The 61,597-nt window shown below is 41.3% G+C and overlaps 1 protein-coding gene across 1 annotated transcript; it reads left to right on the top strand.

Annotated features, from left to right (window-relative positions):
• Window positions 1-1,225: 1,225 nt before the first annotated feature.
• Window positions 1,226-53,082, top strand: NIPAL2 (NIPA like domain containing 2). Its single transcript, XM_053991538.1, is given in 12 exon segments — window positions 1,226-1,243; window positions 1,245-1,319; window positions 19,540-19,608; window positions 23,867-24,038; window positions 33,137-33,196; window positions 35,181-35,302; window positions 42,659-42,755; window positions 46,737-46,872; window positions 49,217-49,305; window positions 51,108-51,171; window positions 52,484-52,578; window positions 52,890-53,082. Coding segments are annotated over 12 exon segments (1,092 nt in total). The 3' UTR covers window positions 52,985-53,082.
• Window positions 53,083-61,597: the final 8,515 nt, after the last annotated feature.

The following is a 61,597-nucleotide window of genomic DNA, read 5'->3' as shown; positions in this document are numbered from 1 at the left end:
AAGCATTACCTTGCCACTTCTGGCTTTTCTCTACCACCTTCTGTCTGGATTCAAATAACATCCTTGTGGCTAAGACATTATGTGTTCAAGTTGGAAAGTACTGGAAAGTATTCTTTCCTGTAATTGTGTGTTTCTTCTATTTTTGACCAAATTAATCATACTGGCAGTCAGCTTTGCTGCTGCTCATTTCTATTCGGGACCATATCTCCTTGCCTGCTGGAAGCTCGGCCCCCAGCCTGCTATCTGCATGCTGACTTGTTCTCTCAGGCCCTACTGGGACTAAGCAATCAATGCCAGTTCTTCTTAAGAGTAGGAGAAAGCCATTGTAGCAGGGAGCAGTATAACTGCCCACTGACCCTTGTCTGCTGCAATAATTGTCAGGACTTTGGGTGTCTTCAAACCCATCTAAGCAAAGGAATGAACTAACACAAGTCAGTTCCTCCAAAGTACAGTATGAGCTCTCTGGATTGCACACAGTCGTATTGTCCAGAGCCTGAAGATGTGGTGTCCTAACATTCCTTTCTATACTTCTCTGGAGGCCTGCTTCTGTCTCCTATGTAATTCTGCCAAGCTCCTACCTTGCTAGCTCTACACTCCCTTTAATAAGCTTGTTTAGTTGTTGTTTTCCCCAGAAGAAAGAAATTAGCAAATCAAAACTAAAAGAATGAATGAATAAAGCCACAGACTGGGAACAAACACTGCCTGAAGTCTCTGCAAAGAAACTATTCAGGAATTAGTTAGAAGAGAAAAATACAGGACATAAGTAAGAATTTATGTAAGGGACTATCTGCCTCTGGGAACAACAACTTCTAAGTTTTGCAATCTAGCAGTGAGGAATTAATACTTAACCATTAGGTTTAGGCACTGATTTGAAGGAGTTAAATTCCCAGGCTGCCTCTTCAGAGCAGGGTGGGGCATTGGGGAAGTCGGAGACAGAAAAAAAGGCACCTGAATGCCCTGGGAAGGAGCAGCAAAACCTTCTGTCAAGCTCCTCTTCCTCTCCTATGCTCCCTCTACTCTCCAGCTAAGGGTGTCCTGGTGCACACCAGCAATTGCAGCTCCTGGCTGCACACACCTGCGTGCAGAGTGATCCATGAGAGGAGCCTTCCTCACACCAGAAGAGAGTGCCACGTCCGCGTCCTGTTCACCTCTCTTTGCAGCCACCCCTCCCTACTGGTGTGACATTGCATGGCATGGCCAGTGGCTGGGGCCTGAGGGCAGGGACATGGACATCATCCCAGGCATCTTGGAATGCGTCCTTTGGGGGACCGGGAGCCGGGAGCGGGCCCCTGTCTGGCCCCTGGTACAGCACACACAAGGTAAGCGCCCAGCGTGCAGCACCAGCAACAAGAGGGCTTGGGGAGAGGGGGGCACGAACTTCAGCCTCTCTCCTGTGTCCTCTGAAGAGCCCCATTCCAGCACCTGTTTGCTGCTGGCTCTGCTCCCTCTTCACCCCATTGTTCAGCCTGCACCACCCTGGCTCCCTCTCTGAGCAGTCCTTTCTGAGCAGGAACTGGGCAGAGCTGTTCTGTTCTGTGCTTGAGCAGCACTGGTTTTTGTCATCTGTGTTTCTGTCGCTGTCAGTGCTGACAATGGATTTAGGCAACTGCAAAAGAGAGACTGAAATGGCCCCTAAGAGCTAGCAATTTGAAGCATCTGCTAACAATAAAAATGAATTGGAGGTTGATTAAACCCTTTACCTTTTCTCTGCTTTTTGTTTCACAAACTAGAAGGCATGGAAGGATACCCAACATTCTTGATTTTCTCCGTATAAGAGGCAAACCACTTTGTCATGATGTAAAGTATTGGTACAAATTATGCATAAAATGTCTTGCAACTAGCTGCTCTCCTTTTTCTAGGAGCAGCCCAGAAGAAGGTGATAGCCTGAAGAAGGTCCCAAAAACTTTCCGCTCTGGATTCTGCATTTGCTACTGGGTGGATATCCATTTGGCAGAGTGCATTTTTCAGCCCCATGTTCTCAGAGCAAAGGAAAACGGAGAATTCCTGTGCACAGCTCCCTGGAGCAGCAGGACTCCTGGCTGATGGCTGGTGGCAGTGCTTCCCAGAACCAGAGCTGGGGTCACTTACTGGGAGATAAGAATGTGGAGCCAGTGGTTCTACTGTAGGTTTGTGCATTGGGGTCCCAAGGCTGTGAGCTTGCCCAGCTGTCAAGAAGATGGCAGCAATAGGGAATTCCCATGGCATGGGGATACCCACCTGCATGTCAAAGTGGGGGGGGGTTTGTTTCCTTGGAAAACCTCCCAGTCCTGCTCCTGTACTCCTTGGGGTTGTTGCATGAGTATTGCTGTTTTTTAAATGTGATAGCTTTCTGAGTAGACCTTAATAATATTTTAGAGCAGCTTGGGTGTCTGTGGGTGAGACTGATATGCTGTTCTTTTATGTACTTTAGTTGTAGCTTTGGAGCAGTAATGGGTAACTATGGGTCATGTGTTGACACCCACCTTAATTTTTCCAACAGTTAAATTCTTCGATCCACCTCCATTTTCACATTTTACATTTTTGGATGCCTCAGAAACAATTCCCTCCTCCCATTCATGGCTATCCTGGCTGTGATTCAGTGGATCATCCCATTTTCAGGTCTTCACACAAGGGCTCTTCTCCCTTCCCCTTTTCTCATTTCATCCTCTTGGTTTGAAAAGGAGCTCTTTGTTTTCTCCCTCTACAAGAGACCATAACTGCACTGGCTCTGGTCTGACTGGGAGCAACCCAAGACAGCTGAGGTGAATTACTTTTGGGGGAGTATTTTTCAGCCCCTTCAACCCCATCAAGAGGTGAAAGAGAGAGATCCCCTTTTCAAGAGCTCCTAGACATGAGGGGCTTGGCACAGCTGCCAGTTGCAGTTGCCTAGTGCCACATGGGCATCGGACACATCCACACAGGAGCAGCAGATCTGATACATTCTTTAGGGAAATCCTTGGCACTAGAGTAGGCTTTCAGTGATGTCTGTAAACACTCAGCTCCTGGTAAAACTTAAAGTGGCTGTGTTCATGTGGCTGTGTAGTATAATGCCTCTTTGTGTTGGAATTACATTTCTCTTTTGATTTAATTGGAATTATTCTCCTGAGAGGTCCCTCCATTTAATTAGGCTGATTGTATGCTAGCTGTTGGCATAAGGGTGGAATGGGGCACACATGGCCATGGGGAAAAATAGTGGAGGTGGGATTTCTCCTTGACATCAGCATGGATATAGCTTGGTTGATGCTGCTTGAGGAGCTGCATCTCTGAAATCAGCAATACCCAGGCCATGCTCCCACAGCCCTCCCTGTCTAGGCAAGGTGTGTTACGGGACATGGGTGTGTTTAATGGTGCAGTAAAATCTGATGAGATATGTACTTAGTTACCTGAAGTATTTCCTGCAAACTAATATTGTAATATTTTTGTGTCTGCTGGAGTAATGAGTGTAGGAAGCCACAACATGTGGGCTTTGTCTGCTTAATAGAAAGTGTATGTAATTGCCTCAGTGTATTACATTTTTATTTCCCTCAGGACTTCTCATAGGTTTTTACTTATTTTCAATATTGTTGTTTATGGACAAAAGCAATTTGCAGGATTAGTTGAGATTATTATCTACAGTACTGATCTTGGTTTGACTTTGTATTATCAGAGTAGGAGAAAACATCTGTGTGAGAACAGTCACTGAGAGCTCAGATGAAATAGAACCATAGAATAATTTGGGTTGGAAGGGACCTTGCAGGCCAGCTAGTTCCAACCCCCCTGCCATTGGCAGGAACAGCTTTCAATAGACCATGTTATCTCAGAGCCCCATAACAACTCTTCTGTAACTCAGCATTTCACATGTCTGTTTGTGTGTAGACACTGTGTGTAGTTATTCAAGTGCAGAAGCTGAGCCAGAGATAGAAATTTATTTCACTTCTGCTTCTTTTTCCCTCTATGCCTGTCACTTCACAGACTCTGAGTTATTACTGGCTGCCCAGACAGACACCTCAAAAGATTCTCTTATTTTGTGGGTTGTAGGAATAAATAATTTCTGCTCTGTATTTAGGGGTTGACAATGCTGACGGCTCCTTCAGATGGATCTGTGGCCTCTTGTCCCCTTGCAGCCTATCAGAGCCTGTCAGGTGGTGAGTATGTGCCTGATGCCTGGCGTGGTCTCATCAGTGAGCGGTGGTGGCTGCTATCAGGTGTGATGAGAAATCCCACAGATTAAGCAGATTCTTGTTGAGGTTTTTCTACTCTGCCTTCTATCATAAAGATGAAATCTAGATTTTGTGTGGAATGCCACAATTGAGGTTTTTAGCTCATTCTGTTCAAGAGGAACATCTCCAGTGCTTCAACTCCTCTCTTTACTCGGGGTGGATGTCTAGTTCCACTTAGCCTCAGCAAGGTGTGAGCCTTGTTTGGTGCCATTTTTTCCAGTGCCTGCTGGTACTTCTGATGCCATGAGGGCTGCTTCATCTGTGCTGTGAGGGACCCCAGGCAGGAAGGCAGGGAGCTGCTGTCTCCATGGAAAGATTTTCGCTCCATTTGCCTTGGCTGAGGAAGCACCCCAGAAACAGCGGGGGTCTCTTCAGCTGGCACCATCACCAGAGAAAAATTTTGTCATGTTACATCCCTACAAACATTCACCAGGACATTTTAAACACTTAAGCAATGGCATTTCCAACCATGGCTTTCAATTAGGAAAAGCTCTAGAGCAAGTCAAGGTGTCCCTAGGAAATGTGGGTGGGAGTCAGAGGGCAGCATGGCCACAGCACAGGTGGATTTCAGTCAGGACATCTTTCCTCTGCAGGAAGAAAGAGAAAGGCTGTTGAAATTGAAGGCAAACCCTACTGGGGTTTTTAATGGTATTTTCTCAGTCTCCGTAGGATACCTCCATTTCCAGTCTGGAAATGCACTCCTGGATGCACTGCAGATATTAGCTTTTTCAGGTTAATCAGTAAACTAGTCCCTGAGCATGGGTAAAGTAGAGACAAATGTCCTCACCCAGCTTTCTGCTGGTGTACTCATCTGTGAAGACTGCAGTGAAGTTTTTCCTGTTCAACACCATCCCTTCAGCTCTTTATTCTAAAACTCTTCACTGAAAGCAAACAAGGGTATCAAAACACTGACTCTATTTCATCCTGTTGTCCTTTACCTATCAGATTTCAGAGTTCATGCAGTTTCAGTTTCCTTTATCTTATTGGGAAATGTGTTTGGGAGAAAATGCATCCCATTTCTTAGGTATTAGAGAAATATATCTTATTTTCAGTCCTAATAAATCAAAACTTAGGAAGAGGGCTTTGTTCAGCCTTTCAAATACAACCTTTTGGAATCTCTTATAGGGGAATTAAAAAGTTAAATGTTATAATGAAGCACATGATCACAGAATGGGTAAGGTTGGAGATCATCTGGTTCAACCTCCCTGCTCAAGCAGGCCCCCCTAGAGCACATTACTCAGAATTGTGTCCAAAAGGTTTTTGAATCATTCCAGAGAAGGAGTCTCTACAACCTCTCTGGGCAGCCTGTTTCAGTGCTCTGTGAGCATCACAGTAAAAAAGTTATTCCTATGTTCCAATGGAATCTCCTATATTTCAGTTTCTGCCCACTGCAGCTAGAAGCAAGAAGCATTGCATGATTTTCCAGTGTTGTTCTGCTGTCAAGAATCCAGCAACTTTCCATGGTTTAGTGCCCATTTAACTAGTTTCTGCTAGAAAACAATTTGTGGCTTTGGCTCATAAATGCAGGACTCACAACTGGGCTCACTTGCACACAAGCTCTCAGGCTCTGCCAGAGCTGTAGGTCTGATCTGCTGAGGGTTGTGTTCTGATTAGCTTTAGTGTCACCAAGAAGCTGACACGAGAAGGCAAAATTGAACACTGGTTAGAAAATATTGCCCATATCATTTTTTAACCTCATACATCCATTCTGCTGTCCTGAACATCAACTGTCCCTGCAGATGTAAAGATCACATCTCTGATGTGAAATGAGCACACAGCTTATAGACTGCAGCCTCCATCTTAAAGAGAGATCAGCTGCTTAAGAGAGATCAGCTGCTGCTTGGGAACTTACTCATGACTCAAAGGTAAAGGAAATAAGTATAGGAAAGCATTACCCCTTGCCTGTCCTTTTGCACAATACTATAAGCATGTCTGTATCATCCCGGCTCTCAAATTCCTTAGGGAAATATGATGCTGTTGAGTAGGACAGGAACAGAGAACTCTAGATTAGAAGGCAAAGAGAATGAACTAATTTATTTCAAATGTACCGCTCTATATATAGAGAACATCTTGTGGACTAATTTCATTGGTCTTAGAGTAAAAACATCTCATACCATTGGTGTGCAGTGAATGACGCACGGTGGCAGAACATATCTATAAACAATGTGAACAACAAGATAGATTAGAGAATTATTTACATTCTTTCCCAACTGCTTCCCAGGCTCTCGCCTGGTTAGAAAACCTTTCTCTTTCTCTCTGACTGAGCTGAAAATATCCACAGAAATATAGGGTTTTTTTCCATCAACCACTGCAAGCAGAGTGCGAGCAAACCATGAAGCTGTTTATACCTATGAATATAGAGGAGGCTGGACATGGGGCAGCAGGTTTGGAACAATGGGAGAGTAGCCCAAAGACTGGAGGCAGTATGCAGTTTTATAAGCTTGCTTGAGGAGAGACCTGCTCATCTGGTTTCCACCAGGCACTTCTCAGGGTCCCAGAGCAGAATTTCCTAGTGTGTGTTATTGGCAGGCCTCTAGTATCCTGCTTGGGTTCCCCCTACAAAGCCTGGAAGGAGTCATGTGCCTGTAGCAGTTTCCTGCTAAGCCCAGTGTGGTGCTGGCAGCAGAGAACAGCAAACCAACCCAGCTCTACATCCTGTACTTGGGGCACACAGCCTCAAAACAAATGCTGATGATGAGAGAACTGAAAGTCCATCTATTCTGGACATTTTCTTCTCTTCAGCATTGCTAGCAGAGCTGCTTGCAGGAGTGTTTCCTTGCCTGACAGAGAACAGAAGCTGGTGAGCAAAACAATTTTATTTAGGCTGATAGTTCACAATTCATTTTGAAGAAGTCTTGGTAGCTCTTCCTGGACACCTCATGCAAGACACTGGGAATGAATGCTCTTGCAGAGCTGGGGCCATGCTATGCACCAGCTATAGCTTGTCCAAGTGTCTGTTGTTTGATTATATCTGGGCTATTTTTCACAAATCTCAGACTGTTTTCCATGCTTCCCTTCCCAGCAGATGCTATGATAAAATGAGTTGTATTTTTTTTCTGAGGACATTAAAAAACATTTGCGTTTGATTTTTTCTTTTTTTTTTACTGATGTTTGAGGTGATTGCAAGTTAAACAGGAGCTTTGTAATTACACTGATCTGTTTTAAGAGGCGTAATAATGTTAATTAGGAAATTTCTAGGCAGTAAGGAACATTACAATACTTGTCATTTGTCAGAAAGTGGGGTGCAGAAGAGAGATGCAAAGAAACTTGAGTCACTAATTACACATATCGTACCTAGTGCAGAATTTAGTTTTGCTTCAGACTGCTTCAAAATGGTATGTTGAAGAAAAATGGGGTGCATCATGCAGGCTGTGTCTGATATCCAGCTTACCACTGACAAGAGGGCTTAAACTATGGACCCAGCAGAGCAGGGCAAGTTCTCCTCTTCCCTTAGTCAGCACTGAATGGGAAAGACCAGGCACAGGATGAATCTGAATCCTTACACTGCTTTGGATGTGCCTGGCTCAGTGTAGTGCTTTGCCCTTCCTGTTCCCAGCTTCTAGACTAGTCTACAAGTAATGACTTTAAGTTGGCTGTGGCCACTGTCTTGATTTTCAAGTCTCACAGCGTGTCTGTGAATTGCAAAGTGATGTAGGGTGAAAGTCTGGCTGCTCATACCAACACCTGTCTGTTCCTGAGATTTCATGAGGTCGCTGTTTGGATCTAGGACATTGCTGTCACACAAAGGAGCAGTGTTGCTCTCACCTTGAATCTGTGCTTCTGCTGCTTCATTTGCCCTAGCACTCATTTGACTCCTTGATGAGGCAATTTGTCTGGGTAAATTGACAGGAAGATACTCACTGATGCAATTTTTAAAATAAAAGTTGTCTTCCATGTAAAATCTCACCTGTAACACCAGCCCCTTAAGATTTTGTGATCCAAAGACTGCATTGCTCTTCGGATCTTAAGAATGATCCTTCTTTTACTATGGTCTTATAGTCTGCCATATCTGATTAAGTCCTCTTTGAAGGAATCAAAAACCCCCAAATTACTCAAGCAGAAATCTGACCAAACTCAAAACCCAAGACTTTAGAAAGATGAACAAACAATTGACTGTCGACTTCACTCATAAGGGAGGTGGGGCCTTTGTCTAACCTGGTAACTGAAGACTGGGATTATTTCATTTGGAGTTTGGGTGACATGTAACTGTTATGCTCATGTTTATAATGAGCAGTTGGGAGATATGTTTTCCATGCTTTGACTGATATGGACTTTGAAACATGTGGCCAGCAGCTTCAAAGAACAGCCAGGTGGTGTGTGAATCAACACCAGGCCTGGAGCAGAGCTCTTAAGAAAGGAATATTTGCAGTGTGCTCAAAAGTAAATAGTCAATTTCAAACTGAACAGATGTGTGCTGCTTAGACTGAGGTTATAGTGGTATAACTCCACTCTCCTCAGTGACGTTCATGGCTGATTTACATCATCTGGGCTAAGAGCTTTGGCTTCATTTGGTGATATGGACTGTTTTGACCATAATGGGGAAATGAAGAGAGATTATGGAACTATGATAGCGAGAAATCACAGAATTGTTAAACTCTTGGATGAGGCACACAGCCACTCTCTGGCTATATGCCCCTTTGTATCCTGTTGTGTTTTGCAGAAACAGCCCTGTAATGTAGAGGTCTGTGGTGAAGTGCAAGGTTTGGAGGAAGTCCTTCCACACACAAAAACAATGACTCAGAGCAAAGCAACCACTGGCTCCTTGGACAGGACTTCTTCATGGTGGTGGGGTGATGTAGTAACATAGAAGTGCATATCCCTTTGTGGCCAAGTCTACCTCTTGCTGACATTTAACTCCCTAGAACTAAATCAGCTTTGTGGGAGATGAAACCTGCACCAATGTCCTAGCTAACATGTTGGATGATTTGACTGTCATCCTGCTGGAAACAAAGTAATTTTGCCAGCTGATACAGACTGTACTTGAAGCCCTTTTCTTCAACAGCCAAGGATATCTCCTCTGTAAATATGTTCCTGTGAAAAACAACCAAAATATGGGGTTTGTGTGCATAACAGATTTGTACCCACACAGTTAACTCTAAATTAAAACCCAGTTTAATTTTTTGGGCTTGAGCTTGGGAGTAAATAGATTGTGACTCCGTTTACTTTGCTTTATGACTCTAACCTACTATTTCTTAATGTTTCTTTTCCATTTTTTGGGTGGCGTATTGTTGTGGGTTTGGGATTTTTTTCTGCTTTGTAATTGTCACAAGGTTCTTTTATTTATTGACTTCTTATCACATTATTGTCTTCCCTTTGTTTTTCTCTCTTTAAGTAACAGGCTTTTGCCCTCAGCAGTGACTAAAGCACCATGAACATTTTCATTCAGTATCTGTGTTGTCATGCAGCAATGACTCAGTCTTCATGTCAAGATGACCAAAAGCAAAGCTTGTAGTGTCTGCAGAAGCTTCTGTCAAACAAGTAATAGCAGCTTTCACCAGATGAAGTCTCTAGCTTCATCTCTTGACTATTGTACTTGTTTTTGCCAGAGTTAATATTCTTCATAGTAATTTATGTGGTCTGTGTTTTGGATTTATGATGAAAAAGTATTGCTAGCAATCAGGATGTTTAGTTACTGCTGAGCAGTGCTTGCACAGCACTGAGGTGTGTTTTGTTCCTCATACTGCCCCGTCGATGTGTAGGCTGGGGATGCACAAGAAGCAGGATGGGGACACAGCTGGGACAGCTGACCCCAGCTGACTAAAGGAATATTCCATACCTTTTGGTGTTGTGCTCAGCATATAAAGCAGGGGGAAGAAGGGGAAAAGGGGACATTTGGCACTGGTGCTCCTAGGTAACCATTACCCATGATGGAGCCCTGCTTCTGTGGAAATGGCTGAACACTTATACACCAATGGGAAGCAGTGAATGAATTCCTGAAATTGCTTTGCTTCTCATGCAGCATTTGCTTTATCTATTAAACTGTCTGTATCTCAACCCACAAGTTTTTGCACTTTTATCCTTCCAATTTTCTCCTCCATCTTGCTGGAAGAGTGGCTCCAGCTGCATGAGGCTGAGCTGCTGGCTGCTGTGATAACCACACATCAGAGGCTGCCAGGACAAACTGAAGAGCAGTGCATGGTTTAAAAAGCATGCATGTGAGAGATAATAGCATCTGGCTCATGAAAAGGATACTCAGTTCTCCTTCATCTCTTCAATTCCTGAAAAGGAATTTATCTTCCTCACCCCATTTCCATAGTAATCCCTGTCAAGGATAATGTCTATAACCATTTTATCCTATACTTATGCTAAAATAGCAGAAAAAAAAGACAGCAAGTTCTATATTGGAGAATCCACATAAGATACAATCGCTGAAAGACCAACAATACTCAAAACTAGGGGAAAAAGCATCACCACCTTGTTATCTCTGTAAGTACAACAGAGCATATAAAAAGGTGTTAAAGGTACGTAGAAGGGATCATTCAGCTACACTGATCTTAGTTTTCTCTTGCAGAAGGCAGCTATGAAGTAGATGCTTTGGATTTTTGTGAACTAAACACCTAATCTTTATGTCAGCATTCACCATGGATTACAAAATGCTAATAATACTTTATATTTTAAACCAGTAAACTACAGTTTGTAGTAAAATGTCGAAATGTACAACTGCAATATGTCACAGAGCCTGCTACCTATATCTCAGGCCCTTGCAAGAAATTTGCATGTGAGGCCATTTCTTTAGAGTTCATTTTTTTTTATTCCAAGATTTGTATCTTAACAGTTTTTAACATAAGTATCTGCAAACTAAAAGCATCTAGCCATGTGTTTATGTGTAGGCACCCATCTACATATGTGTGAATATTTCAGGGAGTGCAGGGCCTCTTGTTTTAGGTCACCACTGATAATCTAGCAGTTGTTTATATTTAAATGAATAATGCTGCTAAGCAGAAGGTTCTGCCTTCTGGAGTCCACCCATTTTTTTTTTGCATTAGGAACTATCTGTAAATGATTAACACTCTAGAAATCAAACTAGGAGAGCCAAGTGTGAGAGGTGCAGGAAGGAAAGCAAGAGAACTATTGCAGAGCACCCCTCCTCTGCAGGAACAAGAGACTGGAAGGGCCTTTGGGCAGCTCCTTCCCCTGTCATAAAATCAAGTAAGTCTTTAAACAGATGGATCCAACTTCATTCTAATTGCACTCAGGTATTTTCTTTTTTCCCTGCCCTGTTGTTACTCCTGTTAGAATATTTCTGAAGTGCCACTGGCTTGGAAGCATTGTGGTTTCCTGCCTGTGTTTACCCCTGTCTGACATGGGTGACTTTGTGTTTCAACAACTGAGCATGTTCACTCAGGTTGTGACGTGGAGAAGTATTTTCTTTAAAGATCAAAGGAAGGGTTAGTTACAGCTAACAGAAGATTATTTGAGTTAGAATGGGAGACAAGCCTGCCTTTGTTTGAAAGTGATGCCGGAGAGGTGCATGCTGGAAGAGGTATGCCATTCCTCTCAACTGGTAAAGGGAGATTCTTATATAAAAATTCTTTTGAGGATTTGCTAAATAATGTATTGAGCTGGTTACATTTCTCTCAGGGTTTTCTGTTTCTGATTGAGGTGGAGTCAGAAATAGTTCATTTGTACTTTAGCAAGACTTGTACTACAATAACAAGAGGGAACGAGCTCTCTGTGCTTGGCTTGGAGGCACATGTGTGTGTACATGCAGAGGTTGTGTGTGCATGCAGAGTGAGACATCTCTCTGAGAGTACTCCTTGTGCCTTGCCCTGCCTGTTGTAACACTGAACAGTTCTATTCACTCAGTTGTTCAGATAGCTCCCTTTTGAGCTTGTCTCCAGCTTCCCATAAGCCTTGTGTCACCTCCTTGGCTCTCAGTTTAGGGGTCCAGGGAGCCACATTAAGTATGTGATAGGAATAGCACAGCCTCTCAACGTGAGCCAGACTGTAGCTTTTGGGGATTAATATTCCTAGGCTCGGAGTGGTGTGGCTTGGACCTTACCTTGTACACCAGGAATTAGCCTAGGTCAAACAGGAATATCCAGAAAGCCTGCTCCTGGGCAGCAATAAGCATAACCCCAAGCCAACTGGCCATTTTGTGGGAGAAGCTGGTCAGGCAGTGGTAGCTTGCCTCCCTGTTTCTCCTATGGGACCTGGAAACTGGCAAAAGTTTATAATCCTATTCTTGCTCTTCCTGTTATTTAATTTCTGTAGTTGCCATGGAAATGATATGTGATGGTACTTGAGAAAATCTTTTATTAATATGTTTTCAACTATGATTGATGTTTTTATACCGTCATGGGAGAGGTTTTTATTGGCAATCCAGCAGGCATTATTAAAAATATGAAATGGTCTTTGATTATGCAGCAAAATATCCCAGGAACTAAAGTGTCCCAAAGTATCACAGGCTGCTTGTGGAAACAGTGTAAAAATCCATTCTGCCTCTTCTCCTTTCTCCCATTTGTTTCTAGTTTTAAGATTTCATTCCTGACAATAAGAAATTGAAATGTAGAAGCTGAGAGGTTTGGTTTTAACTCTTCAAAAAGAACAAAAAAAAAAAAAAAAAATTGCTACTCATAGTGGTCTCTTAAAACTACCTGAAAGTAGGTTGTATGAGGTGGGTGATTCTTGTCTCCCTGGTAACAAGTGATAGAACAAAAAGAAATGGCCTCAGGTTTTGTCAGGGAAGGTTTAAATAGTACCATAGGAAAAATATCTTCCAAGAAAAGGTTTTCAAACATTGGAACAGTCTGCCCAGGAAGGAGGCTGAGTCACCATCCCTGAAGGTGGTTAAAAGACATGTAGATGTAGTGCTTAGAGTTTCAGTGGTGGACTTGGCAGTACTGGATTAATGGTTGGACTGAATTGTCTTAGAGGTCTTTTTCAGCTTAAATAACTCTATAATTCTAGGCTTGTTAACAATACAGTGGGTGGATATGTTTGTATATAACATTAGTAAGCATATAAAAAATTAATTTAGTTACATTATTTCACAGTTCACATTCTCCAGCTTGGTTTGTTACCTGCTATGTATATGAATTAAAATAATCAGAGTGGTGAATATAATTAGCATCTCAGGAAAGTGATTAAAACCCAGAGATAAATAAAAGAATTCCACTTCTGTAGTTGCTGTATCCTCTGAAGTTCCCCCACCTTTTCATAACTTACAAAACTCTCATTCCAGCCTTTGAAATTTGTTATTTTTCTGGAAAACGATAAATTTTAAATTTATGAGGTAATGTAGTTACCAAGTCTTCTCTCTCTATTTCTAACAATGATGATGCCAAATGTTTTAACTCTCTCCTTCTCATATATTGAACAATGCCCCTTTTCTTTTATGTCACAATGAAAAAATCAAATGTATTTTCATTTCATGTTCCCACACTGGTAATTGCCCTTTTACTCTTATTTCAGCTGTCCTTCAGTACTTCATATGGACCTTAACTGATATCTGAGTATATGAATTGCACTATGAAAACCATTGGAACAAGGACCTTGTTTTATTTATACATCTGTGAAGTACTAAGTACAGCCAGAGCTCTGTGAATAATAATAGCTAAATGATAAGCCTCTCCCAATTCCACATGGTAGCTCTTTGAAAAATATGGTTTTTGTTAAGGACTCTGAATTCCTCTTGCTTCAGAGTTAACTCATAATTGGAAGTTTAGAACATATTCCACCTCTTTCTCTTTTTTTTAGTAAGACCCATTGAGGTCTGACAAAATCCCAATTATTTGAAATGTTGCATAGCTTTTGAAACAGTACACGCCATTAAATTTGTTGGGAACACCTTTAGATCTCAAATTCATAGAGAAATCAAGAAAAAATAGGAGCAACAGTTTAACTAGCCTTTATTTATGTTTAAATAAACAGATATTTAAAGTGTCTGGGTTTTTTTCTGCTCATCAGTTCAATTTATAGGCATAGCAAGTTTCCATAAATAATGGTGTATACCTTTTAGTCAATGCAAATTATGTTCCTTTTCCTAAGTTTTCATTTCACAGACCTGGCAACTGCAGTTTAATGTGCTTTAGGAAAACACACATGTAATATGGATAAATTGCATTTCACCATATAACTGAATCTCCAATGCAGATTTTAGTCTGCAAGTGATAAACTTAGTAGAATTATTGCCAAAGATAGAGATTTCAGCCTGGCTTTCATTTGCCATAAAACCCTTATTTTACTTTGACAATACATAGAGACTTTGCATGTAAAATGTTGCTAATGTCGCTTTAAAACACTGTCAGAATGATATGAAAAGGTTCTCTGGTAAACAAGCATCAGGTCCTGCCTGAGTGCTGGGAGCAGGACATACCCAGCCAGTGCCACACTGCTGCTCACTTATTTTGAATAGCAGTGTGCTGCCACTCCAGCTGACAAATGCATTTCTCCTGATTGGTGGTTCAAACCTCCCTCCCCCATGCCTCAGCTTGCGCAGGACCCTCATGTGGCTGGGATGGGGATGCCAGGCAAGTGCTGAGGGTGCCTTGCTTGAGGCAAAATTGTCATTTTTTGAACTCATTTACCCCAGCACCCCCTGTACAGGTCAGTGTCACCCTTGACAAACTGCACAGGGTCACCACTTTAAAACCCTTGCTGTGGATTTTGAATTTTGACCCTCCTTTAGTGTTAAACATTGGCAGGTGGCTGATAAAGAACATAATGGTAATGGGGTATGTTTTGGATGGATCATTTCAGGCACTTAAGCAAGGCAGTGAGAGAGTGGCAGGCCAGAGGAAAGCATTCCTCAAGCCTGTTTTGCCACCAAGTAAAATGCAGGCAGACCCACAATCTCAGTCCATGGTCTGTGTGCTCAGGGGTTGTCTAGGAAGGACTTCAAAGTGGGTTGGTGACTTTCATGGCTTGTTCCAAAACATATTAAAGTGAATTAAATTTCTGTATTGTTGTTTATTTTTTGGAAAACTTAAGGGCAAGATGTTTCTGTGACAAGCCTCATGCATTTGGAAGCAGTGGAAGAATGTGTCAACAGTTTGAAATCTGGGGTCTGACAAAGTGGCCTGTATGCTAGATAGATGTTTTGGTGATGAAGAAACTTGCATTTTATGCCAACAGTTTTGAATATTTAAAGCTCTTTCCTGTAGAAGTCCTTAGTTGACTGAAGTAGTACCATGGCTCTGAAGTTGTGTCTGCAACTGAATTCCCAAACTGAGGTTTGTCTTGAGACTTATGTGTGGGAAGCTCTGCAGTGCTGTGGATGATATCACAACTGGATATCACAACTGGAAACTCAGAGAATATCATGTTTATTACTTACTGAACTGGCTGTTCCAGCAGTCCTTTAGCTTCTGAAAGATATTAAATGGCAGACACAGCACAAATAATGAAGCCTTTCACATGATAATATGGGAACAGAAGGGCTGTGGTGGCTTTCAGAGCAGTACAGCAATTTTGTGATCTATCTTCAGTTGCACGTTGTCTTTCATTCATGTACGCTTTTCCTAGCCTGAGATATGCTTTTTCTCCTCTGAGCATTGCTGTATGTGGTAACCCTGGTTCATTAGAAATTGCCTGCTGAATTAAGATTCACTCTGATTTGAGATGTTTGCAATGTAATTTTCCTTTTTACTGCATTTCCCCTCATTTTTTTAATTTAATATAAGCATGTGTGAGTATGAACCCTCATGAGACAGTTTTACCATGCTGTAGCTGCATGGTGTTGCTGTACTTTCATCTCATCTCCCTGAATGGATCCATGTGATATTTGACCTCCTTAGGATATCGTACTCTGCTCTTAATCTTTAGGGGTCTGTCCAGCCCTGGCTTTGGAAGCATGGTGCTATCACCATGCTAAGCAGAGCTCATGAACACCTGTCAGCCTGGAGCAGGCAGGGCAGTATATATGCCAACAGCAGCGCTCAGGTGAAACATGTGGCCATTGCCATCAGATGACCTGAGCCACGAGGGTAAGGTTTGAGCCCAGCCTGCTGCCTTGATCGTACACGTGCACTGCTTTTTATTGTGCGCAGACCAGGAGGTTGCTTAACTTAGGCACAGAGGAATGTCACAGCATAAGGATTTTAAGCTAAAAGATGGTAGATTTAGACTAGATACTAGAAGCTTTTCACAATGAGGGTGGTGAGGCACCAGAACAGTTTGCACAGAGAAATTGTGGATGCCCCATTCCTGGAAATGTTCAAGGTTGAATGGGGCTTTGACCAACATGGTAGAAGGTGTCCTTGCCCATGGCAGACAGGTTGGAATTAAATTATATTTAAGCTCTGTTACAACCCAAACCATTCTGTAATTCTGTCTTGGTTTGGAAAGACAAGTCTCTGCTAAGGAAGGCAGGAACCTCCCCTGAAACAGAAAAAAAAAAAACCAAAACAATAGACCCCTTCCCTCCAAATTGTTATAAATTTGAAATTAAGGGGGGCTCTCAGGCAAAAATATGGGAGTAAGAATAACAGTTTTTTATTAGGGAAGAAAATAAAAAGATAACATAAACAATGCAGTGAACCAAAACAACACTGACAAAGTCAGAATACAACCTGATACCCTGTTAGTCAGGGTGTTGGTAGCAGTTCAATTGGGAATTATGGCTGCAGTTCTCCTGGAGTATCAGGTGTGGTTCTGTTGGAGCAGTGATCCTGTAGAAAAGGGGTGTAGTCTTCCTGCAGTAGAAGAGGCAGCTGTTCCTCTGGGAAATCCAGTGTAGGAAAAGCCATGCTGGTGTTACAGAAATTCAAGGTTATATTCAGGTGGAAATGCTTGGCTCCTCCCTCTGGGCAGAGCATCTCACAATGGGATGCTGCAACTTTTATCAGTCATGCAGTGACATTCAATAGGCCATTAACAGCAGATCTCTCCTGTGGGGGGGGGGGGGGTGTGGAAATAGAAATCTTATGTGTCCCACAGTGATATCTGACCAAGCTATCTGACCAAGCTCATAGGTACCTGGTGAAGCAACCACTGTGGTGCAAAAGCACTTCTGTTCTGGGGAGGACACCCATGATGCAGGGCATTGGAAAACCCACTGCTGGAGATTTGATTCACAGCCTCTAGAGGCACTCAGGTCATCATCAGTACCCACACATGGATCTGATTTAGCACATTATTTTAGATGACCAATGGAACACATGACCTCATCCTCTGCTCGCCAGCTGCATTCAAGAGCTGGATGGAGACCTGCTTGTGGTCTGGCTAAAGATCAGTGGTGTTTTCTCTGTGGTGTGCTGGTTGCCTACTGAGTCCTGTGCAAGGTTTCTGACCCCCAGCTGAAAACTGGGAGGAAGGAGCTGCAAGGAGTTGCATCCAGAGATGCAGCCATAATGATAGGATCAGCCTCTGGAACAAGAAGAGCCACAGAGAGACTGAATTCTCAGCTGGGAGTAGTGGGGATTTGTTACAATTACTAGTGTAAGTGCAATAAAACGATGGGGTAAATGAGGGGGCAGTTTCTGTTTTCTATTCCCTTCTGTCTCCTTTTTCTTAAACACTTCGTGACAAGGCTGACAAGGCCACTTCTCCACCTCCTCACAAGGGAGCATGTTGTCATTTAAAAAGTACAAGTCTTAGGGAGCAAGAAAACAGTTTTGATTTAGTTGCTGTTTTTTGAAGCTGCTGTGTGGGCAGGATGAAGTGGTCAAACTTTGGGCAAGATCAGTGCTCAGTATTTGATGCTACAGCATTAAGGTGTAAGGAAGGAAAACCCATCCCCTCTGCTTCTGCAAGGCCTGGGTGGTGTCCATGTGACAGCATTTCCCCAGAGTGGAAGGAGGCTGCTGTGTCCCTGTAACAGTGAGTGCTGATCTCAGCAGGGACATCCGTGCTGAGGTGTCACATCACACACTTCCCACTGGCTCCAGCGAGGTGTGTTCCCAGAGCATGAAAAACACAGTGTGTGTGGGAGAGCCCAGAACATGCTGCTGGATCCCAGCGGAGGATCCTGGGGAGAGGATGCAAGAGGGGAAGGACCTCCAGTGGCCATGCACCAGAGGCTGTGGGCTAAAATCTTGATTAATGCTTCTCACTGAATGCTTCTTGTACACAAGCTGTGGCACTGATGCTGTAATAGTTAGCAGAGGGAGCCCTCTCACTTCCTGCTTTCTTGTCTCTAATTCCCCTTGGACCCATCAGTCATGTCTTGGTGACACCTGGCAGGCAGCCAAGCAGTTCTCTCAGAGCAGTTCTGTTGTCTGCTTCTCCTGCCGACTCCAAGCCCCTGCAGAAACATAGGGGCTGGAAACAGTTGGATTCTGCTGCTTGGCTTAAATATTATATTTGATTTATAATAAGGCTGTTGTTTCTTCACACTTTTGGGGATGCCTTTGCTTAGTCTGGAACTATCTAGCCACAACAACAATCCCCCCTCCATGTGCTTTTGGGACAACATGTTGCTCTTTATAAATGTTGAGGGGTAAGAGTCTCTGTGGCTGGTAGGCACTGCCTGTTCAGAGTTGCCCAGGGACCTTCTTGGGTAAGTCTCATGAAACATGAGGCTGTAAGCACAGAGTTGGATGATGCTTTACAGCCTGGAAACAGTTGTTATGCTGGGTTATATTACCATGACCTTGTTTATAAAAACTGATGGTATGTTTGTCTTCTCTACAAGCTAATGGGACTCCTCACAGCACTACAGAAGTGACCTTGAATGGGTTTTTAATACACTTAGGATGGCTTGCAATGTGTTAGAACATTTTGAGAGTGGACAGGGAGCTCTATCAAGTCTGTGTTGTTTGACCTTGCTGAAATGGCATCTTTAAATGACTTCTTTCCAAAATAATGAATCTTGCTTGAGTGTTTTTAATTTCTTGGCTTCATAGAAAGCTTGCAAATCTTACTGAAATTTAGACAGTCTGATTAGGAGATTATTTAATGAAATAACACAATACGTTAAAGAAATTTTCAGGAGACCTATGTTCCTGGCTGCCCTGTCAAATAGTGGATATGTTAGCACTTAAGATAATTGCGTTCCAATAGGAATGGTTTGATTACTGATGGTTTTCCCTTTGGATAATGTAAAAACTAGGTCCTTTTTCAGGGGAAAAAGCCCTGTCTGGGGTTTTCAACTGAAACCCTGTCTGTGGTTTTCAACTGCCTAGTTTTGTCTTTCATGACATTTAAGAAAGTGTTCTACTGAAGGACAGCAAAACCAGCAAGCCTTTAAATTCCCACTTATTTACTACTTAAGCCCTATGCAGAGGTACGCACAACCCCCCTTAAGCAGCTGTGCAGAGGTACTTCTTATCACTTTACTTACTGCAGCATGAACTCAGTGACTGAGAAGTACAATAATTTGGTTTTGATTGGGTCATAATGTGCTATCAGAAAACCACCATTATATTGTTCTTCTTAAACTAATAAATATTTTTGTATTTCTTTGCTTTGTGGTTTGCAGACTCAGCTGTTTGGAGTTTTACTTGCTGCTGCTTCAAATTTCGTCATCAGTGTCTCTTTGAATATACAGGTATGATATGGTTTGTCTTTATTCAGTGTTGTTTATATTTAGCAAGTGCTTACATTGCAGTTTAGTTTTGATGAAGTTCAAAATGCAACTTTTGTTGCATTTAATAAACCTTCTCTCTTTCATTAACTGTAATCTAGCAGTGCCCTGCTATCGTTGCTAGGAGTTGGGGGTTGTTGGGAGCTCTCAGCCTGTTCTGTGCTGTGATTGTCATACAGGAATAGAAGAAACATTCATAACTCCTTCTCCTTTTAAAGTGCCAGAAAGAAATACCAGCTGTGAGTCACTTGTGGTCCCAGTGAACCTGGGAGTAAGGAAGGGTACTATAACAGGCAGTATCAAAAGCTTTGCTGAAGTCCAAAAAAATTACATTAACTGGCTTTCAGCTAGGTGGGTTACCCTGTTACAGAAGGCAGTCAGGTTTGACAAGCAGAACTTTCTCCTCATGAAGCTGTGCTGACTGTGACCGATGACTGTGTTGACCTTGAGGTGTTTTTCAATACCTCCCAGAATAATCTTTTCCATGATTTTACTGGCACTGAATTGAGACTGACAGGTCTCAATTCTGATTCCTGTCTGACTGGCAGGAATTTTTCAGGGTTCTCCTTCTTGCCCTTCTTGAAATCAGGACAATGCTCACCAGCTTCCAGTCAGGTGGGACCTCTCCAGATTCCCAGTTCAAAAATCAAGAGAGATTTTGCAATTACATCAGCTCATTCTTTGAGGATTCTTGGATGAATCCCATCAGGCCCTATAGATTTGTAGGGATCCAGCTGGAGGAGTAGATCCTGCACAAGTTCAGGGTCAGCTGGGATTTGATCATTCTCACAGCCATTGGTCCTCCAGCTTAGAGCACTGAGACCTCCTTGGTCCATCATCTCTGTTGAAGACAGAGGTAAAGAATGCATTAAACACCTCTGCCTTGTCCGTTCCCTGTTTGTGAGGTGCCCATCCTCATCCTGTAACAGGCTGATGCTATTTCTATGCTGCCTTTTTGCTATTACAAATCTGAAAAATCTATTTTTATTGTCCTCCACATTTCTGTCAGTCTTCAATTTGAGCTTTGGCCACATGAATTTTCTCCCTACAGTGGCAAGCTGCATCTCTGTATTCTTTCAGGTCACCTGAACTTGCTTCCACTGGGCACACACCTTCCTTTTTTGCCTTATACCCAAAAGAAGATCCCTGTTCAGCCAAGCCAGCCTTCTGCTTGACTTCTGACACTGGGGAATTGCTGCTCCTGTGCTCTTAGGTGGTGATGTTTAAAAAGTTACCAGCAATGACAGACCCCAGCACTACTGAAACATTTCCTAGAGGACTTTTCTAACTAGTTCCTGAGCAGCCTGAAGTCTGCTCTCCTCATGTCCAGAGCTGAGGTTTTCCTGCACTTTTCCTCCTGTCAACAAAAATTTTAAACTCAAACATTTCATGGTCTCTGTGGCCAAGACGGCGCCAGTCACCATGTCACTCACGAGAATTGACAAGCAGCAGATCAAGGAGGGCATCTTTCTCAGTCAGCTCTCTGAGGACCTGTTCCATAAATGCATACAGACCTAAAGGTTTTTACAATATTGGACCCCAAAACAACTTTGTCCAGTTTAGTTTTTCTTCTGCAATTAAGATAAAATAATCCGAGTAAACACTATTTAAAATTACAAAAATAAAGGGAGGTGTTGCCCTTACAACTCTGGTAAAGCATTGTAGGATGCCAATTATAAAATCCTTTCTGTTTTAATAATTAAAATATATACTCAGTAGAAAGCTACATTTTTCGTTATAATCTGTATCTTGTAGGCTTCATTGTATTTTGAGGTCTTTTAACAAAAGTTTTTAAAGCACAGAAGACATTTTTGTGTAAATTGTCCAGAAGTGTTTTTGCTAGCTAGTATTTTAGGAGTTGTACAGGTATCATATAAAGCTACTTACTGCTTTTTCTGTAAAGGATGAAATAGAAAGGTGTGGAATATGAAAGCTTCTGTTCATAGTAACCCAATTTATTAAAGCTAGAAGGTTCTTCAGTGATTCTCTTCTGTTTAAACATCATTAGCTGGAAAATCCCATAGAAAGAAACCTGTTTAGCCAGAGGAGGTAGGCAAGTTGAGATGACTGCTGCCTTTCCAACATGAGTTCCAGCCTGCGGGTGGTTACAGTGCTAGGACAGGCTCTGGGAAAACCTCTGAAGTGGAAGGGTGAAGGTGAAGTGAAGAAAAGTGAAGGTGAAGTGGAAATTGAGCCTAGCCATAATAATGAGGTTGCTCAGATTTCATATCTTTTGTCTGCTGAGGGTACTGCGTGCCAAAGTAGATGCTTTGCAAGGGGGTGTACCAAGGCATACAAGCAGAATTCTATTGACTTGTGATCATAACGGCCCTTACTGGATTTGAACTATCAGCTTTTTATATGCTGATTAGGGAAACCCAATGGCTCTCTTTGCCATTTGACAGAAAATTTAAACTGAATTTTTTTTATCCTTTAAATTAGGTCTTCATTTAGTAACCATATCTTCTAAATATGAATAATGACTTTCCCTAGATCTCAGCATTTATTTTCACACTCCTATTAACTGGACAGGCCAGTTTTTTTTTGTTCTGTCCCTTTCTGACCATGTAGTCCGTTATCCTGCTTCTCTTCCCTCTAGCAGGTTGTCTGCTAAAGAACAGCTCATCATTTGCAATGTATTTCAGCTGAATTATAAACAGCCTCCACCTAAATACCATTTGCACATATCACTGTGTAAAGAAGACAGACATCTGGAGAAAGAAGGCTGTAGGGGAGTTGCTGAGCTCACCTTCCTGTGTTTGCTGCACATCTTTTCAATCTCACTGTGCCTTCAAAAGTTAATCCTACAAGAATCTGGGGTGCAAATACATCTCAGGATTCAGTTAAAAAATTGTCCTATTTAATTTTTGGCAGAAACTTGGCTTCTTGAATAATAATTTGAATATTATTTAATATTAACTTAATTTGTATCTTTATTGAGCTTTATTTATTTCTTTGTTTATATAAATAGAACAACCATTTTGGATGTTTTTTTTTTCCTTTTGCTCTTTTTCTCCTTGGAGGGCTAAACTTCCTCCTAGAATTTAATCTCCTGAACACATTCCACAGCGTGAAGCTGCAGTAATGTGCTGCATCTTCTCAATAAGAGCACTGAGTAAGGCTATGGGGTATTACAGACATTGCTGTTTGTCCCATGCTCTGTCAAGTAGCCTACAGAGAAGGATGGGAGTATGAGGAAAATCCTTTACAACTTCTCTGGGCTCTGCAGGGGCACTTCTAAAATCAAATATCAAGTGATGGAGAAAAAAAAATTTCTTTTACCACCATTTGTACTGTAATAACTGTATCATTTAATTTCCACCTTTTTTGACCCATGTGCAGAAAGACTGGAGAGTAATTTGAGAAAGGAAATTATTATCTGCAGAATTAATTTGGTAAACATTGCATCATTCCCAGTTATGACACTTTCTTGATGGAGACTGCCTGGACTCTGTTTCAGAGGATCAGTATGATGAAAGAAAAAATTGTCTTGCTATATACACATTCTTGCTGTACAGCCAGAGAAAAAACAATTACAACTTGTGCCAATGATACCTTCTTCATGTAACAGGAAATGTTGATGAAGTCTTACTTGAGTATATGTTAAACCTGTGACAACCGTTTTTTCTTTAGAAAATAAAGCTTTACTTATGATCTTCTTCTAAGGTCAAACAGGAGGCTGTAGCCAAATCATAAATTCTGTTTAATTAATTTAGAGTCCTCCCTACAGAAGATGTGATTAAGTGTTGCCTTTTTCATTTTGAAAGTGTATTTGTGGTGAGGATAGGTTTCACAGACAGGAACACCCTGTTGTCTGTTCCCCCTGTCCCGGTTTGTTGCCACAGTTCTGATTCTGCCCTGTCTCCTGCCTTTGAGTGTTTCCAGATTCAGAGCACAACTGCTGAGCTTTGCTTTGAGACAGGAGCAAATATGTGCAGTGATAGCTAGGAAGCACTAGCTAGTATTCACTTAGCATTTTTCAGGTTTATTCAGAGGCCTAATTTTTCAGCCCTTTCTACCATGGCTAAGAAAGCACATCTGAAGCAGCACTGAGTTAACACAAAGCTCTGCAACAAAAAGCTCAAAGTCCTGTTTAAAAAGAAAACCTCAATGCACCTGGAATTTGATGTTGACAGCCCCCTTAATTATTCCACTTTTGTCAGACATAGAACACAATGGAAGTCTTTCTACTCATGCCTGTTCCTAATAATTAATTTTCTAGAAATGCGCTCATCTCCGACTGGTTTGCCAAGCAGAGCAGAAGCCCTGCTACACGAGCAAGCTTTGGTGGTGTGGGATTACCCTCCTGGGGCTCGGAGAGGTTGGCAATTTCACAGCCTATGGATTCGCCCCCATTGCTCTTGTCGCTCCACTGGGATGTGTTTCTGTTATAGGTGAGACCATTTGCCATTTCTTGCTCGGGTATGTGCTTTAATCAAATGCTTGCTTCTGGCTAGAGGAATAATACCACTGAAACTGCAGCAGGAACACAAGAGGAAAATGTTAACATTGTGGTTTGAAAAGAAATTATTCATATAATTACATGAGCTGACAGTTTGACAAAAACTGTTAGCTTAAAACAAAGACTCTTCTAATATATTTCTTTTTCCATGATTTTGTCTTTTGTGTCACTGTGCTCTGCTAGCTTCTGCCCAGTGCTGTAGGTGTTGCCAGCTCTGCAAGCCCCCAAAGAGGGGGACTGGCATCCTGCTGCATGCTCAGAGCTGTGCTCTGATTCTGAGTACTTACAACACATTTTCTGTGTTACCATCACTCCAAGTGGTTTCTGCTGCCCGTTCACTGCCCATCACCATGATTCATGTTGATGTGGACAAACTTGCTTGACACTCTGTAGTGTGTGACAGAAAGGGCCTAGAAATTTCCAGAAATGTTTTGTACATTTATGGACATTATCAAACATGTTCATTTGTTCCTTTATGTACAGATTAAGTGGACTTTAGCTGAAGTGATATGATCTCACTCTTTACTTCATGTGGGTTTTTTTGTTATTAAGGTGCTCAGGTATGAGATGTCTGTTTCTTTGACAAAGTAACACATGTTTAAAAATATGTCTTTATGTTGTGCTAGTGTAAAGCAGGGTAGACAGGGCAATATTGTACAGAAGCTGCAAAAACAGGAATAAAGGTTGCAGCTACATCCCTTAACCTGGTCACTTCACATCCACAGTTGAAACATCCAGGACTGACAGATCGCAACAATTTTGTATATGCTGGTGCTCATTTACTTGCTATTGGCAAGTGATAACATTGCAAGGTCTCCAGCTACCATTTGCATGCTTGGAAGTGACATTGCAGTGAGTGATTCTCCATGGGAAGGTAGAAAAGATGAAATACCTTCCCAGTGGACTACCTAGCTGTAGTGGAAGGAAGCAACTAATAATATGTAGGTGCAATTTAGCAGAGAAAGAGGGGGAAGGAAACTGCAGGCAATTTACTGCAACCTTTAATGTTAAACTATTGCAGAATTTCAGCTGTAAAGCCATGTTCAGCATAGTAGGAAAGATTTCTCAAAGTAAGGAATGACATATTACCTGAGATGAAAATGTAAATTAACATGACATATCCCAGTGTGATTTTGGTGGCAGTAGTAATATCAGTAACAATTGTAGGCATTGTCAGACATCTCTGAACATCAAAGGATATTGGCTAATCTCAGTTGTTGTCCAAACAGAATAAAATGCAAATATAGAAAATTAGAAAGAAAAAGCAAAAAGCAGTGAGTAGAAAGAAAAATCTCAATATTTATTTAACTGAAAAAGATGAGATCACATTTAGGGTTGATTTTTATCTGAGCAGATTCCTTCTTTGCTTTTGCAAAAGAAATGTTGCATCTGGTGATTCCTTCATTCTCCACTTCCCTTACTTACAACAAATACCAAGAAACTATTTTCCTAACTGTTATGTCTTACCAAAATTCTTATCCACTTTTATTTTTTTAAACTGTCCCAGAATGCTTATTCTGGAAGATCCTAGAAAGCACTTTAATATCTTATATTCCATTCCCATAAATCAGCTGACAGTATCCATTTCATAGCCCAAACAATAGAAATATCTGAAATTTTATTTAGTCTAGCAAACATTCCCTTAAGGAAGAGCAAGTAAAAATCATGAAGACAGACAATTACAACAATAACTTCCCAGTAACACTTCCTACTACAAGATACTTTCCTGTCTTCTGAAATTAAAGCCAGAGAGAGATCATCCTTTCAATTTCAAGAGTTCATCATTTAGGGCAATGACAAACTGCCCAAGTCACATGTGCATCATCTGCTAACAACTGGGCCAAGGGTAGTTTAGGCAGCAGGTTTTCCAATTTAAAAGATCAAGAAATATTTTTCTCATTAAGTTGTGACCACTTTTAAGTGGTGGAGGGTGGCCTTTGCAGAGTCTAGCTTACAGGTGTTTTTGAGGCATTGTTGAATGTGTGTCTTTCATAAATTAATTTTTTTAATAAACAAATTAAGTACTTGATAACAAACTCCAAATGCATACCTGAACCCTAAGTCCAACCTTCTGAGAAGCATTCTGTTCCCAAATTCAGTGTCAACATGTCCCATATGGTAAGGGCTGACTCTCACTGACATTGGAAATGCAGTACATATGGTGTGCGGAGGGGAAATGCGCTTTGCAGAATGTCCAGTCATCTAGGGGATTCTCTGCAGGTCTCCATGACTCTGGGTTTGCAAGGAGAGTTTCCTTTGCTTGGAAACCAGGGTTTCCAAGACAGACTGGAGTCTCTGCCCAGAATTGATTTGGGCTGTACCCATCATATATCTCCAGACTTCTGAGATGAGAAGCATCTTAAAATAGATGGAGCCAACATCTATTATGCGCTGCTACCACATTTAACTGCATCCAACTGGATTTTGCACTCAACCCGGTATCAATTAAATAGTGAGAACTTTGTGCCTTTTTCTACTGAGCTGGATTGTTCCAGTGTCTTGTTTTAAAAAGAATACAGCACCAAAGATTATGAATTGGCATGATGCCAAGAGATTCTTTTTTTCTTATAATTAAGCTAGAAAAAATGATATATTTTTCTTCTTACACAGTAGAAGTATTTCTGTGTGTGGTTGCAATGATGCAAGCTCTACATCTGTTCAGGGTTTTAAATAGTTTGAGAAGACAGCAGTTGTTTTCTTCAAGAGGAGAAATTAGTAAATTTTTAATTTAAAGTGGAGGAGTAATACATGTTTGATGTGATCATTAAGAAACTTTCTATACTTAAAAAGTAAAACTCATGTTTTACATGTAGCTTGGGTAATTTTAGGTTGCAGTGGTTTTTTGCTCATCATCTTGCTTTTGCCTGTAGAAATGACTTGGGGATGGAAAAGGTGAGGAAAGGTCAGTGGCATTGGAGACCATTTCTTCTGCAGTGTTCATTATTCTGTGGGGAGTTGTTTTACACTTGCCTCACCTAGCCTGGCATTGTTAAGATCCCTTTGCATTTTTATATGTTCCTTGTAAACAGCAGTGGGGGGCTTCAGACTTAGGAAAGTTACATTCCTGAGGTACTTTAGGAAGATTCTCTGTAGAAATGGATTTCTCCCACTCACTGTAACGTAACATCTTTGTGGCCCAAGAACTTGGAATTCTGAGGACTCTGTTACTAACAATATCTAGGAAACATTCACCAAACTTTTCTTTAAAATATTTTATTTGTACTTGTCTAGAAGATGAAAAAAAAAGGATTTTCAGCGTTTTTCCTTCTCTTTGCAGTATGTACATGTATTCTATGTATTCCATAGAATTCTGGAATCCTATAATTCAGGTTCCAGAATTAAGCACACCTTAATGGTCTCTCTTTTGAGCAGTTTCTCAGATGGGGAAAATTCTTTCATGTTTTGTTCACCACTTTTCCAGTACTAATCTTTGATCATGTTAGAAATGTTACAGGTTCAGTGTGCAAGACAGCTGTCAAGAGGTATCTGTAATGACTTCCTTTGTATTCAGTGGAGCATTAATATCCATCATATAAACCAAGAACAGGTTTTGGAAGTCAATTAGATGTAATGAATTTGTTCCCAGGTGTCATTTGTGCTGCAGAAATTAAATGCACTAAGTAACTCATAATCTCTCCAGATTTTCCTGACTATTGTGGCAGACCATAATAGCTTGTGTTTGGGATGGATTGAAGCATCTTCAAGTTTTTCAGTCCTGAGAGGGTCCTGAATCACTTCAGCTTGGAAGATGGGCTGAGGGTCTGTTCATATAAAGCATACTTTGAGGTCACATCTTGGAATGTGACTGCCAGCAACTGCATTCCCATAACTTGAGCACTGCTCAACTGATTTAGGGCAAAATCAACTGGGTGAACTTAAACTGCTTGATTAGATGGAAGCACACCCTTAAGTTGTATAAAAGAGAGTAAATGCTTGGTCGCAAAGTGAAATATTGTTGCACAAACTGAGAGAGGTGCAATAGTCTTTGAATCATATCTAGTTCTCTTCCCTTGGTATTTCATCCAGACCACTGGTAAAGTGCTCTTCTGCATGGGTGAGTTTAACTGCCTTTACCTGACTGAATCTGTTAAGATTAAGAGAATGAACATTTAAAACAAATATGAAATTTTGTGGATTTTTTTTGAAAACTGTTGGAGAAGACAGTAGTGTAAGCAGCCTATGCATTTATGAGGAGAGCACTAATCTTTTTAAATAGTGCATAAAGCTCATCTAGGAATCAAAAAGAGGAAAAGAAAGAATATAATAATATTTGAAGTTATGAACAGTTGTTACAAAAACTATTTAGTGTAAGATTTGACAGTAAAAACAAGAGGTAGTATGATCATTCATATTCATAAATGGCTTGAGTAGCAGGAAAACAGCTTAATAGTGAAATAGTGTTGCATAGAAAAAATAAATCATGCACACACACTTGAGTTTTTTATGGCTGGATTGGACAAAATACACAGAATACACGCTATGAATCAGTATGTATTTTCTATCTTTTACTTCTGTCGTGTATTATCCCTTTCTTAAAGAAACAAACAAAACCCAATCCTAGCTGCAGCTTTCATGAGCTGGATTCTCACCATTCATTGTCTGCTAGTGGCAGAACCCACACATCACATTGCTCTTTATTTCTATTTGTGCTGGAGAAAACCTACATATGGAGATAATTGTAAATGATCACTCTCCTAAGAGAATGAGCAGCTGACCGAGCTATGTGTAGCACCATTACAGCCCTTCCTCAAGTCACTTAATTGCATATAATAAAAAAAAAAATTAATGATTTTTTCAATTTACATTGAAATTCACGTGCTGCAATGAATACACATTCATTCAATATATGTGAATATATGATCATTCAATATATAATGAATATATTCATTCAATAATGAATGTAAACCAGCCTGGTTTACATGATGAAAATGAGATTTTTAGATAACAATTAAGCTTCTGAACAAATCCTTTTCCCCCCTTTTCCATCCAACAGTTTTTATTAATCCTGATTTTGATGTAGTGTCAAATCATATTTTCCATTTGAGTTTCATGAGCATTAAGAAAGGCTTTGTCATATAGATACAAGCATTTTACAGGACCTATTTACTTCTCAATTTATGGATATTAATACAAGCATGCAATCAAGGCATGAAACAAACTCAAGGATTACATTAGGTTGTGTTGGTTCTGTGATGTTTAATCCTTAACAGATCATCTCACAGATTTTCTGCCCTTCTCTTCATCTAGCAACCATTGTCACTGGGAATGGGAGCTGCATCTCTGCCTACTTTTGGAAGTTTTACCTTAATAATTAGTGAAAAAGCTAAAAAATTATTCTGATTCACCCAAAAGTACACAAGTCTTCTCAGATGACCAGAGATGCCTTGATGACTTGAAAGCTGATAATCCAGGCCTAGGGCTGTCCATGTGTTGCATTCCCAAAGACAGTGGTTCAAAACCAGCGAGGCTTCAGAACAGTGATTAATTGCTTGTTTTGTTCCTGAGCTACTGCCAGTTTACTCTTTGACACAATTTTTTGTCTGGGTTTCTGTATTGCTGTATTCTATTGCTAACCAATTAAAAAAAAAAAAAAAAGAAAAAAAAAAGAAAAAAAAAAAAAAAGAAGAAAACGATTCCTCACTTTGACACAGACCTCAATCTCTCTATGTTTTTTTTTTTAAAAAGAAAGCAAACAAAAAAACATTGCAAAGATGTATTCATACTTTTTAGCACAGCAATTGCCCAAGTTTCTCTGTCTATTCACTCACAGACTGAAACATAATGTTCAATAATTTATTTCTCATATCAGTATAATGGTAGAGGAGGAGGAAGCACAGTTTCTGTGGAGGAAAAGCAAAAGAACTCTAGCATGAGAAAGGCAAAATTTGGGCTGAGTGTTAAGGAATTAAATTTACACTGTGGTGATGGGGTGAAATCAAGGGGAAGTGGGCTCGGAGGAAAGTATGGAGGTATAACATCACTGGTAGAGAGGAGGAGAGGTAGGAAGATGCAAGACACCTCACCTGTGATCTGAGGGAGGGTGGGAAAGGAGAGGGGAGTCTGGGGAGTTTCAGCAGGTCTGCATTTAAGAGCTGAATTTGGGATACAGTAAGGGCTTATATTCATGTATCTGGTAGGCCTAGTGGTTAGCCTCTGGATGCCCACTTGCTCCTGCAAAGAGTTCACAAGTTCTAGGATAACTCAGGTTAGAAGGAACCTTAGGAAGTGCCTAACCCAACCTCCTGCTTAAAGCAGGATCAGCTCGGAGGCCATCCAGCAGAGAGGAGAGCAGAGAGCCTGTGTTGGCCTTTCATAGTGTATTAAACTGCCTCTTCAGGAGGAGTTAATGTCTTAAGCAACTGAGTGCACCCGAGGCTGTAAGTGGGAGCACAAAGGAGCTAAGGAAGAAGAGCAGAGCTAAGGAGGGCTGTGGATTTCTCACTGGGCTCCTGGGGAACACTTTGATGTCTGTCATTTGTCTCGCCAGCCAGAAAAGGCTGCAAAGCTAGCAGAAAACTGGCAACACCAGCCTGCATTCCCAGGGCTCCTTTCATACTCCTCCTCCCCATCCCATCTGCAACAAGACAATCAGCTCTTGGATTCTTTGCTTTAATCTGATTCAAGCCTATCTCGAAAATTGAAGAATATGGAAGATTACCCCAAGGTCAAACCTGGGAGCTTAAACCCCAGAAAACTAACAAAAGTAAAATTAAAAGATCACATTCTCTTGGCCATGCTACCATCACTTGCTTAAAATTTTGTCCTGGAGGTAACAGCCAGAGTTTGTGAGGCTTCTGATCAGTCATGTATGTTTTCCAGCATCTCATCAGGTCTGTGTAACTGTTCTCTGCTTATTCTCTTATATTTACCCCATTTCCTTTTCTTCTTCACTTGAATGCAACTGGAGCATTGGCAGCTTACCTCAGAGACAGTTGTGTTTTGTGTTCCGAATATCTCCCGGGTCTCATTCACCTTGGAGTTGTACCTCCCTTCCTACAGCAGCTTTTCCTCCACTCCCAGATGGTCTAGTATGTGTTCTTAAAACCTCTCCTATTTTTAGATTCCTCTACATATTTCTCTACATCATAGAGTATTAATTATACATAGATTCTGTTAAGCTCATGATCTCTGGTGCAATACCAGCTATCTCTGGAGACAGGGCATGCTGCATTTGAATACATTATTAAAGCAGAGTGAAAAGTTTCATTATCTGGCTGCATTCCCGCACCATCTTGTGCCCACTGCCAGCCTCAGAGGTGGTGATCCCTGTAAGTTGACATTTGGGCGTAATTCATCTTACCCCAAATTGGATGCCAACAGTGGAATTGCATTTACTAGACCTCTGCTGAATGCAGAGAGTCCAGACATGGAGTACTCAAAACAAACAAACAAACAAAAATAACAGCAAAAAAAATCACTGAGGTGTCAGTCCTTTCAGCAGCACCTCTTTGCTGTGACAGAGATTGTCTAGGTGAGTGGTTTGAGGTGGGATTTGTAAAAGTACAAAGAAGGAAGACAGAGCAGTAATTAATTCCTGCACTATCTTGGATGCTGTTGCTTCTTTCCTGGTTTTTGTCCCTTCTTTTTTTTCTAAATCTAGGTAGCTCTGCTATTACCAGTGTTGCCTGGATACCATCAGTGTCTTCACTCCAGCAAAGTCATCACTGAAAAGTTGAATAAAGAAAACCATATCAGGCAACTTAATTTCAATGAGGCATTTTCAGTTGAAGATCCTTATATTACTTACTCATTTGCACAGATCCCCATCATTCTTGCTACAGTTTAATTTTATGACTTCTGCTCTATCTGATCTTCTGCTGACTGGAAAACAGAGGCCTGATGCTGAATTCCACTTCTCTGTTTACCTCTTGGTATGAACCTCTCTAGATTTTTCTAGAGTACTTCCACAAGCTAACCACAAATTAAATTTTCCATGAGAACAACAAAGAGGCAAAGATAGTTGTAAAAATGTCGAACTGTTATTTCAAGAATAAACCATGCTGTAGACAAGTAGGGAGCTCTTGTAGCAGCATCCCATGATTCTGTTTCAATGTGTCCCTTCACTGTCCCTCCTGAGCAGTTTTTCTTTGAGCTTTCTCAATGAATCTAACATTGCTGATGCACCTCTCACAGAGGACTTTACTCATTGCTTTTATCCAGCCTCTTTTTCTTTTTAGAGGTAGATGTTGTGTGCTGGAATAGAGCCATGTCTCCCAGTCTCATCCATCCTAAGTTCAAAGCCTTTCTTTCCTCTCTAGCACATGTCCACACTGAACTGCTAACCACAAAACCTGCCCTAACCACTGCTGCTGCTCATCTCCCCACTGCTGCCCATCCTGAAGAGACAGGACTAGGAGCTGGCAGAGGTCAGATGAAAGAGCTGAACAAGAGAAAGTGTTTCCCAGAAATCAGGAAATAATTTCTAGGACTCACTTCCAGTTTTCTCCTGCCTCAGAGCAAGTCACTCTGAAAGACCATGGACAGTGCTTCCATACATGTGTGGGGTTTTCTCTGTTTGTCTGCAGAGTCATGACCACGTACTAAATACTAGGTTTTTGCAGTGACTTTCCTCTTCTCAGTTGTACTGCTGTTACTTTGCTTATAAGCCTCTAATACACTGAAGGCTAAAGAAGCAGAATTTTATTGTTCCATGATGCAATTTGCCTTGAGCAAGTCCATAAAGTGACTTGGTAGCCAAATGGGGAGTGAAACAGTAAGGTTGATCAGTGCCCAGTTTCCCTGACATTTCCACATATGACTGAATCCTAGCAGTATAAGCAGTGTCCCTGCATGGGAAATAAGAAGGGTATTGCATCTTTTCAACCACGTGAGAACCTGTGGATATGTCTGAAAGCCAGGTTTTGGTGGCTTGCAGGAATGGACTGCTGGCTGTTTATATCATGGTATGGTGCAACAACAACACCCATGAGAGATATATTTAAACTTGTCCCAGGGCAGGTTTTTGCTATAGCACTTGATATTCTAACAAATATATGTATATATATAAAGGTCTTTTTATATCTATTCTAGGTAGTGCATTTATTTCTGTCTTTTTCCTAAAGAAGACCATGAGGACTGCTGATATATTGGGTAAGTAAGCATTTGCTAATTTAGACATGTGTGCTGCCATATGCTTAGCAAGCTGTAACTCTCATTCAGCCCCCCACCTTCACACTCCCACTTTCCCAAGCAAGTGTTTCAAGGCAGATACTTTCAAAATTGGGGAAAAGTGATAAAAAGAGAGAGAATCTTCAGTGCATGAAGAAAAGACTGTATTCCCAAATCCTCTGCTCTTACAACCATAACTCATTCCTTATGTGTCCTTATTGCTCAAATTTATTTTAATTTTCTATTTTTGCCTCTGAGGTTGTCTTTGGTATTATCTTCATGAGTACGACACAGAATTAATAAAATCAGGGAAGTTATCGAGTTACTTATTGAGATATAAGTTTTTTTTTTCTTACTGCATAGCTATTGCACAAAAATTCAAGCTCAATTTAAAGTGATAACTTCACTTTGGTTTTAGTTTTATCACTTCAAAGAACAAATAATCATATTGTCAAGTGTTCAGTTGGGAAATGTGGTGTTCACTGTAGAAGCCTGTCAACTATTTGTCTGTGTCCAAGATTTTTTTTTGCATATCAAAACTGCCCACCTCGAACACAGTAATAGTGAGAAAAAAAGCACATTTCAGGGTTTGGGCTTTACACCAAGCCATCTCAGCTGGGACACTGCACCTGATGCATAGCACCTGATATTTCTGTGGGTTCCTAACATCTAGGCTTGATTGTCCAAACTGTAGTGAGGACAGCTGTTCTCATGAATGTGTTGGAGAGATCTGTTCAGTATCGTTCCAGGAATACTATATATGATTTATTTAGGTTTGGAATCCAAGTTTGCCAGCTCAGCTGCTAAATTCAACCCCCCCCCCTCCCTTCACTGATCATGTTTCCCTTATGGCCTTAAACACTGTGTGTTGCTTTAACTAGTGTTCAGCTGATTTATTTTATTTCTGTGAGTTTGACTTTGCAAGATGGATTTAACAATGTTGCTACATTCCATAAGAATGAGCTGTATGATGGGAAATATGGTGATGGTTTTGCAAGCACATAAATATAGCACAGTTCTGCTTTTCCAAGGGAGCTGTTTGAGATAGCAGTGCCAACAAATCCCTCCGGATGTGCTTTGTTTTGTATTCCTGAGCCTTGCATTCCACACAAATTTATAGGTTTACCAAGAATTTTAAAGATTACTTGAAGAAAAATTGATTAGCTAATATCTTCCTTAATCCAATACAGTTTATGATCTTAGGATCATCTCACTTCTATCTTGATACTTCAGTGAACATCTGTGTTTGTCACAAGCAGATGTCCACAAGGCAGACCTTGCAGATTTTTATTAAATGCATAATAAGGCAAGTTCGACCTTGAAAAGGGGCCCTGGCAACCTAGTGGCTGAACAGTCTATTGCAAATCATCCTTTTATAAAACAGTTCATAGATCTGCAAATACAACAGGGAGCAGCCAGAATGTTGGCCCTATGACAGCTTCACTTGAGCACTGGACTGGCAGCTGTGTGTTGCATCTGATGCTTCCAGGGCAGGTTGATGGCTGGTGCAGATCTCTGTGGCCACACTGACCTTGGGACAGTCATGTTTGTTTGCACTGGCTAATGACCTAGCTGAATGCACTAGTAGGAAACTTGTCCTTTCAGCTCAGGCTAAGTTTGCATGATGCACCTTGTGCCTGGGAGAAATACAAAGGATTAATTCTCCTTTGTCATACACTTGGATTTAGAATTGACAGTATTTGAAAAAAGCATTGTTGAGTTGGAACCCTAATTCACCTGGCTTTACTGACAACGTCTTTTCACATTTCCAAAATTCTTTGAGTCTTTAATAAAAATTAGACTAGTTAAGACCACAAATGCAAGGCAATGCCATTGCCTAAGTATAGATCTGTTTAAATGGACTTAAATTTTCTTCTAGAAACTATTTTCAAATCAGCTGGAGATCAAGTATGACCACGATTACCAAATACTGTATTGCCAAAGTAACATGTCCTTTTCTTTAAAGGAGGAACACTGACAATAACAGGGATATACTTGTTGGTGACATTCACTCCAAATGTACCTCAGGAGCTCACAGCAAGACAAGTGCAGAATTACTTAGTGAGCTGGCCTTTCTTGGTATATTCAGTGAGTATCTGGTTCACACTACTCCCTTAATCAGAAAAACTGGGTTACTGGGCTTTTTATAGCATTATAAATTAGTGGTAGAAAAACTGCTCCTGAAGATAAATTGTGTGATTTTTCAAAGGAAAGAAAGTCCCTCATCATCCTACTGAATCCAAACTGAAAATATACAGCAACAAAAGGTAATTTTAAACTACATTTCAGGGGAAAGTCATAATTGTGCAGGATTAACAAGAGTGGAAAGATTTTGATACTTGGGGAACTTGAAGGGAAACCTAAATATTGGTACTGTTTAAATTTCCTATATATGTGTTCATGCCACCCTGTCTGCCTGTACATGTTTCAGGGCTCATCTGAAATATGATGGAATTGTACTTTTAAAAATCAGACTATCCATGTTCTTGGTCCTGCTTTTAGTCTTTCATATCACTCTGTTTTATTCCCATGTTGTTAAGCCTGGCTGAAAGGAGCTTGGTATGGAGCTGAGATGTGAAGAGGTGGCCTACTTCACTGCCACTTAGGTTAATCTGAACCTGAGATAGAATTCAAATACAAAAATACCATTTTGATTAAAGTATCTGTATACAAACTTCAAACACCATACATCTTCTTTGATGTATTTCATTAACATCAGGAGCAAGACCAGAGTGAGTAGGATGAATTTCTGTCCCTCTTTTCCTCTGGAAAGCTGAAAATATTTTCCTCCAGCTGAATGTAGAAGATGCAATATAGGAGCTTCAGAAGCAGTTACTATTTCCCAGAATAGGGACTCACTCAAGTTAGATTCTTAGTGCCCAGGCTTTTCTTAGTAGGAATCTCAGTTAGAAAGCCACTGAGTAGACAGTTTAAGGATGTTAATCTTTTAGCCAACCTGCAGATTTTACATGCATCTAACTATCCATTAACTACTGATTAAACACAAATTATATGCTATCATAAAACATGTTGATCCTCTCTTTCAATTAATTGTGCATTTTAAACTCTCTTTCAATTTTTTGTGTCCCTTAAAAAATCCTGAAATATGCTGATTCAGCTCAGTGGAAAAAATTAATATTCATGCTGTATAAGTCACAACATCTACTTTCAATCAGGCAGTAGAGAGGCTGTTCATGGCAATACCCAAGAGTTTTGGGGTACTCAGTAAGGGTAGCTTCAGCATCTACAAGAGCTTCAAGAAGTTCATGCAATCAGCAGAGTAAGAGGAGGGAGTTCAAAATAGGGATACCAATGCTCTTTCTTTTCTACTGAATATCACCCTCTACCATGCAGTTCCACTTTTAGATGATAAAGTAGCCCGACATTTTAGACACTGATTTTAAATTGTTGATTCACCCATTTGTGTTGAAATGGTGGAGAGAGAAAACTCCCTACCCACACTCAGTGACACCAGAAATTTCTGTGTCATATACCATTCACAGTTTTTTGAGAACAACAGGTTCCTGGAAAAGGGTTTTTCCCCACCTGAGGACTTTTTTGACTTAACTTCAGGAAAAGTTTTCAAGAATACAATTGAATGCGTAGGAAGACTGTGCTGTATTCTTCCCAGGAGACATTGTGAGGAGGTAGTAGGTAACCTCAGAACTTTATTTCTCCTCTTATCTCTTTTCCCTGCCTCAGCCAGCATCTAATTCTGCATGTATAGCATAGGTTGTAGGGAAGGATGGAGCAAATACAGAGCAAATCTTGACTCAACAATATATCAAACTTTATGTGTTCCTTCTGTTCCATACGTTCATCTGTGTTGAGCTTCCTCTGACCAAAGAAAGGGGACGAGCAAAAGGCTCCACAAGAGACTGAGATATCAGCCTGATTACCCTGGTATGCCGCTGGAAGATCAAACAAACCCTGCTGTAAACATTCTCTTTGGGCAGGGAACAAGCTCTTCAAAATTGGTTGTAAAATGCCTAGCATAGGTTGGCTGTTGAGATATAAAAAAGTGCAGCAGAAACTGCAGAATTTCCAGTATAAATATACAATGAGGAGACAGTACAGAAGTATAATGCAGTCCAACAATCTTTCTAAAAGTAGCCCCAAAGTGTGGTCTGCTAAGAAATACAAAGCTCCAATGGTACAAAATGTTCTCTGTGGGTGGTAAACCATCCCCATGTGGCAGTCCACTGGTATATTGTGCAGAAGTAGCCTCTAATTCCCACAAGATAACCTTGAGTCACCTTCTGAGACTCTGCAGTAGCATAATTATGTCTGAGCAAGAATGACTACCCTAGCTTGTTTTTTTCTCTTTTGCTTATGTGTACTTAGAATCTCTACAGAAGACATAAATCATAGATTAAGCTGTTAGGTTTCCCTAAACAGAAGCATAGTAAGAATTGGGTTGTTAATATTTAATCTCTGCAAAATCAGGTTCAAAACATTTCTGCTTTTCTTTTGAAGTGCCTAGAAGACCATCGTGTATATGCCAGAAAAGCATTTGTGGCAGCCAATGTGGTATTTTGTTTTGGTGCCTTCTGGTAGAGCATGGAAAACATGATTATTAAAAAATGTTGATGAAATGTGGGCTTGAGGAGACCTCAGTAGAGATTAGTTGTAACAGCAAAGATGATTGTAAGCAGGTAAAGTTCCTTCATTTCCTCTAAACAGAGTATGTGAAGCTTCCCATTCCTGGACTTCATATTTACCACTACCACAGCTATCAGTGATGAGATTAAGCAATGTTTTGGGTAATTCTCGGGACACAATTTTAGGCAGCAGCTGGGGCACCCCAGCTGTGTGAGGCCCTTTTAGGGTCCATGGAGCCATGGACTCTGCTTGCAGTGCAACTTAATTGTCACAGACATCCCTTGTTCTTCTGATTAAAGATGACCTGTAGGTGGGTCACCAAGTGGCAGAGAACCACAGAAGAATAGTTAGGCTGCTGGGCAGCACTGAGAACTAATTGTTTGGATTTCCAGCTGAGTATGTGAAACTTGACAGAGCAGAGTAAACAGCAGCCCTGAAAAGCAAACATCATTTATCTTCCTAGGTTTGGCCACAGCACTGCCATCTCTGGCCCTACACCATGGCTACTCTTGGGGTTTCCCCAGGAGGTAGAAGTGGTGACACATACAGACCTGTGCACCCCTTCCAGAGCTGCTCTCAGGGACTCCAGTGTCCTTTTGATCGTTTTGCTTGGCTGTTTCCTTTCAGATGTGTCTTCTTGGTGGGTTGGTTTGTTTTTAAGCAGGAGGAGATCACGGTGGAGCTTCATTGTAGCTTTAGCAAGAGAAGAGATGATGAAACAATGAGGACCAACAGAAGGCTGATGGACAGAGCCAGCTATGATGACCTGGTTCAGTCAAAGCTGGTGCTGCTTGGCGCTACCTGCCACTCAGGGGGCTGGACTGAGGCAGAAGAGGGAGTGGAATGACAGAGCTGCTGTGATGGAATAGTTTGAGTCAGTGACTGTCCCTTGGCTTGTTTTGGGTGATTGTTCTTGCATAGTTTGAAATCTCAGTGATAGGATAGATGATGGTGCTTCCCCCTGCTGTGATTGTCTAGAGGATTGTCGTGGTTTGACACGGAAGTGAATTTCTTCAGAAAGTTGTGGTCAAACCAATCAGTAGTCAGGTTTGGATATTGGCACCTGGAGTAACCACTAAAGGCATAGACACGCCTCTGGGAACACAGAAAGTTACAAGCAAGAACTCCCAGGGGAACTCTCTTTTTAGTTCCAGTCGTTGGAGAGTGCAGACTCTCCCATGCCCAGCCACAAGCTAGGTGGGCGAGGGCAAGCCATGTGGCCTGAGAGAGGTAGGCCAGGGGCTGAAGGACTGGAACCAGGTGGGCCCCCTGCGGACAAAAGAGTAGAGAGAAACTGGGATGCCTTTGTTCCCCCCCCACCCAAGAAGGAAAGAAACAGAGAGTCTGTTGGCACCTGGAATTTGTTGGCAGAAAAGAAAGAGAAAGAGGGGGGAAGGTGCCCAACCGTGAGAGCTGGAGTTCTGGGCAGAGATTTCAGCTGTCTGGGGAGTCTGAGACTTTTAACCCTTTCCTAGAAAATGAAAGCTTTATAAAATATTACTCCTCCTGTTTTGAAGTAGAAGAGAGACAGTCTAAGATCTGAAATGTTAAAAGAAGAAATTTTTAAGTGAGAGGAGATGGTAGAGTAGCTTGTAGCTGAACTTTTTTTGTTAGCCATAAACTAAACCAAATTCTCCTACAACAGAGACTGCATTTTTAAAGGGATACAGTAGTAAACCAAGAGACCTGTTTCAGCAACTGCAAGCACAAGAATAAACAGAGAAGAGTTAAAGAGAGTGTAGTGATTCCCTCTGTCTTCAAGAAGAAAATAATCTCTGTTCTTGAGACCCTCAGCCCCAGGGGAGGAAGAAAATAGGGGGGACTGTGGTCCCAAAATAAGAAAATGAACTGTTATTTCTTTTAGTCCTTAACAAAGCATCCTTAAAAGAGCTCTATGAGCAGTCTGTCCATACACAGTAGTAAGAACACTGTAACATAAAAAAGAGAGTGTCACACTAGCAGATTTTCTCCAGGCGGTGCCATGTGTGACATAGAAACACAAGAAGAAGCAATTGTGTTTTCTGGGGGGGGTGGGGGGGGGTCTATGGTGCAAGAGAAACTCCTCTCTCCCTTAATAGACTGAGTATTAATTATCTGAAGAGTAGCAACTTAATCAAGAATCCGAGTAGTATCTCACTGTAGTTTATTAAAAATTGGGTGGGGGGAGGAGGAGTGTTTTAGAGAGTCTTCATCCTAAATTTAGTATGTGTGTCTTTTTATAGTAGAAGTAACTTAATAAAGTTTTTTTTTCCTTTATTTCTAAACTTAAATCTGCTCTACTCTGTTCCTGATCATATCTCACAGCATTTATTTTGAGAAAGTGTATTTTCATGTGGGGTGGTAGCATTACACCAGCATCAAACCGTGACAAGGATATAAAATGAATCAATGTAGCAGCCTGCAGCAGGGCTGTCTCATGGGTTTCTGTACAACCTGTGGTAACCACTCCAAGGGTCTGGTAAGAGTGACTGGTGCTCAGGTTTGCACAGGTGAGGGAAGCAGGGTTCACAGTGCTGTTACCTGGTGCCATGGCCCAGTCCCAGTCACACCATCCTGTGAACTGGTGTGTCATGGAGGAGGGTACCTAGGGCATCTCTGGGACTCCTTTCTTAACATGGGTACCTTTCTGAGTGGGGAATATTTACTTATCACGGGTTTCTCTGTTCTGTTACCAATTGTTCCCTGTCAGAATAGCAAATGAAGCTACCTGGTGGCTGTTGTAGCTGCAGGCTGATAATGTGATATTCCCCTCTGGCCGTAAGATGTGTTTGGCAGCGGCACAAAAAGCAAAGCTGCCACCTTTACTTTTCCTCTCAAGTCCCCTCAAAACCCTGTCATGGTTTTCAACAGGGAGGCCAAGATGAACTCACCTGTCTGCAGATCTTGACATTTCTCGTGCCTTGGTTCCTGATTTAGATTTACCCAGTATTGCACTGTTGAATAAAGCTGGAGAGGCTGGCCAAATTACTTACTATGACACTGAGGCAAAAGCCTCTTTTCTGCCAGCTGGTGGCCAAGTTTTCATCTCTGTGTGCAAGACTGGTGGGGAGGGACATCAATCTGGACGAAGATGAGACCAGTGTTTCACAAGAGATTGTGAAGATTATTCAATTAGGATTAGCCTGGTAATCCAGGAATGTTTTTGTGGGTTTTTTTTTTGGTTTTTTTTTTTTTTTTTTAATTAACCCACAGCCAAATGCTTTATTCTATTCAACACATTTGAAAAACAAATAAACATCAACCAAATACCCTCTCCCCCTCAACTTTGTTGTTTTAGTTTTTCTAATCTTGTGGTAAATACTTGACATCTTTTAAAGAAAGGTGGTATAAAATCCAAATCTGTGTTCTTCATGTTTTGAAATGCAGTTGTCTCTTGGTTGTCTTTGGGAGCAAGGGATCCATGTGAAGGTAACTAAAAATTGAATTAAAGTATAATTATGTTCTGTTAATATTTTTAAACACTACTGAATTGGGGAGGGTATAAATGTGGCAGAGAATTTTAGTAATTGGGCAGAGCTGACAGCTTTCCTGCTGCAATCACTCTCCAAATTGAGAAATGGGCTACTTACATTATATAACCATCACTGGTAACTGTTCAGTCGCCTCTTTGGGAATTTCATCAGCACAACACCCAGGTACTTTTGAGTCTAGTGCTGCCTTATGGTGGCTGTTGGTTTAAGAGTGAAGTGGCATTATAAAACATAAAAATAGTATGCTGGTGACAAAATCAATGAGATTAACAGATGCTTCTGTGATTTGCTTTGTTGGCAAAAAATAACAATAATGAGATTCAGTAATGAGGACAATCTCATTTTCTGTCTTATTTCCCCCATTTGATTACTTTCTGACATGCACAAATGAACTTGTCTATCTTCATGCTGTCTCTAAGGCTACCAGGCTTCTGAGCACCCCTTAGTGCAGAGGTGCATCTCTCCTGCTTTCATAAGTCTTCTGGGCTTCACAGAAACTTTATGGCCCTTGCCCTTGCTCTTCTCTTTAGGCATAGAGGGATATTTGGGCAACTCCTTTGGGTAGGTGGCAAAATACCCATGCTTTTGAGATGGCAAGAGTTCCTGAGGGAATCTGCAGAGACATATGAACAGGAAGTCAGCAAATTTAGCTGTCATTTAGCTGTCACATGTTATAAAAGGAGCAAAACTGGACCATGCATGGTGTAGGTGGATCTGCTTCAGCATCTCAACGTGTCCAATAGTGTGCTCTGCTAGTGTGTCATTGAACTTTTCAAGGTAAGGTCCTGGCAGATACCTGTGATTTGAGAACTACCATCTGAAATAAATGCTTTCCTCCTTATGATGTATGGCAGAAAATTTGGACAAAGTCTTGAGGGGAGTTTTTAGTAAGAATGGTGAGAAGGGCAAAGAGGGTAGCAAAAAAAAGCTTGCACATTACAAAGAGTAAGTGACATTAGGAATACTATAGCTAAAAGGAGAGATTGCTCTTTCTTTAACCAAGTGCTTTACTCCATAGGATTAATAGACAGAGTTTCTGTAAGTGTTATTATTTACTCATAAATGTTGGTACCTTTGCTCTCACATTAAAAAGAGCCTTCTCAGTGACAAAATATAGATAAAAGTACAGAATGAAAAACTGAAGATATGAAAAATGCTCAAAGTTTAACTTTTGCTATAACAGGAAAGATAAATGACAACCGTTGTTTAATAGCTCAGTCAATAGTTATTTTTTAGCAGAAGACATTTTATAAAGCCATTCTTTGCTTTGAACATATAGAGCAGCAAAAATGAATGTGACATCTCAAAGACTATGAATGAAGCATCTATTACATAGTTTCACAGCTCTAACTTTCTTTTCTTTTATTTTCAGATTTTAGAAATTCTAATATTCTGCATTCTCCTCTATTTTTACAAAAGAAAGGCTGTGAAACACATCATGGTTTTGTTAATGATGGTAGCTCTACTGGGTAAGAACATATTATTCATTTTAATGTTCCTGTTCCTGTCCTGCTAATTCCTTGTCACTCCATCTCCAGACAGTTTAGATTAGAGCCATTTCAAAGCAGTGTGCTGAAGAAGAATCATTGAAACATTTCACATGATTTTTACTGGATTCTCTTTTTGAAGAGAAAAGCTGATTATTAAACATAGTTTCTATGCTTATTGCTGGGACTATTTATTTTTACCGATACCCTCAAATTAATATGCTATGTGCAGTGGTATTCTGTATTAAATAACAAGGTTCTTTAGGTTTTGATGCTGGGAAAGTGGACTATTCAAAACTTTGTTTTGGAGAACAGGCTGTGAAAATCAGTTCTCTACAACAGCAGCTGAAGACCTTGCAAGCGCTCTCTAAACAAATGCAGTGATATGCTGTGACTGTACAACAACTTTTAATTATCTATTTGCATATGCAACATTTCATATTTTACCTTTTTTTCCTGAAGAAAAACAAGAACTCAGTGGGCCACTGAAGTGTGTTTTCTATCATTGTCACCACAATCAATAACCAGGAAAAATGCAGGAGATAATTTTATCGGCATCTTTCAATAAAGTTAAACTTGAATCCGTTTTGAGAAATGTCAGGAGTTCATCTCTAAAGCTCCTATGCTTGCAGGGTTATATCAAGAATTTTCACCACCCCGAGTGACAGATTCTCCTGTCCTTGTCTTGTCATTTCTCTGTGAAACCCTCATGGGACAGAAGTCTTTGGTTGAAGTGAAAGGTGCTGTTGCAAGTTAAAGGTTATTTTTTTCTCCAATTTCAGTGGGTGCATCTATCAGTCTGCAAAGACTTATGTTTCTAATGGAGATGACCATGAAGGTTTTGATAAAATGGAATTTCACTAAAGTTTGCCAGGTACAAAAGTTGGATTTAACTGAATGTAAAAACCTTCACAGATTTATTAACTCTGTTCCTTCAAGGTAAAAACCCTGAGTGGTTTCTTACTCTGCTGAAAAACTCAGACTTTCAGAACAACTTTTTGGGGACAGTTTTCCTGTGTAGGTTTCCCAGCCCTAGGAACATTAGGATCTGTAGCTCTGCAGAAGCATTGAAGGATTTCCTTGCTCCCTGCATGAGGCAGAGATGGAAGAGCCCCCAGAGCCTTAGGTCTAACTGCTCTTGGTTTGGAGGAGGGAAGTGTGAGTCTAGCTATCCCCCAACTCCTAGCACAGAACCTTGGAGCTTCGGCAAAGCTTGCCTGAGCTGCTCTGCAGCTTCCAACATGGCCATGAGGAGTGTGAAGCGCTGTGCACTCCTGAGCGACGGTCCAGGCAGTCCTGGACCAGGTCCAGGTTCTCCTTCTGCATAACTGGAAGCCTGAAGCTTTCCAGATGTGTTCCTACACATCACTGCTGCAGTTCTGGGCAGGCCCACCATGACACTGCTCTGAGCAAGCCCTGGAAGGGCTGTGCAGTTGGTCTGGACAGCCCTGCTGCCTCTGCCCTGCGTCCTGCCAGCCCCGGGGCTGCCGGTGGGAAAGGGACACGCGGAGCTGCGGAACGGCAGCAGGGCTGCAAACCTGGCAGGTTGCAGTCCCCTGGTCTGGCTGTAGTCAACCAAAAATACATTTTCAGCTGGAGGCTGCTGAGGTTTTTGTGAGCTTATGCAACTGGAGGAAAGATGTGTCATTATTTCTGCTCTGTTAAAAAAGACACAAACAAACAAATCCTGGTTCACGGGACCTTCTGAAATACTGACATTTCCCTTGAGCGTGACACTCAGAACTGCATCTGACTCTGGTTCCTGCAGCTGTCCTGGATCCTGGCAGTGCCCACAAATCTACACTTAGAGCACTTTGGTTGGTCTCTGACCTTTCTGCTGAGTGAAGTGATGGAGGGGCTGAAAAATTGTCCATTACTTTGCTCCCAGCTGTGTGACACAGGCCCTGCCCTTGCAAGGCCCTGCCTGCTGAAGGGGTGAGTGCTCATGGAAGGTGATATAGTCCTGGCAGAGTGTTCATACACGTGTAAATTAAATGTGGAAAGATTTCTTCACAGAGAAACCCGTGTTTCACTGGATATGCAAGCTACTTTCACCATCAAGAAAATACAGAGGTGATCACAAAATCTGATAAAGTTTGGCTTAGTACAACTCTGCAGATTCATTTGGAGAGAGTCATCTTAGCTCATGTATATGCTCAGTTATCATAAGTTTGGGGAAAACATTTCAGATTATAGTGGGATTTCAGAGGTTTCTGCCCAAACAGCTGGAAAGTGACATCATTTGTCCTACTAGCTTTGAGGGGAGGTCATTCTGACAGAGAAAACAGGGTTTGAAACTCATTTCAGAGTTACTTTAACGAAAAAGATAATTTCATTTCTCAAAGAATATAAACCAACCAAACCCCCTGGTGCTTTCATTTCTGTCTTGTTAAAATTTTAAGGTGTGGAAATTGCCCTTTCATCAGAAAAATAATTTAGCAATCTTTACCCTTAGCAAAACAATTCAAAATACTATTTTTTACCTGTAAGTGTTCTTTTAAAATAATAACTTCCCCATGTTAGAGTGCAAATCTCAGTTTTATGTTGATGTCTTTTTGGGGCTTGAGTGTATTTTTGACTTTGTATCATCGCATTTGCACCACTGCAGGCCAGTGTTTGACCTCTGCTCAGTTTTACAGCTGTGTTTGTTAAAGCACCTCACCTGTTTCCATTACAGAGAAAGAAGTGAAGTGCTGGGGGGAAAGGTTGTCATGAAAACAGTGAATTTCATGGTGATGAACAGGATCATCACAGGATGTATGCAACTCTTAAACTCCCCCTGAACTTTTGGACTTTCTATAAGAAAAATGCTTGCAATCAAACCCACAAACCTGCATTCATTCTTCTTCCTCCTCCTTTTCTCCCAACCTTTGGCCTGAACCTTTTGCACAGCATAGGTCTCCTTGCCAATCTGAATGTTACAGGAGGATGAATCAGACCACTGAAATCCAACACTCCTCAACTCTGCACAAAGGTGGAACTGGATCTCAGCTGGGGGATGGTGCTCCTGACAATTAATTACCTTCTTCAAAGGTCATTCCTGCAGCCTGACTCTTGACATTTTTAGGGTTTTTTGAATTTTTTACATTTTATTTGCAGTAATCACAGACTTCTTGGATTAGCTTCCACAAACCAAGAGCTCCAAAAGGAAATCTAAAGTAACACTTAGCTAAACTCTCAGCCCCTTTTCTAAAAGATTTCTCTTGCAAAACTTGTCTGAATTGGTGACACGTATTAAAACCATTGCCTGCTGTCTGAAATTTGTTTGTGGTGATGCAATGATAGTGATTAAGTGGATTGACGATACACTACTGAAATACTCTTTCTGTTGGATAAATCCAGCAAATGGTCTCAAGAGCCTGGCCCTTGAAATGAAGTGCAGACCCTTGTGTTGTTTGTCTGCTCTTCATATATATATATATAATGCATGGGGAGAGTTAGGTGCTTTGGGATGTGATCCCAGAAGTGAACTTCGTACAGCTCCTGTTTCAGAAGAGAAATCCTGAGGATGATGAGTTATTTGAGGCTGCCAGTGACACATGCAGGCTGCTATAAAGAGGCATCCTAACTGCTTTGAACAGATAGCCAGACCTCTCAGATGTCTCCTGAATACTGTAACATGGGCTTCAAATTAGCTAAATAAAGTATGTGTGGAGCTAAATAAAGTATGTGTTGAAGATGTGGAGGCTGTTGTACCACCTTCAACTGGGAGTCCAGTGTGCTAAAAAGACTTAAAGGCAAAACACAAAGCGTACTTGGATCTAAGGCCACTGAGCTTAGACAGGAGCTTAGACAGGAGCTTAGCAATCATACACTTGTTTTAGGTGCCCAAGTCCTTCCTCAGTCTTATTTTAAGAGATCAGGCCTGTGGCTCTGACCTGGATCCTTGTCCTCCCTCACCGATGCACTGAAGTCACTGCTAATCTGAGTCCTGCCCTGCTAATCTCTTCCCTTCCCTTTCAGCATCACTGACTGTCATTGCTGTTAAGGCTGTGTCCAGCATGATAGCACTTTCTGTGAAGGGGAAAATGCAGCTAACTTACTCCGTTTTCTATATCATGAGTGTTTTAATGGCAACTTCTTGTGCTTTCCAAATCAAGTAAGTGAGATTCTACTTACCTGCTAACCTTCATACATGTTTTATCTGACAGTTTTATTTGGTACTGATAATGATTCCAGATACAAGTTGCATTTTAAGGCAACAAATTCTGGCAGAGCCTTGACAGATGCATAAATTGCCTCCAGCTGATTGTATTGTTTATTTAAACTTTATTTCTTAGTATATAATTGATTGTTATGGACACCACTTCCTCTCATTATCACCTTCAACAAGGTCTTCCCAAATTTACTTGTCTAGTTTTGGCACAGGTCTTAACACACTAAGTGAAATTTACTCTTATGTAGTTGTTTGGGGGTTACTTATAGCAATCTTTATTGCTGAATAATCAAATGACCATGATTATCTTCATTACTCATGTCTGTTCCCCAGCTTTATGGCCCCAGTCAGACTGAAGAAGAGAGTTTACCCCAACTTTCTCCCTGCCTCTGCTAAATCTGCATGCTGCACTTTGCTATCCTGCATGACTGTACCTTTCAAGTTTCCCCTGCTGGCCTCTGGTCTGTGAAGTGATTGGTTTATGCTGCCTTTGCAGATTGCTGGGGGTGGCAGCACAGTAAAATATGTCTTGCAGCTGAACAGCATCTGTTCCCTTTCTGCCTGTCCCACTGCTTCTGGTGCTGATAGCAGCCTTCAGTAATCTCATCTAGACTGCTCCAGTGTGAGCCGGAGTAGTTACTTGCATGATTATTTTCCGGTAGAAAAGCCAACCCAGCTTTTTCATGGCAGAACATACCATTCCCTTGTGGAATCAGAAAGTCCATGCATTATTATGCACTGACTCTCCATGGCTGACTCAGGAACTCCCCTGTAACAGATTATAAAGTGATTTGCATCCAGCTTGTCTTCACTGGGAGAACAGCTCTGGGCATTTACAATAGGAAATAAGAGCTTGGTAAATAAGAAGCTGCCAAATTAACCTCTCCGTCTTGTAATTTTTTTCTTTCTTTCTTTTGCTGGCCAAAATTAAAGCAGAAGTGAAACGTGCCCATTTCATTCCCTGGGCTCAGCGTCCCTTTCTCTCTACTCTTTTGGATGCATTTTCTAACAGGGACAGTGCTGTCAGTCTAAATTTTTCATTTTATTTGTTTTCTCTCTTATTTTATATGACTGTCATTCATTAGCTGAGAACAGCCTGTGCTGCAACAATCTCCTCGATCCAACACCAGGCCTTACTATCACTGTTTTAATCCCTGTGACCAAGTTTGTTGCAAATGGGAGAAAATAATGAGGTGTTTTCAATGACTTCAAAATCCTGACTATCCTGTGGATATGTAGAATTTCTTTATTTTTAAAGCACCATGGAGACTGTTCAACAGTTGCTAAAATAACCACACAATTATTTTAATGGCTAAAACAGATCCAAGCTTGGATTTTTACTGTGCGCATATATTGCACCAGTGAAATGTTCAAGTGTGGTTCTTTTTACAGGCTTGAATTTAGTCTGCAGACTCCTGATTTTTCTCTCTGAAATGACCATTCACATAACAGACTATCTACAGGTGCATCCACGATGTCAGATTCATAACTCTATGGGTGAATGTTGATATCTCTGGTCTCTGTATAAGTGGGTTAACTGTTTTGCCTTTTTGCAGATTGTGCAGGCTGCCCCATGGCCAGTGTCTCAGTCCTGCAGGTCTGTGTGCAGTGTATGCTCCTGTGGTCCTGCACACTCTTGCTCATGATTCTGGTGAGAGGTCATGTTGCCTTTCTGAAGAGCAGGGCAGAGAGTTTCCAACCCAAGGAGCTTGAAGCCACCTTTCTGGACTTTCCCCGCAGGACAGAGTTTTTTCTGGGGTGTGATTGCATGGATAAACATACAAATAGGTGTTTCAGCCAAGCTGGATTGAGCAGTAGCAGCAATTTGGACTTCAGAAAAGTGAAAGAGTTCCTACAAGAACTCACATGTTCATATCCATGATGCCAATGTACCCTTACACAAGTTTGAATTACAGCAACTTGTCCCTGGCTGCTTGCAGGCAGCACTGTTTCCAAGAAACAATGCAGATCATAAGCAATAATACCCTAGCATTCCTCCCTTATCTGTGGCAGACAAAAATTTTCCAGCAATGCTTCAAAAAGATGTCCATTGAAAGCCTATGGCCAAAAGAATCCATGCCAACCTTCTTGCTTTCACCTATTTATTTGTACTCTGCAAAGCCAAAACCAGAAAGTAAATTCAGTGTGTGTATGCTGTCCAGGGCTACTTGCTATTGTGGTAAGAAATGGCCACACTTTTTGTAAAACTGACAAGAAGTGGCTTAACCTGACTTAAAGTGCAAGGAACCTCCTGTAGGCATGAGATACAATAATGCTTATCTTTCAGGTTCTTGAATCAAGCAATGCATCTGTATGAAGCAACAGCAGTTGTCCCCATTAATTTTGTGTTCTTCACCACCAGTGCCATCATTTCAGGTTTGTTTCTGACCTTCTTCCTCTACAGAAAGATTTTTTAAACATCAGATTTTCAAGAATAGGAACCCTGTGAATAGGAACCCAAACCAGTCATATTTGTCTTCACAGGAATAAGTTTTCCCTAAGTCATAGGTGTTTAAGTTCTGAAAAATAAATAATTTCACAGCTTCTGAAACAAAATAAATGGTAGGGTCTTAGAAGTAGATCATCTTTAAGGTTCATCCCAACCCAAATAATTCTATAATTCTATAAAAATAATCAAATTCTAACATTTCCAAAATAGATTATGTGTGATTCACTGTACCTTGCTGGCTTACTAAGACTACCTGCATTTATCCTAGCCTCATACTGACATCCAGTAAATGCATTTACCATGTGCACACCAGTCTCTCCCTATACGAACTGGTAGAGTAATTTTAACAGCCTGGCAAACTACTCAAATGACAACCAGCTGTGCTTCATAGTAGTTAGCATATATTCCATTTCAGAAGGTGGAATTCTGGGTTAAGTGAAGGAAATAAAATGACTACAAAAACTTTTTAAGCATTTAACATTTTATTCTGGGTGAGAACTTTGAACTCAGCATTGTTAAAGAGGGACTGCAAATCTTGGAAATGGTGTGCAGCATTAAGAACATGAGCTGGGAGGACGACTAAGATGCTGTATCAGCAATGAGCCAAAATGATCATGTTGTTAGAACATTTATGACTCATTTTAACACACACTGGGGGCTTTCCTGTCATTGCTGTGCAGGAGTTTCTCATGCAGAGCTGCCATTAATGAGAAGGGGAGTTAGCTTCACGCACAGATTGCCTCAACACCTGTGTTAGAAGAGACTTACACTTTGTGACTGAGAAGAAACTTGTGCCAAAAGGGGGTTGTGTTCCTGTGACCATATGGGGAATTTGGCCTGGTGCCTCCTTATAAGATCAAGTACCTATTCAGGAATGGCTTAATAGCTTTGAGAGTGGATACACATGCATTTGCACTAGGTTAGTTAAACCAGTGTAGGGCTTAGAAGAACAACCTCTGCTGAATCTTGCTGAGGTGCTCATAGAAGGTACCTGGTGTCATGATTCCCCTGTCCCTAGTTACAGCCTTCAAAGACACACTCAACACTTCAGCTGCACTGGGTCCCACTCTGGTGTTTCTAAGCAGAGCTGTGCTCATCAGTGGTTTAAAGCTAATATACTTGGCTGTTAATAGGGGCAGCTGAGATCCAGATACACATCTGGTTCTGTCACCTCCACTACAGAGGTGCTAATTCCTGGAAGAGGGGTGACCAGAAAGAGCTAGTGATCCCTTCAGCCAGAAAGATTTGGCAAACTTGGCTGCTGGAGCCCTTCACTTGGTGTAAACATCAGGAACACAGTTAGTTATTGAAAATCTGTTCCCAATTGGAGTTAAGATGTCCACATGGTCTGCTGGAGTAGCTTAACGAAGTCCATGAAGAACCTCTTAGCTGTATTGGTGTGTCGCTGCTTGTGAATAAGACCTCGAGTTTGACCTGCACAGAAATTGTTGCTGACAATGCAAAAGTTACGTGCATCTGTGCAATTACTAACCCAGCATGTGTTCCAGCCTGATTGACTAAATCTTCTCCAGTCCTGTGCAGTATCTTGAGAAAACCTAGATTATGGAATATAGGACATAAAGTGAACACATCCCAATGTGTATTAATACCTTATTTGGGATTTTTTTGCTCCGTTTAAGCATGACACTTCTCCTGACCCTCCCAGCTGTAATTCATATCACTTGGAAGCCAGTCAAGATCTGCAATTCTTGTTTCTGTCACATTCCAGGGGTCATATTTTATCGGGAATTCCAAAGTGCAGCTTTACTGAGCATGTTCATGTTTCTGTTCGGGTAAGTGTATCAGCCTAAAATCTGCACTAAGGTCTGTACTGAAACAGCATTGCCTTGTGGAATCTCTTTTCTCAGTAAGAAGAAACCCGCCTTGTTATTAAAGTATTATGGAATAGCCATTATAGTAGGATAAAAAAAACATTAAAGGAAAGATTGATGTCTGTGCTTTGGGAGTTTGGAGGCCTGGTTTTGAATCCAAATATGTAAAAATGTGAGTCACTTGTGAACTACTAATCTCATGATGGAATGAAAAACCAGCATCATGTGTTCTTCCAGCAGGAAGGAGAAGTCAGTGCTCTCCACCAAATATCAAATTATAGGGGGTGCTTTTACAGCTGTGAGACATCTCCTCCCATGTTACCTTCCACTGGTGTGTCAGGCTGGTTTTTTCTGCCCCAAGGCATGGGCAATTATATGAGCTGCTTGCCTACAAGGCACTACTGTAATAACTCTCCCCCATCTGCCTGTGTCACGAAAGACACAGCGTGCCTGCAGAAAAATTCAGAGTATGTTAAAGATCTTTTTGAAGAATGGCCTAGGTGTTGTGAGAGGAGAAACCTTCTGCTGGCTATCAGCACCACAACAACTTTTGAGGGAGGTGACAGTTATAATAATGGGCACGAAATGTTTAAAAGATCTCCTAAATTGCTGGAGGTGTCTTGCCACAGTGCTGTCAAATAAACAGGGCTGATGACTACAGACATCTTCATCTTCTGCAGTTGGGCTGGAGTAGGTGCACACAGCCACTATCTTGTCTGACTGCTGGAAAAGACACAAAAATTGGAGATGAGCAACCATGTATTTGGCAGCTAGGAGTTAGGGGTTATGTGTCCAACACACAACAGATAGAAGATGTGTCCAGCCATAGCAGTTTTTCACTGCTCCTGGCTTACAGCCTGCCCCTGAGACACACAATCAAATGAGAAAAACAACAGAGATGTCGATTGTCCGCAGCTAGACTGAGCTGTTAATGAAATTGCACATGCTAGAATGCTAGCTTGGATTCTCTGTGAAGACTTGCTCAGGGATTCAAATGTTGAGGTCTCACATTCACAGGCATCTGATTAGGTATATATTGCTGGAAGTGTAATTTTGGCTGTGGAGCCTTTGGAACTGATAGTAAAACTTCAGGAGGCAAAAACTAGACTGAAAGAAGCCCAAAATAAATTTACAGAGCTGCCAGGAAGAAGTGTTTCTTTATAAACTCAGCAACTTGGGTTTGGAAGTCCTTAAAAAAGAAACATGGAAAGAAATTCTCATCTCAGATGCAGTGAACTGTTTCTAATGATACTGTGCCACTGTTATTTTGCAGGTGTCTCCTGTCTTTCCTTGGCGTGATTATAATTGCAAGAAATAAAAAAGAGGAGCTTTTACAAATTCCTTTTATTGACTGTGGACATATTCCTGGTCAGTAGGGCTTTTTTTCTGTCTCTGTTTAAATGAGGTATCAGATAATGAGATGACCTAGGAGAACTGAGTCACAAATATGTTCTAGTCATATTTAATAAATATACTGTTCACTTAATTTCTATTCCTGTTCCCAACAGATTTTTCAAAGAATTTTTCAGGGTTTTTCCAAGCTATTGTTACAACTAGTCAAATGAAAACAATGATTACTAGAGCTAAGAATGTTTAAATGATGGATTGATGGGGAATTTGTTTTATTAAAATTCTTCACAGAGTTGTTGTTTTTTCCTTCTCTCACCACATTTCCTTAGGACAAAAACTGACAGGCAAAATACAACCGGATTCTCACTGTTCATGCTATGGCACACTGAATAAGGAAGATGACTTGGTGAAAAGGCAAAGCTGAAAGAAGAAAGCACTTTGCATGCCAATTAACAGGAGGAACACCACTGGAACAAGGATCAGTAGCACCTTTTTATTGAACATATTCAAGTATACATTGAACTCCTGTATGTTGTTGAGTCATAGTATTATTTAATCCTAATTAGTTTATCCCGTGATTGTACCAAATGTGTTCTAAAGATAAAGGAAGCCTTAACAAAAACCAAATAACCATTAATGAAATGGAATATTCCCCTAGTATCAATGCCTCTTGAGGACATTTTTAGGGTTTTAATTGATTTTAAATGCAATGAGCAGAGAACAGGATTATAAAAAGTCCCCTTTGGAACCCCTCAGATCTGTGTAAATGTTTAAAGACAAAGGTGAGAAATTTGAATTTTTGTAAGTGATATCAAAGTATTCTGCTATATTTATAATCCCTTTTAAACTCTTTCCTTCCTGTTCAGGAATCAAAACTGTAAGTATATATGAAGTAGACAAAAATAGAGTTGTGTCTACTAAAATACAAAAATAATTTTGTATTTGTATCCTGATTATCTCCTATCATCAGATTAATTCTCTTATCTTCCAAGGAAATCAGTACTTGTGTGAGGAATGGGAAGATAGTGCTTGCCATAAACAGGCACATGGGCACACGCACACATTTGAGGTGCCCAGCCAAGGCAGGATTAGGGTACTGTACTTGACATTTTACATCCTCCCAGAGGAGTCTTGTGCAGTGGGCTCTATGATTTGTTAGCATAGTCTGGTCTGAGTTTTAACTTCTGTTTTCAGCAAAAGAGGGTTTTAGTGAAGAAAATGCATGGTTCTTCAGAGGAAGTGGGGTAGCCAGGGTCCCTCTCTTGGTATGTCTTGGAAAAATACCTCTAAAAAATTAGGGCAAGTCCTGTTACCACTGGTAATTCTGTATGAGGAAAGGCTGTAAAAAGCAGGACCACGAAGAGTCATAGTAATTGTACAATTTTCCCTTATTTAAATGGTTGTGTCTCCACACTGATTTGAAGAGCCAGCAGTGATGGGAACAATGACAGTACAGGCTTTGTGTTCAGTTTTGGGACGTCTTGGTGTCTCTCCATCCCAGTATCCTACCAAAAAAGCTTTTTCAAGGAATTCATCATGGATGCACTCATCCCTGTGTGATAGTATTGATCCACCTCAGGCAGCACAGGGGGGCTGGTCACATCCTCTGCATAAACAAATGAAAGTGCTCTTGAAAAATGTTCATGTCTTGTTTTAGGATTGAATTAATCTGCAGTTATGGGTAGGGGCAGTAATGGGTAGAGGCCATAGACTGTGTACTTTGTTTCAGGTCTAATTTTTTTTCTCAAATAATGGTATATTTAATTTTAAGATAGGTACAGCTGAAGATCCATAAGACAGTTTTGTTTCAAATGCTGCAAAGCACACATAGAGCTGCAGTATTTCATGTGCAGCAATGTCCCAGGAACTATGGCATTTGGGGACTTATGAAGCTGTTTTTCAATATGGGTCTTTTCCAGCTGACACGGGATAAGACTCTGTGTCTGCACCTTACTTGTCCCAACTGCTTGGCTTGGCCTTCCTTTCCCACCCAGCATCTTGAGTTCAAGTTTCTAAAGATTAAAATAAAAAAAAAGCACATTACTTTGATGGGCTTTCTCCAGGGAGTAAGGACATGCCTGTCTTTCTTTTGCCAGTCAAATTTAAGCTGCTTTCTAAGTCTCAAGTGAGAGTATGTGCTAAAGATGGAAAAAAGAGGCCTACAGATTTTCATTCTGTGACCTGGGAAACAAATGGGTGAAAGGATTTGGTATTGTTGCTTTGTTAAATGTTTGGCCTTGGGTATCTTTCTGAAATCTGTTTCCATGGCTCAGGAGGGCTGCAGGAGGTAGTAAAGGTTACCAGGTGTAGGAATTTGTCTTTAAAGCAATAAATCAAATGTAAAAATCTGTGGCAAAAGTTATTTATTTTAAATTACTGGATTTCTTCTTGAACAATGTTGTTTGGGTTTTTTTTTCTTCCTATGGGTTTATTAAAAAAATATAAGGGTTAAATTGTTTTATTTTATCTCTAGTGTATTTCAAAATAATTTGTGGACCAAAACACTGGTAGAAATTATGTCCAATTGAAAACTGTGATTTGACATGATCTTTGAGATGTTAATGTATTCCAACTAATTAAAGTATTACAGGATTGGAAAAACTCCGTTATGAGAATTCATTACTGCTCTGCCAAGAAACAGACATGACTTGTTTCAAGAATCAGTTTCTAATCAATGCTATTTTCAGGTTCTGCTTGCCATACTTACATTGCAAATACCACAGACAAACGCCTGCTAAAAGAAAAGCCTTTACACTGGAATAAAAAAACATCTCTGGAGCGCTTCTCCTCAATAACAAGATATTTTCTTGCAGTGCTTTTCCTGACATCAGAAATGTGGGCCAGATAAGCTGCAAAACTTGTGCCTGCAGACTGAATTTTCCGGAACATATCCTCCACGGGATCTGCAGAAATCAAACCAGGAGAAGGTGTGGTAGGCAGGCAGTGTCTCACGTGGTCCCTCAGGCTCCAAACTGGGATTTTTGACAGACCAGGACCAGCAGGACTCATTTAGTGCTTGTTCCACTGCTGGTCACGCTGCAGCAAGAGATGAAGTATTAACTGGCCAGGGGCCTGGAAATGGGAGCTCTGGAGCAGAGCAAAACTGTTTCATTTTTGCCATAAAATATCAGGATGCATTTACGAACAGTTTCAGCTGGCAAAAATAAACAAAATTTGGACTGGATTTGTCTGTTTGCCCCTGAGAGGGTCTTGGTGTTCACCTGGCAGGCTGATTGCCTGCTGCTTGCTCCAGCCCAGCTTTTGGCAGACTCACATTTTGCATGGAAGGGCACTGGTCACCTAAAACCAAAGGAAAGAGGCCAAACTTTATAAAGGTTTGAGTTTTTGTGCTTTGAACCTGTGGTTTCGTGCACCTGGCAAGCTGCTTGAATGGATCAGCACTGCCAAAAGGCTCATCCTCTTTTTCTCAGCTGTGAGGTCTTGTGGCTTCCTGTGGCCAGTTCAGCTCACCCATCCTGTAGAAAGCATCTGCATCCTTCTCCTTGCTGGGGTAGCTCTCTGAGCTGACCCAACCAGACTGACTGAAACATGTGATGGGACAGATGTGAAAAGGGGTAGAGGGAATGAGACCTCTCTTGATTTGGGGGAACCATAATATTATTTCTCTCCTTCTGAGGAGATTCTCTATATAGCAAGCATTCTGCTAAGGTCACTCTTCTTGTATCGCCATGCCCCAAAAGCAGCTGAGAGCTTCCTGAAACTCTTTTAAGTGCCAGATTCACTGGCTTGTGTATACAGAGTGATGAATGTCCCCCAGTGGGACTAGGATAGGCAGCTTGTGGCAACCAGCAGTGTCCCAAGGTCAGCTAAAAGCCCGGACACAGGTCTGACTATAAATGATTGTAAAGGCTAATTGTTTTTTATTTTCAGTGACTGATTACAATAAAGTGTATAAACAGTGCTGGAAGAATGGACTGAAAAGTCTTCTATACTCAAACTGTTCTCACCCATGCAGTATCTCCTTCCAGCCCTCTTCATGCAGGATCGATGGTTGCTCCCTTCTATAACACTGGGGTGCAGATGATTAGACTGAGCTGTCTGTCAGTGTGCCCTTTTGTTACTGTCCTCTGAGGCTTGACATTTTCTTGTTCAAATTTGTTTGTTCATTCCTTCTGCAGAAATCAGCTGGACTGTGTTAGCAACTAGCTGAAAGGAGATAGAGGCTAAGTACCATAATTATTATCGGAGAGCCAAGCTGGAAGATTTACAAACCAAGGCCATTTCAGGAGCAAAAGATAGAGAAATGTTTAGTGGTCTCCATTCTCAGGAGTTTGAGAAATCCTGAGTTTGCAATGTTTTTGGGTTCTGGGATAGAGTCAGGGACATCAGTGAATAAATAGTGATTTCATATAATTTTGTTGTGGTTTTAGTTTGGGTTTTGCTTTTTTTTATTTATTTCTCACTAGTTTGGGAGTGAAGGATGACTGTTCTCTGCCTAGAGAAGCAGGAAGGAAATACAACATTCCCTTGGCAGATGGGAGATGTTTCAACCTTTTGAAGCTGGGTAATTTGTAGAGGCATCTCCCAAGCACCTGGCTGATGTAACCCTTTCTTTATAACATAAAAGCAGGCAGCACTGGCAAATACATCACTACATATTAAGCACTCCTGACCATGTAGGAAGGATCCTTGTCCTCTTGCCATGTGCTAAATCTGTTCAGAGCACATGTAGCCAATCTGGCCCCTGAGGCTGCACGTGACCATATTGTTGAGACATGCTAAATGGGATGCCTTGAGCATCATATCCATGCCTCTTGGGCATGTACTGTCTTTCATGCAGAGCTCCTGATGGGTCTTCCCTTCAGGGAAATTAGACTGTGTGATACAGGATTGCTCTGATAAGAAGATACAGTACTGCCAGAATATTCCTATGACCTGGGAAGTGTTTATAGAGAGTGCCCAGCAAGGAAGTTTTGTAAACCTGCAGTCTTGGGTTATGTTCCCTTTACTTTCTGATTACCACTACAGTAAGCATGGACAGTTTTGGTATCCATAGAATCTCAAAAATCTCCAGGCCTAAGGATTAGGTGGCTGCTGAGTAGGCTTTTTATTTAATCTAAATCCCAGTTTCACAATTAGGCCCCTAAAGCTTGTCCAAGACTTTCAAAGTGCATTTCATAGTACAAATCTCCATCAGTGTTTTGGTTGCTAATGGACTCAGGCATCAGTCCCAGGGGAATCTGTCAGTTCCCAAGGTAGCAATGGGAGGGATGCTGTTGGGCAGCAGACTCAGAAATGTATCGTGGTGGCAGGAAAGTTTTGCAAGAACACAGAGAAATTACTCCAGGGGGTCAGTAATGTATAGTGGTCTCCTGGGCTCCTTTTTGACAGTGTCAACAAGGCACTTGTTGACAGTTTTCAAACTACAGCTACTGTAAAGGAATGATTAAACAGGTGGTGCTAACACTGACTGCTTTACATGAAGTCAATATATCACTCTAGACCATGGCACTAATACCTTAAACGTGAAAAGTGGCCTGTGGCCCTTGATGAAGGAGCCAATTTCTGTACTTTGCTAAATCACTTTGGGAAAAATAGAAATGATTGATTTAAGCCTCCAGCAGAAACATGCACTTGCCAGCTCTCCAGTTGAAGATTTCCACTCTTGGAATAGGCATTGCCTTGCCTAGATGAAATCTTTGGAGTCTGCTGCCAGGTCTTTTGCCAGAATCATTAAACTGCTTGAAATAACAGCACTGTCATTTGTCTTCCATTTGATAGCTTGTGGGCATAAATCCAGAGCAACATGAGCACAAGATCAGGAGTTTTCTCTCAATTTGAAAAAAAAAAATTTAAAGTTTTTCTTGAGTTTTAATAGCACGTGTACCAGGTGCAGAGCTTTATGCTGTCAAATGCTCTCTAATGCCCTCAGCCAGGAGCAGGAGAGAATGCTTGCATGGCACAGAGGCTGCCAATTAAGCAGCTCTTACCTGTCATTGAAGGTCATGGCTGGTAACACATTGTACAGCAATAGAATACAAAAACACACTACTGGACCTTTTATTGATTTTTCAAGAACTGCTGTTCTGTGCTTTACAATGCAAAAGAGCTGAGGAGTATAATTTATTATGACTAAGCATTGCAGTTACCCATGTGTTTATTTTTTCCTGACAATATTTAGCAGTGAACTAACAGCACGTCCTGACTGGATAATACTGACTGGGTTCTGGGTGCGTAGATGCGTTGCAGGATTTGAATCAGCGCTGTGAATAATGAAAGATGTTGATATAAGAAGGCAGCTTTATGTCATCTGGCCTGGCCTCCTTTACAGTTCAAGTCAGGCAGCCTCCTCCAAGCACTTGTGTGAACCCTTTGACCCATCTACAGAAGAAAACAGCCCATCCTCTCCTACTAGTTAAAGTAGAGGAACCACCAATGCCATTAGTGATTTTTACTAGCAATGAGTCATTGTTTGCTTTTAAACTCTGCCTTATGTCTATTTTAACTTGTTTTGCAGCTATTTGCCTTTTGCCAGTGGTTTAAAGCACTTGGTAAGTCCCTCTAGCAAAATACAGTATGATGGATTTTTCACTAAGCTAGAGACAAACCTTCTAAGTCTCTCACCATCAGATATTTCTGTCAGCCCTCAAATTGTTTCCTGTGCTTGTTTTCTGCTTTCTCTCCATTTTTTCCAGTGTCTGCATTTGGCCAAACACAAAGTAAAAATCAGTTTGTAGCAGCACTGAAGAAATAGGACAGAACAGGATGAGACCCAGCGTGCCGTGGTTGGATGCCTGGCTTCCCCACTTCCCACAGCTGCAGCCCTGCCACCTCTCCAGGGAGGTGCCTCTGCTTTGTTTTGACACTAATTTATCATCGGCTGTTTTGCACGCCCAGAGATGCAGCAGCCTCAATTCTTTTCAGTGACTTGATTTCTGACTCATTGCTGAGTTTGGTGGTGGTCCAAAGAGTAGGTGCCCCTGCCCAGAGGTCTCCAGGAGGTCCAGCACAGCAGGAGACTTTGAAAGCCTCTGGCCCAGGGTCTGACACAGGTATGGTGGTACCTGGCAGTGGTAACAAGCAACATCACAGAGCTGCCCTTTCTTCAGCACCTGAGAGATTTGAGAGCTCAGCCCAGATTTGGGAGGAGGGTGACTAATTCAGTGACTGTTTGAGGTGTGGTAAGTAAATACCACACTGGGAGGAGTGCCTGGATGTGGGGAGACGCAGGTCAGTTGGTCTCTTCTCAAGGATGGGGATGGTGCACCAGAGAGAAAAGATGCTGATATTTGACAGATGCTAATATATGACAGAAAAATTTCTGCTCTCTCTGTCCCTCACTGCTCACAGCCTCACAGTGAGCCTGTGTCTGAAAGCAGCACTTTGGGCATCTTCCCTCCAAGAGGACACAAGCATCTGGCAATGCTGACTGGGACATCCAAACCCCAAAGAGCAGTGGGATGTGCATACCAGCCCTGGCATCTTTGGATCATCATTCAGGTGATCAGCCATTTATTTACTCAGGCTTTGGATCTCCCCATGCTGAGGTTCCCAAGGCACCCCACAAGGTCCAGCTCCTGGGTGGACCTTGTGCTTCAGGTCCTGCCTCTCTCTGAACAAGGAATTAGTGTCCCCAGCCCTTTTGGGGATATAGGATTTGAAATACCTTTGCAGTGGAGGGAATATTGTGGTGCTTTTACAGCCCAAGGTGCTATGTTAAGCCACAGAACAGACACAGCTATTTGCTGGCAGCTTTACACAGCAAATAGTTTGTATCCAGTGCTCTGAGGTGTTTAGGGTGGTTTTTCTTTGTAATTTCAAATGAACAGATCCCTAATGTCACCTCAATTAGCCTGAGATAATTTGTGGTAGAGTTTTTAATTTTAAAAAAAAGTTTATTTTAGTAGTGAAGTCTTTGCAAGTAAAAGGCCCTGTCAGAACACTTTTAAAGTGATTACACTGACTCACATTTTTAATGGCTTTTTTTTTTTAATCTCAAAAATGGCTTTCTTCCAAATAAAATCCTACAAGGCCTCATATAACAAACAAGGGTTACTGCTCTTTTCCACACATAACATGAAAAATATCCTTGAGCAGAGCAAACTGCAGCCCATCTGCTGTAGCTTGGCCGGCGTGCGGCACAGCTCGCTGGCCATTATGCATGGCTCTGGGTAAAGCAAACCACCTGCTTCCTGCACGAGGTCCCACAGCCTCCCCCGTGCTTCTCCGAGGAGGAAACCCATCCAAACTGCTCATGGGGGATGACAACCTTGGCATTCCCTTTTGCTGCATTTGTTCTTATGCCATTTGTTGTTCACCTCAAGTACTCCGTGGACTTTCGTCTTCTTTTCCATCAAAACTAGAAAAAGGCTGCTTTGCCAGGGATAAATAGACTCTTACTTTCCTGTCTATTGCACTCCCCCTTATCTCCAGCTGCAGTCAGCAAAGTTTTCAACTGGGAACCCAAAAGGGCACTTATGAAAGGGCAGGGAAAGGAGAGAAGTCTTGGGGTAATTTTCCCAAGGAGCAATCTGAACATCAGCCCTTCCTCCCTGATCCAGGATCTGATGCTACACTTGTTGAACTGAGCTGAGCCTTTCATGTTTCCCACTTACATCAAACAAGTACTCACTTTAATTCCAGAAGCATCCCTGACATGTACTTCCCAGACAAATTTCCTAAACACTTATAGCACAGACAAACTGTAATTTTGCAAAGACTATGCAGATTAAAAAATGGCATTTCCCCTAAGCTGCTTGCCATCATGCTGCAGAGTCTGCCAGCACCATTAGACTGTACATGCTGAGCATCCTCTCATGGCCATCCCTGTCCATGAAGGGAAACTTCTGCTCATCTTGATCACTGCTGAAAGCAGATGAGGGATGCATCACCCATCCACCAGCTAGACAGGGAGGATACCCTGCAGCCCTGGGCCCAAGAGGTGGGCATGGCTTCAAAGGATTCAGCACTTTACCAAAAAAATGGCATTCTATGGCCTGAGTGAGGTCACAGTATACACTGCTCCAGGTACCTCTTAGTGGTCAAAACATTAGTGTGAAGTTTAAAAGTACAGATT

The sequence above is a fragment of the Vidua macroura genome, chromosome 1 (assembly GCF_024509145.1).
Source record: "Vidua macroura isolate BioBank_ID:100142 chromosome 1, ASM2450914v1, whole genome shotgun sequence".
Lineage (NCBI taxonomy): Eukaryota > Metazoa > Chordata > Aves > Passeriformes > Viduidae > Vidua > Vidua macroura.
This window is presented reverse-complemented; position numbering and strand designations above follow the sequence as displayed.